Genomic DNA, 64,029 nt, shown 5'->3' with positions numbered 1-64,029 from the left:
TCGAAGAAGGAAATTGCAGAGAATTCTGCCAGAAAGCCCTGCCGGGGGCACTTCAATTTAAGGCCCAGGAATGCACTCAATTGCGAGGGGAGAGCACCAAATTTTCACCCCCCCCCACCCTGGCTCGCGCCTTCGGGGCTTCGCGGTGACCGGCTTAGCCGGCCACATCCTCGGCCCCTCCCAAAAAATCCATATCCCCACCAAATTTTATGAGCTGGCTAAGGACCCGAGGGGAGATACTCATAACTGTAAAATTTATTGCCTTTTCCACAATAAATTGTTGCCCATTTGCATCCATTTACAGTAATGTAAATTGAAATACTAAAATAGACTATCGAGACTAGACTCACGCATATTACTGCATAGAAACCTTCCATGTGAAACATTTGACTGGTTTTGAAGAATTTGTGGGACTATTCCGCGAAATGCGGGGCGGGTGGTCACCCAATTGTGGCGAGTGCCCGTCTTCATCTTCATTAGTCAAGTCGGACCAGAACAGCAGGATGTTAAACCCCATTTCATTTTCATATATCCGTGAATATGGCAGTGCTGAGATAGAGGAGTGAAAGAATGACGCTATAATGGAATCGAGCGCTGTATACTGAGCTTTTTATTTGGGCAATGTCATGGCAAATGGGAGCAAATTCTCGTGAACGAGAGGATAAGAAACGGGATAAAATATCGAGGCCTGCCTGTCAATTCCACCTGTTTTTTGAGAGTTGTCCGTCACCCATAGGCGTACGGGCTCGATGACAGTTAGGGGGGGGGGGCAGAACCCGAAATGCCCGAAAAAATTTCGTTTGTACAGACAGCGGCGCCGATCTTCCTCGGGAGGAGAAGAAGCAGAACTCCCCTTGTATTGTACCCCCCGCCCCCCCCGTCACCCCACCAAGAAAAGTTTTGAATATTTGACGGCTGCAAACATAATTTCCTGCTATTTCAGCCCGTGAACAAAGCAACTTCAAAGTGGTCTAATATAGCCTAATTAAGATGGCTGACTCGAATTCCAATCAAAAGATCAATCGTTTACAGTCCACGGAGACGGGACCGTTTGGAGAAAATTTTGAAAATTTAACAGCCGCATACGCGTTTTCCTGCTATTCCAGTGAATACAGCAACTTCAATTTGGTCCAATAAAGCCTACCTGGTTGACCCGAATTCCAAACAAATAAATCAATCGTCGCGGGGTATTGAAAATCTAACCACCGCAAATGCGTTTTCTGCTATTCTAGCCCGTGTAAGCAACCCAAAATTATCCAATGGTTTTGTAACCGATATCCCATTCTGAATTCCAACCATCGAATCAGATCGTTGCAGCTGCATTCACAAAAAATAATCGATGCTCGAAAAATGTCGCACAAAGTAGAGTGGCTCCAGACAAAATGTTTGAGTCAACTCGGTACAAATTTGTGGTATTCAATTAAAAGAAAAGTAAAATTAGTGTTTTATTAGGGCTCAATGACAGCCCGTAAAATTAGTGTTTTATTAGATTTCGGGCACTTTATTTTGCCAAGTAGATGGAAAAATTTGTTTTTTTCACTTTACCCTTCTGCCCGAAAAGTCAGCAGTGAATATTCGCTAGGCCGCCACTATCACTGATGATAAGGATGCGACTTAATGAACCCTCATTTTTGAAAAAAAAACCCCCCACGGAAATTGAAACTATAAAAAAAGCCAACAATGAGGCTGATGTACCCCCCCCACCCTCGAATGAAAAAGCAATTAGATTACACACATTTTTTAGTTGCATATTTATCTTTTTATAAGCATCAACCATTCTGCTTATCAATTCTTAATATGAGCGGAAAATGCTCATTAATGACCTTAGTCATGGCACTGATGTAATGATGTACGCCAAGTTTCACCATTCTCACTCAACTGTATGGAAGCCTATAACTACCATTCCTAATTTCTACTTTTCGCCTCTTCAAAACACGAAAGTCGAAAAGTCAAAAAGTAGAAGTTACGACAAAATCAACTCGAAAATAGGAAATTAAGAAATAACACACAAGCGATAATAGCGCCCCTCGTTTTTTCCTAATTTCTTATTTTCGACTTGCATTTTGGCTTGTATACGGTCTTGGCGACTTTCCACTTAGTCATATTTTTGTATAAATTGATGTCAGTAAGAAAAGTAGAAATTAGGAAATTAACACACCACGCTATTAGCGACTTTTTGACTAGGAAGTTGTTGTAGTCTCAGTTTTCCAGGTCGCATTTGAATATGTGCAATCAGGACTCACACTGTATTTCATTCTTTTCCGGCAGTATGGATAATAATTTTTATATAAAAAAAATGTTCATATTTTTTTTTTCCGCCATCTGGGATATTTTATTTGCCAAAAATGTCTGATAAAAAAAACACACCTTAGTGCGAGTTATAAACAGACATTTCCGACGTGGTTTCCCCTTGTCAGTGGTGCAGAACGGAGGGCCTGACAAGGACAGCTGTCTAGTCTTTCGGATGAGACGAAAAACCGAGGTCCCGTGTATACATTAGAATGCACGTTAAAGATCCCTTGGCAGTTGGAATTCGATATAAGAGTAGGCGATAGTGCCGCTGTCCGGGCAAAATTTCCCTCATAGCACACTGTATGGCGTATGCCCGTCTTCAATTAGCCCAGGTTAGGTGCAGAAGAGTAGGACGTTAAACCCCATTTCATTTCATTTCATTTATAAATAGACAATTTTTCCCTTAATTTTTTTCTCCCTCTTCCTGCATTTTTGGGTTGACTTTTTGGTCTAGAATTGGAGAAAAGGGATCAAATTTGCAATTTCATAGCAGTTTTGGGTAATACTGATGATATTACAGCGGAGGGATAGGGGGTGTAAAGTGTCTTTCTGCAGAGCAATCATTGTGTCGGAAGTGAGATTTTCACCCCTGTCAACTTCAAATCCGTGTAGCAAAAAATCTAAACGGCCAACCCTCTACAAAATTATGATGAGGAGATTGCCAAATGTTGTCCCCATTGTGCCTATAAAGATTGGAACCAACGGAATGTTGAGCAAAAAGCTACAGCCTGTGATGTTACAGTCATTTAACATTGAAGTCAATGGGCAAATAATTGCTAGTCTGACTCCATAGGACTAAGACTAGTAATTATTTCCCCTTATTTCATGATGGGTAGTGCGAGTTATAAATAGACAATTTTTCCCTTAATTTTTTCTCCCCTCTTCCTGCATTTTTGGGTTGACTTTTTGGTCTAGAATTGGAGAAAAGGGATCAAATTTGCAATTTCATAGCAGTTTTGGGTAATACTGATGATATTACAGCGGAGGGATAGGGGGTGTAAAATGTCTTTCTGCAGAGCAATCATTGTGTCGGAAGTGAGATTTTCACCCCTTTCAACTTCAAATCCGTGTAGCAAAAAATCTAAACGGTCAACCCCCTACAAAATTATGATGAGGAGATTGCCAAATGTTGTTCCCATTGTGCCTATAAAGATTGGAACCAACGGAATGTTGAGCAAAAAGCTACAGCCTGTGATGTTACAGTCATTTAACATTGAAGTCAATGGGCAAATAATTGCTAGTCTGAGTCCATATTATGTAGTACAACGCGGACCAAGATGGCTGCTAAATATACCTGTTCCATTTGTTAGACAGGGATATAATAACACTACAGCTCTGATATATTATACAATATAACGTGGACAAAGATGGCTTCGAAAAATACCTGTTCTCTTTGTTTAAATAACTTTACTAAACCCAAGTTACTGCCATGTCACCACACTTTCTGTCAACAATGTATAGATGATCTTATTAAGGCTTATGCTCATTTTAACAAGTTTAACTGTCCAACCTGTCGGCAACAAACAGATATACCATCAGGTGGTGCCAGTCAGTTTGTCACCAACTTTTATCTAGAAGACGACGATGATGATAAACAGTATTGTACAAAACACAAGAAGAAAGAAATACAAGTTTACTGTCGAGATTGTCGCAAACCATGTTGTGCTGTTTGTATTATGGTGGACCATAAAGACCACACAGTAATGGATTTAGATGAAGTAGCCCAGGAAATGAGAGAAATTGTCATGAAACTGAAAACAGAATCTGAAAAGAAGATAAACCAGTTACAGAAACATTCTGACTTTCTGAAGACCAAAATATCTGACATGAACAACTTGCGTAAGACAGCTTGTGATAAAGTTAATGAACAAATAGACAATATTTGTAAAAAAGCCAGGCAGATTGGAAGAACAATTAAAGATGACATCAATAAAATTGGTAAAGATGAAAACAGTAAACTCACTAAACTAATAGAAGATGGCTACAAGCTGGCATCCAACATGAAAGAATGGTGTGAATATTGTGAACATATATTACACGATAGATGTATAATTACCGCCGTAGATAAATATCCAGACAAAGACAGATCACAACATATCAACAAATTTACAGAAACCTGTAGTCAGACATCCATATTATTATATGGTGGAGGCTGATGTAGACGACTACTGGGTGAAGTAGAAACACCATCAACATTTACTAGTAGTTTTAGTTTGGATCAGGTGAAGCCAGATGGGTGGTACGATAGAGATGTTGTAATAATACAAGGATTACCGTGGTGTATACGTGTTTCACGCGATCCATCAAGTGTAATATTTATTGGCCTGGTATTGAAGAAAGAAGATGAAAGTATTAAAACTTTGACAGGTAGTTATATTGTAAAACTGTTAAATAACAATGATGAGAGTAAATCACTAGTTGAACAACGTGCAGAAACATATAGACCTGGTTATGTATACAATCGTGTATATATAGACTGGGATGTACTACAGGATGTGACAAACGTCTTTATTGATGACAAGACATTTATTATACAGACTTCTATAAATATAACTGATATAAAACGATAGGGGCCATGTAACGGATCCATTCACGTGATCTGATATACGTTTGTTGTTTGAAATGTCTATATATATATATTGTGTCATGTCCGTAGGTCTATCTTGTGTATTTGTCTATGTGTGGTTACCTTGCAAATGTTCCCTCAAAATTTTAGTAATGTGCGTATAAATTATGTTTTGTGCATTTATTATTTCTATAGCAACCATATGTTGGCAAGCTATTTGTACAGTTGTAAACTTGAAATTGTTTCAAGTTAATTTTGGTAAAGCCGATATCTCATGCCTAATAAAATTGTGTTTACAAAAAGGCTGAATTTTTATACGCCCACATTTTCATGTGAACGTATATTGTCGTCGCCCCTTTCCGGCCGTCCGTCCGTCCGTCCACAATTGTTTGTGGACACTCTACAGGTCACAATTCTTATCCGATTTTGACGAAACTTAAAATACAGGTTTATCTCCAAAATATCCCATCTGCTTTCGATATTGGCATGTATCGGATCGAAACTTCATGGATTATGGCCCCTGTTTGTACGAAAAATCACGTTTTTAGCTTGTGGACACTATAGAGGTCACAATTTTTATCCGATTTTGTTGAAACTTGAAATGTAAGTTGATAACCCAAAGATCTCGGTTCCTTTCGGTATTCGCGCATATCGGACCATAACTTCCTGAATTATGGCCCCTGATTGTACAAAAAATCACGTTTTTAGCTTGTGGATCCTATAGACGTCATAATTTTTATCCGATTTAAAAAAACGTTTTATTATATCACCGTTACACCCTAAGGATGGCCCAAAATTGACAGACAAAATGGCCGCCGTTCGTTCTCAAATAGCGTTAAAATATGGTATATCAAGGTTGTGGAACCTATAGAGGTCACAATTTTTATCCGATTTTGTTGAAACTTGCAATGTAAGTTTATAACCCAAAGGTCTCGGTGCCTGTCGATATTCGCGCATATCGGACCATAACTTCCTAAATTATGGCCCCTGATGTGTACGAAAAATCGCGTTTTTAGCTTGTTGACCCTATAGAGGTCATAATTTTTATCCGATTTAAAAAACCGTATTATTATATTACCGTTACACCCTAAGGACGACTGAGTTCGAATTTCGTGAAAATCGGCCCAAAATTGACAGACAAAATGGCCGCCGTTCGTTCTCAAATAGCGTAAAAATATGGTATATCAAGTTTGTGGACCCTATAGAGGTCGCAATTTTTATCCGATTTTGTCGAAACGTAAAATGTAAGTTTATAACACAAAGATCTCAGTACCTTTCGATATTCGCGCATATCGAAATGTAATTTGCTGAATTATGGCCCTTGATTGTAGAAAAATTACTTTCTTGTTAGCTTGTTCTCTATCCATCCCTCGAAAATGTGGGCGTATCCTGCCTGGCAGCCGCTGGTTTATGTGATTCGGTGAGGTCCGGAATATTTTTTTTGTTTGGTTTAAATGTTTTGTGCTTGGACCAAAAGATGTGTCAATGGCTAGAAGGGAACGGTGCATCTAACTATACTTAGTCTTTCTAGAATATTTAATACCACTTCTCATGAAGGTAACTTAGTAAAATATAAAAGAGCTAATTCTGCCCGTTACAGGTCTTTTGTTGGCATGGGCGTCACACATGGGGGGGGGGGGTGTAACGGTGATATAATAATACGTTTTTGTTAAATCGGATAAAAATTATGACCCCTATAGGGTCCACAAGCTAAAAACGCAATTTTTCATACAATCAGGGGCCATAATGCGGGAAGTTACGGTCCGATATGCGCGAATATCGAAAGGAACTGAGATCTCTGGGTTATAAACTTACATTTCAAGTTTCAATAAAATCGGATAAAAATTGTGACCTCTGTAGGGTCCACAACCTTGATATACTATATTTTTACGCTATTTGAGAACGAACGGCGGCCATTTTGTCTGTCAATTTTGGGCCGATTTTCATGAAATTCGAACTCATTCATCCTTAGGGTGTAACGGTAATATAATAATACGGTTTTTCAAATCGGATAAAAATTATTACCTCTATAGGGTCCACAAGCTAAAAACACGATTTTTCGTACAATCAGGGGCCATAATTCAGGAAGTTACGGTCTAATATGCGCGAATATCGAAAGGAACTGAGATCTTTGGGTTATAAACTTACATTGCAAGTTTCAACAAAATCGGATAAAAATTGTGACCTCTATAGGGTCCACAACCTTGATATACCATATTTTAACGCTATTTGAGAACGAACGGCGGCCATTTTGTCTGTCAATTTTGGGCCGATTTTGACGAAATTCGAACTCGGCCATTCTTAGGGTGTAACGGTGATATAATAAAACGTTTTTTTTAAATCGGATAAAAATTATGACGTCTATAGGGTCCACAAGCTAAAAACGTGATTTTTTGTACAATCAGGGGCCATAATTCAGGAAGTTATGGTCCGATATGCGCGAATACCGAAAGGAACCGAGATCTTTGGGTTATCAACTTACATTTCAAGTTTCAACAAAATCGGATAAAAATTGTGACCTCTATAGTGTCCACAAGCTAAAAACGTGATTTTTCGTACAAACAGGGGCCATAATCCATGAAGTTTCGACCCGATACATGCCAATATCGAAAGCAGCCGGGATATTTTGGAGATAAACCTGTATTTCAAGTTTCGTCAAAATCGAATAAGAATTGTGACCTGTAGAGTGTCCACAAACAATTGTGGACGGACGGACGGACGGACGGAAAGGGGCGACGACAATATACGTTCACATGAAAATGTGGGCGTATAAAAATTCAGCCTTTTTGTAAACACAATTTTATTAGGCATGAGATATCGGCTTTACCAAAATTAACTTGAAACAATTTCAAGTTTACAACTGTACAAATAGCTTGCCAACATATGGTTGCTATAGAAATAATAAATGCACAAAACATAATTTATACGCACATTACTAAAATTTTGAGGGAACATTTGCAAGGTAACCACACATAGACAAATACACAAGATAGACCTACGGACATGACACAATATATATATATATAGACATTTCAAACAACAAACGTATATCAGATCACGTGAATGGATCCGTTACATGGCCCCTATCGTTTTATATCAGTTATATTTATAGAAGTCTGTATAATAAATGTCTTGTCATCAATAAAGCCGTTTGTCACATCCTGTAGTACATCCCAGTCTATATATACACGATTGTATACATAACCAGGTCTATATGTTTCTGCACGTTGTTCAACTAGTGATTTACTCTCATCATTGTTATTTAACAGTTTTACAATATAACTACCTGTCAAAGTTTTAATACTTTCATCTTCTTTCTTCAATACCAGGCCAATAAATATTACACTTGATGGATCGCGTGACACATGTATACACCACGGTAATCCTTGTATTATTACAACATCACTATCGTACCACCCATCTGGCTTCACCTGATCCAAACTAAAACTACTAGTAAATGTTGATGGTGTTTCTACTTCACCCAGTAGTCGTCTACATCAGCCTCCACCATATAATAATATGGATGTCTGACTACAGGTTTCTGTAAATTTGTTGATATGTTGTGATCTGTCTTTGTCTGGATGTCTGTTAATCCATATTTATCTACGGCGGTAATTATAGATCTATCGTGTAATATATGTTCACAATATTCACACCATTCTTTCATGTTGGATGCCAGCTTGTAGCCATCTTCTATTAGTTTAGTGAGTTTACTGTTTTCATCTTTACCAATTTTATTGATGTCATCTTTAATTGTTCTTCCAATCTGCCTGGCTTTTTTACAAATATTGTCTATTTGTTCATTAACTTTATCACAAGCTGTCTTACGCAAGTTGTTCATGTCAGATATTTTGGTCTTCAGAAAGTCAGAATGTTTCTGTAACTGGTTTATCTTCTTTTCAGATTCTGTTTTCAGTTTCATGACAATTTCTCTCATTTCCTGGGCTACTTCATCTAAATCCATTACTGTGTGGTCTTTATGATCCACCATAATACAAACAGCACAACATGGTTTGCGACAATCTCGACAGTAAACTTGTATTTCTTTCTTCTTGTGTTTTGTACAATACTGTTTATCATCATCGTCGTCTTCTAGATAAAAGTTGGTGACAAACTGACTGGCACCACCTGATGGTATATCTGTTTGTTGCCGACAGGTTGGACAGTTAAACTTGTTAAAATGAGCATAAGCCTTACTGTCTGATTCATCGTAAATTTTAAACGGATTTCTTCGATTATGAACAAACTACTTAACTTTGGTTATTATAAACTTACCTGTGTGTTTGTATTGAACTCCCGTTCGATAAAATCCATTGCACAACTAATTATCACAACGATGAGAACAATTTCTCTCTTGAAAAATTTGAAAATTTACTTGTAATTTCGACCGAGTCGATGTCAACAATGTCTTCGTGACGTATTGGTCGAATCCAATAGACCTGTTGCGGGGGTTGGTTAACATTGAAAGATAGTTTGACAGCGCGATCATTTTGATCGTATATGGGTTTGGGCGACGAAAAATATCAATTGAAGGCAATTACATAGGAGATTTATATGGAAACCATTGATCGCCAGTCTATCAAATTTTCTTCACAATTAAAATATCACTGATTGCACGGATACTCGTAAAAATAAAGTCATGTATAAACTATAAATATCCTATCTTCTTTATGTTATAAATAATTTAACAAGGATCATGAAGCTTACCTCCGAATTCTCTGAGTGTATTTTTAATTTTATACGCATTCTTTCGATCGAATAATAACCGCTTCAGTAACATCTTTAAGCGTGTTGCGGCAGCCCTCAGCGTGTCTATTGGGTGGGTATATAATGCTACTAAGCCCGTATGACCCCGTAAGAAGCGGAACATTAATTCTCGATTCGACAGTTTTGACCGAAGTGTGATAAAGCCCGTAAAACGAATGTATAGTTGTGTTTGTGCGGCATGCGTGTTCAAAAGTAAATAATCCCATCCGAGTCGCTAATCAAATAATTAGAACAAAATATTTCAAAAAGTAAAGCTATAAAATTTGCAGAGATTTTACTAGAATGTAAAAGACGGTAACTAAATACAGGAATGCGGGTAGTTATGTGTGCGAACGCTCAAACTCAATGCCAATTGTCGCAGGTATCCAGACCACTCGGACCAAAGACTACTCGGACTAAGACCAGTCGGACCAAAACAAGACCAGTCGGACCAATTAAATTATATTATAAGGCTAGACAATATGCTATTTATTTATTATTAAATCACAATACAAAGAAGCAAATAATTCTTATACGGAATTCTTATATTTAGAGTTGTTTGGTTCAATTTTGTGTACGTAAATAAATCAACGATTAGTTTTAAAATTAATTAATAATGGTGCCAAAAAGAAATATCAATCTAATTTTTCTTTACTCTTGCAATGAGACTCGGTATGTCCAGAGTTGTTTGGTTCAATTTTGTGTACGTATATAAATCAACGATTAGTTTTAAAATTAATTAATAATGGTGCCAAAAAAAAATATCAATCTAATTTTTCTTTACTCTTGCAATGAGACTCGGTATGTCCAGACTTTCTACATATACGGGTATACTGTTCTTGTCTGATAGCCTAATTTTACTTTTTCCACATTCGCGGTATCCCCAGTGGTTTCATTCCGTTCTACCCCACTAACCCCTGGGTTACTATATATGGGGGGGGGAGACACGTTTTCAAGTTATCCGCCCTTGATGCGTTAATATAAACAGCACATAATAATACGAAGACCGGACGTTTATATGCCCCTTTTTAAACGTGACTACAAGTGTGGTTCTCGATATTTTGCGATTTGGAATACAATTATCAATTTATTCAAACAACACGTTATTATTAGTTCGAGTAGTCATATTAAAACACACACAATTATCAATTTATTCAAATAACACTTTATTATTGGTTCGAGTAGTCATATTAAAATAAACACAATTATCAATTTATTAAAATAACACTTTATTATTGGTTCGAGTAATTATATTAAAACAAACGCAATTATCAATTTATTAAAACAACATTTTATTATTGGTCCGAGTCGTCTTTCTGTTGGGTCCGAATAGTCTTTTTGTATAGTCCGAGTAGTCTATTCGTTTGGGCTGAGTGGTCTATCACTTGGTCCGACTGGTCTTGAACCGAGTGATCTTTGGTCCGAGTGGTCATGGATTCTTGTCGTAATTGTACTTGAATTTCCTATGCTGTCACCCCTAATACGAAATGATATCTTCCGCAGAGTGACGTAACCATCTTCCATATTGGTATTTTTCTCTGGGAAAAGTTTGTGATATTTCAATTTTTCAAGAGGGAACTTGTTTTCATCGTTGTGATAATTAGTTGTGCAATGGATTTTATCGAACGGGAGTTCATTACAAACACACAGGTAAGTTTATAATAACCAACGTTAAGTAGTTTGTTCATAATCGAAGAAATCCGTTTAAAATTTACGATGAATCAGACAGTAATAAGATCATCTATACATTGTTGACAGAAAGTGTGGTGACATGGCAGTAACTTGGGTTTAGTAAAGTTATTTAAACAAAGAGAACAGGTATTTTTCGAAGCCATCTTTGTCCACGTTATATTGTATAATGTATCAGAGCTGTAGTGTTATAATATCCCTGTCTAACAAATGGAACAGGTATATTTAGCAGCCATCTTGGTCCGCGTTGTACTACATAATATGGACTCAGACTAGCAATTATTTGCCCATTGACTTCAAAGTTAAATGACTGTAACATCACAGGCTGTAGCTTTTTGCTCAACATTCCGTTGGTTCCAATCTTTATAGGCACAATGGGGACAACATTTGGCAATCTCCTCATCATAATTTTGTAGGGGGTTGACCGTTTAGATTTTTTGCTACACGGATTTGAAGTTGAAAGGGGTGAAAATCTCACTTCCGACACAATGATTGCTCTGCAGAAAGACATTTTACACCCCCTATCCCTCCGCTGTAATATCATCAGTATTACCCAAAACTGCTATGAAATTGCAAATTTGATCCCTTTTCTCCAATTCTAGACCAAAAAGTCAACCCAAAAATGCAGGAAGAGGGGAGAAAAAATTAAGGGAAAAATTGTCTATTTATAACTCGCACTACCCATCATGAAATAAGGGGAAATAATTACTAGTCTTAGTCCTATATGGAGTCAGACTAGCAATTATTTGCCCATTGACTTCAATGTTAAATGACTGTAACATCACAGGCTGTAGCTTTTTGCTCAACATTCCGTTGGTTCCAATCTTTATAGGCACAATGGGGACAACATTTGGCAATCTCCTCATCATAATTTTGTAGGGGGTTGACCGTTTAGATTTTTTGCTACACGGATTTGAAGTTGACAGGGGTGAAAATCTCACTTCCGACACAATGATTGCTCTGCAGAAAGACACTTTACACCCCCTATCCCTCCGCTGTAATATCATCAGTATTACCCAAAACTGCTATGAAATTGCAAATTTGATCCCTTTTCTCCAATTCTAGACCAAAAAGTCAACCCAAAAATGCAGGAAGAGGGGAGAAAAAAATTAAGGGAACATTTTTTTTATATAAAAATTATTATCCATACTGCCGGAAAAGAATGAAATACAGTGTGAGTCCTGATTGCACATATTCAAATGCGACCTGGAAAACTGAGACTACAACAACTTCCTAGTCAAAAAGTCGCTAATAGCGTGGTGTGTTAATTTCCTAATTTCTACTTTTCTTACTGACATCAATTTATTCAAAAATATGACTAAGTGGAAAGTCGACAAGACCGTATACAAGCCAAAATGCAAGTCGAAAATAAGAAATTAGGAAAAAACGAGGGGCGCTATTATCGCTTGTGTGTTATTTCTTAATTTCCTATTTTCGAGTTGATTTTGTCGTAACTTCTACTTTTTGACTTTTCGACTTTCGTGTTTTGAAGAGGCGAAAAGTAGAAATTAGGAATGGTAGTTATAGGCTTCCATACAGTGAGAATGGTGAAACTTGGCGTACATCATTACATCAGTGCCATGACTAAGGTCATTAATGAGCATTTTCCGCTCATATTAAGAATTGATAAGCAGAATGGTTGATGCTTATAAAAAGATAAATATGCAACTAAAAAATGTGTGTAATCTAATTGCTTTTTCATTCGAGGGTGGGGGGGGGGGGGTACATCAGCCTCATTGTTGGCTTTTTTTATAGTTTCAATTTCCGTGGGTTTTTTTTTTTCAAAAATGAGGGTTCATTAAGTCGCATCCTTATCATCAGTGATAGTGGCGGCCTAGCGAATATTCACTGCTGATCAGTGCGTCACATTCACGGTTACAGTGACTCGCCCAGTTAGTATTGTGCGGTGACGGCATAGGCGTACGAGCCGGGGGGGGGGGGGCAGCTGCCCCCCTAACTTTCGAGCAAGCTGACTTTTCGGGCAGAAGGGTAAAGTGAAAAAAACAAATTTTTCCATCTACTTGGCAAAATAAAGTGCCCGAAATCTAATAAAACACTAATTTTACGGGCTAATAAAACACTAATTTTACTTTTCTTTTAATTGAATACCACAAATTTGTACCGAGTTGACTAAAACATTTTGTCTGGAGCCACTCTACTTTGTGCGACATTTTTCGAGCATCGATTATTTTTTGTGAATGCAGCTGCAACGATCTGATTCGATAGTTGGAATTCAGAATGGGATATCGGTTACAAAACCATTGGATAATTTTGGGGTTGCTTACACGGGCTAGAATAGGAGAAAACGCATTTGCGGTGGTTAGATTTTCAATACCCCGCGACGATTGATTGGTTGTTTGGAATTCGGGTCAGCCAGGTAGGCTTTATTGGACCAAATTGAAGTTGCTGTATTCACTGGAATAGCAGGAAAACGCGTATGCGGCTGTTAAATTTTCAAAATTTTCTCCAAACGGTCCCGTCTCCGTGGACTGTAAACGATTGATCTTTTGATTGGAATTCGAGTCAGCCATCTTAATTAGGCTATATTAGACCACTTTGAAGTTGCTTTGTTCACGGGCTGAAATAGCAGGAAATTATGTTTGCAGCCGTCAAATATTCAAAACTTTTCTTGGTGGGGGCGGGGGGGTACAATACAAGGGGAGTTCTGCTTCTTCGCCTCTCGAGGAAGATCGGCGCCGCTGTCTGTACAAACGAAATTTTTTCGGGCATTTCGGATTCTGCCCCCCTAACTGTCATCGAGCCCGTACGCCTATGGGTGACGGACAACTCTCAAAAAACAGGTGGAATTGACAGGCAGGCCTCGATATTTTATCCCGTTTCTTATCCTCTCGTTCACGAGAATTTGCTCCCATTTGCCATGACATTGCCCAAATTAAAAGCTCAGTATACGGCGCTCGATTCCATTATAGCGTCATTCTTTCACTCCTCTATCTCAGCACTGCCATATTCACGGATATATGAAAATGAAATGGGGTTTAACATCCTGCTGTTCTGGTCCGACTTGACTAATGAAGATGAAGACGGGCACTCGCCACAATTGGGTGACCACCCGCCCCGCATTTCGCGGAATAGTCCCACAAATTCTTCAAAACCAGTCAAATGTTTCACATGGAAGGTTTCTATGCAATAATATGCGTGAGTCTAGTCTCGATAGTCTATTTTAGTATTTCAATTTACATTACTGTAAATGGATGCAAATGGGCAACAATTTATTGTGGAAAAGGCAATAAATTTTACAGTTATAAAATTTGGTGGGGATATGGATTTTTTGGGAGGGGCCGAGGATGTGGCCGGCTAAGCCGGTCACCGCGAAGCCCCGAAGGCGCGAGCCAGGGTGGGGGGGGGGGTGGTGTTGAAAATTTGGTGCTCTCCCCTCGCAATTGAGTGCATTCCTGGGCGTCAAATTGAAGTGCCCCCGGCAGGGCTTTATGGCAGAATTCTCTGCAATTTCCTTCTTCGACTCCTCCCGCCGATATCGTCTTGAGGGTAGTAGAGAGTGTCTTTTTTATTTACGCGGAGAAATCTAGACCGGGCAATACAGCTGTAGAATCAAATTTCAAGTGAACTATAAGTAGCCACGAGTACGTGAGTGTGATGATCGCGTACACGTGTTCAGTGACAGTACTGAGTAGACCAACACGCCTCACAGTAGTTATGTACAACGCACGTATGGTATCAAGACAAGAGGATCGGGAGGTGATGATGACAGGTAGGCCATACAGTGTGCAAAATTTCCCTCATAGCCCACTGTATGTCATATGCCCGTCTTCATTAGCCCCGTTCCAAGCAGAACAGTAGGACGTTAAACCCCATTTTATTTCATTCCATTTTAAATCGGTGGTACTTTTTACCGCCGACCACCGCCGACTACCGCCGACTTAAGGCTTTTTACCGCCGACCGTCGTGTAATTATTTGGTCGTGTAATTATTTGGTCGGCGGTAATTATATTACGACCGAAAGTCATTACAGTGCGGTCACCAGTAAAAAGTATTGGTTGGCGGTAATTTCACGACGGTCGGCGGTAATTTCACGACGGTCGGCGGTAAAAGTATTGGTCGGCGGTAGTCGGCGGTAAAAAGTACCACCCATTTTAAATAGGATAAAAATTGTGTCCTGTAGAGGGACCCCAATCTAAAGCGCGATTTTTCATACAATCAGGGGACATTATCCAGGAAGTTGCGAACCGATATGCATAAAACACTAATTTTACTTTTCTTTTAATTGAATAAGACGAATTTGTACTAAATTGACTATGGATTAAAGCATTTTGTCTGGAGCCACTCTACTACGCGTTACATTTTTCGGGCATCGATTATTATTTGTGAATGCAGCCGCATAGACCGGGAGCCCAGGGGGTCAACCTAGCTGAAAAGTGTACCAATTTTCTCCTTATATGGTATCAATGTATGTATATCTGGTATCATCAGAATGTAAGTCTGCCAGGTTTTTGGCCCCTCCCAAAAAATCCACTAGAAATGTCTGTCAGAGTGTTTTTGTAATACCTGAAGATGTACGGTACATTGCTGTGCGATTTTCATGTGGTACACTTTTGAGCTAATCTAGCCTAGTTGGGGATCATGGCATTTAGGGCGTAGAATACCACACCCACCACCAGAAACCCGGCAGACTTACATTCTGATGATACCAGATATACATACATTGATACCATACAGGAGAAAATTGGTACACTTTTCAGCTAGGTTAACCCCCTGGGCTCCTGCTCTAGCAACAGTCTGATTCGATGGATGGAATTCACGACGGCATAGAGTGGGATTTTGGTTACAAAACCATTTGACAACTTTGGAGTTGCTTAACTCACGGGCTAGAATAGCAGTAAAACGTATTTGCGGTGGTTAAATTTTCAAAATTGTCTCCGGGAGGGCGATGCTCCCATACCCTGGGATGATTGATTGGACCACATTGAAGTTGCTGTATTCACGGGCTGGAAGAGCAGGGAAAACACGTTTGCGGCAGTTAAATTTTCTCCAGATGGTCCCTCCTCCGTGGACTGTAAACGATTGATTGGTTGATTCGAGGCAGCCATCTTAATTAGGCTATGTTAGACCACTTTGAAGTTGTTGTATTCACGTGCTTGAATAGCAGGAAAACGCGTCAATCTGATTAAAACACAGATCTATATTTCGTTTCGTTTTTTTATACTTTCGATGGCCTACACTACATGAAGATCTGACAATTTATAGCGTTAGGTAACTTCAGGGGTCAAAAGACCGACTTATGACCCTATGACGTCAGACATTTGATTAACCAATCAGCATTGGTGTTACTAGTGGATTGATTACCCATAGTTCCGTGAAAAAGACGCCTAAATCTCGTCGTAACAGACCGTTTCATTGGCTTATCCCTGACACCATTCAGAACACGAGTTAAATAACAACTCTTCCATATCCAAGTGTAGTAAAGACAAGTAAAACGAAATTTTGAACTATAAAAACGAAACGAAATAGGATCTGTGTTTTAACCAGATTGGAAAACGCGTTTGCAGCCGTCAAATTTTCCAAAATTTTCATTGGGGGGGGGGAGCGGTCTCTAGACGGTAAGCTATGCTCTCACGGAAGACCAGCGACGCCGTCTGTAATACGAACATTTTTGTCAGCATCTCAGGTTCTACCCCCCCCCCCTTCTGTCATCGAGTCCGTACGCCTATGATTACTAGAAGTCTGGCCAACAGATTTTCAGGGTGTGATTACTAGAAGTCTGGCCAACAGATTTTCAGGGTGTGATTACTAGAAGTCTGGCAACAGATTGTCGGGGGGTGATTACTAATAATCTGGCCAACAGACTGCCAGTGTGTGATTACATGTTTGTCAGAAACATTAAACGAAATGGCAGTGGTCATTCAGGATTCCCGTCGTAGTACTGACTACTGAACAACTCCAAAGCTGTTTTAGGTGGTACAGATTTCAGCAAATCTAGCATAGCTGTGGTCTGGAAATTAGATAACTCTTGTCAGGGATACTCCACCACTACAAATGTCTGGCAATTACATAGCTCTGTCGGGGGTACCCCACCACTAGAAATGTCTGTCATGAGTGTTTTTGTAATACCTGAAGATGTACGGTACACTGCTGTACGAATTTCATGTGGTACACTTTTGGGCTAATCTAGCCTAGTTGGGGGGCATTGCATTTTGGGCATGGAATACCACACCCACCACCGGAAACCTGGCAGACTTACATTCTGATGATACCAGATATACATGCATTGATACCATATAGGAGAAAATTGGTAAACTTTTCGGCTAGGTTAACCCCCTGGGCTCCCGCTTTAATATGGTTCCACCGTCTACTACACCAGTACCTACATGTATATGGTTCCTACCGATCTACTTACAACAGAACCTGTATGTATATAGTTCCTACCAGTCTACTACATGTACAAGATTAATTGTTATTATTTAATTACCAGTAGGTCTCTTACTTTGTAACAAAATAAACTCAAGTTGTCAAACTGTTACTTTCAACCGATTCTCGAATCTCAACTGACGTGCACCCATGTTCGAAATGTCGAGACCTATTTTATTGTGGATGATGTGTCAGGAGTCTGAAATATCGTGAAACCAAAATGTCATGTAATCAGTACATGTAGGTCAGAGTCAAGATACCAAGCAGTGTTCACAGCTAATAAACTACGATTACCATCAAATGTGATTTTTTCAATTTTCTTTATATAATATAATACATGTATTTACATACATATTAAGTTCAGATATTATGAAACAACTTAGGCCATACAAACACACTATTCTGGTTTTCAGACTATCTGATGCATAAGGGAGGTTTTTGTTTTGTGTTTTCATTTTATCAAAGAATCACTACTGGACTAAATGACCTATTAAACATCACATTTCAAGGCACTACATTTATTTTATGTTGTTGAATATCCAATTATCCAGTATCACTTATGATTGACAAAAACATTTAACAGTGTTGTGTACTTAATAATTGAGCCTATGGTACATTATTTCCGATTCATTCCATTTTTTTATAAAGTTATTTTCTGTAACCAGGAGAAAACATTTACGTGTGGTAATTAAAGAGGCAGTTTTTAGTTTTTATTATTTAAAATAAAAACGTGGGAGTATCTGAGACCCAGAATCATTTTTTTTATCAACCAACACATGTACAAGGCTTCTGGTTTATATTATTCTCAAGCAAAACTTTATTTTTTCTTTTTCTTAACAATTTCAGTTTTACTATCTGTGTTTTCTCTCGTAGTTCGTTTTTCCGCATTTCTTGTCGTCTTTCTTAAATCTCTTTTGTTATGATCATCACTACCATCTGATATTTGTTTTTTTGTTTTATTTTTGGATGTTGACATCACTTCAAGTTGATCCCACACATCTTCTTCAACTTCTTCATTGTCCTCTGATTTTTCTTCATGATCCGTAAATTTATTTTCCTCGTCATCTTCATGCATGTCGATTCCTTCGTCTAAACTTTCAAGTTTCCAATTTTTACTCAGTAGTAAGCAATTTAATCGTGATTTCAGGTAAAACTTGTGTAAAAGTTCTCTTGATTCTATGTGATGAATACGAAGAAATCTGTCCAACCCACAAGTAGCCATGATTGGAAGTGAAGGATGACACTGAATAGATCTCACTGACCCAGCAAATCCTTTAAAACAATGAACAGTTTTCCCTGTTCTAAAGTCAATTAACGCCGTTTTACCCTGAGTGTTTCCAACCACTACCTGATTAGCTTGTGTGTAACACATTCCAATTGACATGAGTGGATACCCATCGAATGATATGTCTACTACTGGCCGTCGTTGTGAAGTTCGAGGGTCATACAATCGCACTTTATGATAGCCTGTGCATGTGACAATTTCTTCGCTGTTCGGTACAAACACAGCTCCGAGAACCTTGATTGGAACACGAAGGTTGAGCCAATCATTGCGGACATTTTTAGCCATGAATATTGGTTGATCCGATTTCTCAATGTCCCAAATTTTCAAATCATTTTCATCACCCCCAGTAGCAACAATGTTTTTAATATCAGGATTTTGTGTCATGAAACATAACTTTTCTCCTGCTTCAAATTCACTGATGACGGATTCTTCATTCCAAACTTTAACAAGGCTATTATATAGTATAGTATAATGTGGACTATGATGGCTGTTAAAACTACATGTTCCAAGTTTAACTGTCCAACTTGTCGACAGGAAACTGATGTACCATCAGGTGGTGCCAGTCAGTATGTCACCAACTTTTATCTAGAAGACGATGATGATGATAAACAGTATTGTACAAAACACAAGAAGGAAGAAGTTGAAGTTTATTGTCGACTTTGTCGTAAACCATGCTGTTCTGTGTGTGTTATGGTGTATCATACAGGCCACACATTGGCGGATTTAGATGAAGCAGACCAGGAATTGAGAGAATATTTGATGGAACTGAAAACAAATTTAGAAGATAAGATAAAACAGTTACAAAATCATTCTGACTATCTGAAGACCAAAATATCTGACATGAACATCTCTTGTAAGACAGCTTGTGATAAAGTTGATGAACAAATAGACAATATTTGTGAAAAATCCAGGCAGATTGGAGGAACAATTAAAGATGACATCAATAAAATTGGTAAAGATGAAAACAGTAAACTCAACAAACTAGTAAAAGATGATGGCAAGATAACATCTAAAACAAAAGAAAGGTGTGAATATGCTGATCGTATATTACAACATAAATCTATAATTACAGCTGTAGATCCATATGAAATATCAAAATTTAATATTATAACATTCGAAGATTCCAACATCTCAACAAATTTATGCGAACCTGTTGTCACACATCCATATTATTCTATGGTGGAGTTTGATGTAGACTGTTTAAAGCGACTATTGGGTGATGTACAAACAGCAAGGGTAGAAAACCCATTGTATGTAGAAACACCAACAACATTTACTAGTAGTTTTAGTTTGAACCAGGTGGGGACAAATGAGCTGTACTATAGTGATGTTGTAATAATACAAGGATTATCATGGTGTGTAAGTTTTATACGCCTTGCATCAAGATTATCTATTGGCCTGTACGTGAAGAAAGTAGAAGATAAAACTATTGAGACTGCTACAGTTAGTTATACAGTAAAGCTGTTAAATCTCAATGATGAGAGTAAATCAGTAGTTGAACAAGGTACAGATATATTTATGTCTGATCGTTTTATATATGGATTATTATATATAGACTGGGATGTAATTCGGAATGTTAAGAATGGTTTTATTGACAGCAACAAGACATTTATTGTACAGACTACTGTAAATATAACTAATATAAAACGATAGGGGCTATGTAACGGATCCATTCTCTTGATGTGATATATACGTTTGTTATTTGGTGTGTCTGTATATATTGTGTCATGTCTGTAGGTTTATCTTGTGTAATTGTTTATGTGTGGTTACCTTGCAACTTTTCCTTCAAAATTTTAGTAATGTGCGTATAAATTATGTTCCGTGCAATTTTATTTCTATAGCAACCATATGTTGGCAAGCTATTTGTACAATTGTAAACTTGAAATTGTTTCAAGACAATTATAGTAAAGCCGATATCTCATGCCTTATAAAATTGTGTTTACAAAAAGGCTGAATTTTTTATGTGATTCGGTGATATCTAAGATCTGCAATATATTTTCTGTTTAGTTTCAATGTTTTGCGCTTGGTCCAAAACGTGTTTCCACAGCTAGGAGAGAGAGAGAGAGAGAAAAACAAACTAGGTCATTTCGGGACTAACAAATGGCTTAATTTTATTTCAATAATTCGCTTGCGCGTAGGGGTCTTTAGCAGTGGGAGGAACCGGAGGACCCGGAGAAAACCAACGAGGTTAGACAGGCGACCTCACAACTTGTCACGTACAGCCGGAGATTCGAAACCACGCCAGATGACTCAATGACAGACTTAATGACACAGCGCGCACACGCTAACCATTCAGCCATCCAACCCCCAGCTAGGAGGGAACAGTGCATTATTTTAACTATAAGTGTTGTATACATAGCGAGATATATTCAGTCTTTCTAGAACATTTAATACCACTTCTCATGAAGTTAACTTAGTAAAATCTGCAGTATAAAAGAGCTAACTCTGCTCGTTACAGGTCTTTTGTTGGCTTCAAGCGTTTTATAAGGTAATTAGGCATTTATGAATCTGATAAACTCATAATCAACTCTCTAGATTATCTGTTTCTGGATTTTATTATCGTTTCTCTTTATACCTCTAAGAAATTATATATATTCCTTAAAATGGTTGTCCATATTTCTAGAGTTTCGGTGTAGATATACATTAATATGTTTGTCCATATTTCTAGAGTTTAAGTGTGAACATACCTTAACATGTTTGTCCATATGTTTCGTTTAATATATTTGCTAGGTGTAGACATACCATTACCATTAATATTTGTTCATATTTCTAGATATACCTTAACATGCTTGTCCATATGTTTCGCTTGATATATTTACTAACTTCAGTTTTGCCATATTTTAAGAAGTGTAATAAAATATGTGTTGAAACACAAAGATAAATAAAGAAATGTCTTCTTCATATTTAACTTTTTGATGGTTAGTCAAGCGTTTAACAAGCGTCCTATGTACCTCTAAGAAACTATATATACTATTCAAAAAAAGTAGGGGATATTTTATTTTTAAGTGTTATTAAAGTCACCTAATGAAACTGACGAAGAAACAAATGACAAAATGAAATGAAGTTCACATTCATCGATTTATTCCAAATGATCGTTAGACTAAGTAAGGCACAGACTGACCATTATAAGGGTAAAATGATACCCGGGGTCAAACAGCAAAGTTACCACAGCATCACAACCAAGTCAGTAACGGGTAAATCCTCCTCTGTTTGCCAAACAAGCATTGATCCGACGTGGCATACTCCTAATGAGACGTCTGAGGTCATTTTGGTCCAGATTGTCCCATTCCTGTTGCAACGCAGCAGCAAGTTCTTGGACATTGGCAGGACGTTGTTGACGTTGACGTAACCTCTGTCCAAGCATGTCCCAGACATGCTCGATGGGGGAGAGGTCGGGACTCAGTGCTGGCCAAGGTAATGTGGTGATGTTCTGTTGTTGGAGGTAACCTGTAACGATCCTGGCCCTGTGACATCAGGACGTTGTTGACGTTGACGTAACCTCTGTCCAAGCATGTCCCAGACATGCTCGATGGGGGAGAGGTCGGGACTCAGTGCTGGCCAAGGTAATGTGGTGATGTTCTGTTGTTGGAGGTAACCTGTAACGATCCTGGCCCTGTGACATCTTGCGTTGTCATCCTGGAAGATGAAACGGCGGCCATGACGTCGTGCGAACGGCACAACATGGACTGCCAAGATGTTGTCCCGGTAGTACTGGCCTGTAACACGCCCTGCAACAACATGTAAAGCCGTTCTTCCAGCAACAGTGATGCCTTCCCACACCATAACAGAACCACCCCCAAATCGATCATGTCTGATGACGTTAACGTCTTGGAAGCGCTCGTTTCGACGACGCCACACCCTCCTACGTCTGTCCAAAAAATCAACAGTGAACCTTGACTCATCTGAAAACATCACATTGCTCCAGCGTCGATTATCCCAGTGTTGACGATACCTACACCAACGACGTCTTGCCTGAATGTGATGATCTCTCAAACAAGGGATCACGCTAGGACGTCGGGCGCGAAGGTGACCCCTATGCAGTCGATTCCGAATCGTCTGGCCACTCACTCTCACACCAGTGTCTGTTTGAAGACGAGCGCTGATCTGATTTGCTGTGATGACACGATTTCTTAAGGCCAAGGTACTGATAAATCGATCCTGGGCTTGAGTTGTCGCCCTTGGTCGACCTGAGCGTTTTCTGTCCGGTACAGATTGTGTATCACGGTATCTGGACCATAGCCTGCTTATGACAGACTGAGAAACATTCATCGTCCGCGCCACAACCGCCTGTGTTGTGCCGATCTGTAGCATGCCAAGGGCACGTAACCTTTCATTTTTGGTAAGCCGACGCATATCAAAATTTGTTTTCTGGTCACTAAAACAATTAAACTGATGTTTCCACCCTGGAATTCAATGCCACAATGACTGTAACATTCAAAGTCAGAGTCGTGCAAATCTTGGGTTGGACCCCCATGATGATCCCAAGCATCACCTGCATTCCATGCGGTAGCTATTGGTGCGTTTGGGCGTCACATGTAACTGGAAATGTTTCTTCTGTTAGGTTCTATAGTGACTTTTTTCGTAGTCATTTGCATATTTTAGTATTATGCCCCCAAAATCAAATATCCCCTACTTTTTTTGAATAGTATATATTCCTTAAAATGATTGTCCATATTTCTAGAGTTTCGGTGTAGATATACATTAATATGTTTGTCCATATTTCTAGAGTTTAAGTGTGAACATACCTTAACATGTTTGTCCATATTTTTCGTTTAATATATTTGCTAGGTGTAGACATACCATTAATATTTGTTCATATTTCTAGATATACCTTAACGTGCTTGTCCATATGTTTCGCTTGATATATTTACTAACTTCAGTTTTGCCATTTTTTAAGAAGTGTAATAAAATAAAATGGTTAGTCAAGCGTTTAACAAAATATTTTTCACATTGGTTAGTCTACCCGAGGGATCACGGTGGCTAAAGGGGTAAGACGCTGGCTCGCTAGCCTGGAGGTCGGGTGTTCGATCCCTGCATTGGCCGAGAAAGTTCATCCAGATTTTCCGGCGTGGTTTCCCCTTGTAGGTGGTACAGGACGGAGGGCCTGACAAGAACAGCTGTCTTGTCGTTCGGATGGGACGAAAAACCGAGGTCCTATGTACAGATTGGCGTGCATGTAAAAGTTCCCTCGGCAGTTGCGCCGCTGCCCGGGCAAAATTTCTCTCAAAACATACTGTATGACGTATGCCCGTCTTCATTAGCCCAGTTTAGGAGTAGGACATTAAAACCCCATTTCATTTTAATGTGTTAAACATACTTATTTCTGGTGGTGATATTTTTAATGTGTTCATAGGACTATAATACAAACACGGGTCTGCAGTTGGTTTTTGAAATCGAAGGATCAGAGCTTTTTAAAATATATCATCTTATATACATTGATCATAAGCGCGAATAATGGCGTATCCTAGATAATTTAAAGGAATTGTAAATCCACAACAATTACATATTGCATGTCGGTGAAAAAGTGGCGGGCTCTTGTTAGAGCAGTGGCGCCGGAAGAGGCGAGCAAGGGAGGGGGCTGGGTTCCTTCCCCGAGAAATCTAACGTCTTTCGGTCAGTTACCATTAAAACACTACCAGAGCAGAACTATGCAACTTCGATACAAGAATACTTTCTTATTTTATTTAATGGGGTGTTCGGTGATCGAATGGTTAACGTGTGCGCGTTTGCGCATAAATTCTGTCACTGACTCAAGTGGTGTGGTTTCGATTCCCCGCTTGTACGTGACAAGGAGTAGGGTCGCCTGTTCAACCTTGTGGGTTTTCTCCGGGTCCTCCGGTTTCCTCCCACTGCTAAAAACTCCTACTTTCAAGCAAATTTCTAAAATAAAAAGCTCACCCCCCCCCTCACTCTCTGTATTTTATTAAAATCTAGTCTTTAGTTAGAGATACATTGCTACGAAAGTATTTATAGAATACATGTAATTTGTTTAAATAAAAGTATTTATAGGGTAGTTTGTTTCAAGTCACGAGAAAAACAAAACTTCTTAAAATTGATTCTTGCGGCATTGTTAAATTTGCTAGAAATCTATTATTAAGACGAATATGTCAAACGTATTTCACGGGGAATGATCACTTCCATGAATTACGTGATTGTTTCCGAGAAATCTACTGATATGTCATATTATACATGTATAGAAGATTATTTTACTTGCTATTCATATGATCTTTTATAATACATGCTTTAAATGTTAAACGGGTCGGTAGTTGTATCTAGGGGTCACGTTAGTTTTAATATATACGGTTAGATTCATGGCGTCGGTTGAATAATCCTCACGTAGATAATATTTAAAGATGGTGGCAATATAATACTTATTTCATATATTTTATACATTATGCGTAGATAACATTTAAAGATGGTGACTAACTTCAGTGTTTGTTGAGGTAAATGGTTAATGGTTATATTTTCAAATTAATATTGTCAATCGTTCATGTGTTCCTTCCCCTTTAATTTATGTGGAATATCCGATATGTGGAGACAAAGTATGAATATGACATTAATGCATGCTAAATCCTTATTTTTGAGGTGTGTAGAAATATTGAAAACATATATTAGAGAATTATACGTACTATTGGGAGAGGGAGCTGGGGGGGGGGGTGTAGACATTTATGGGTGGGGTGGGAGGGGTAGATAATTATGTACTATGGTGGGAGAGGGGGGATGTAGAGAATTATTTACTATGGGGAGTAGATAATTATGTAATATAGAGAATTATGTACTAATGGGGAGGGGTATTAGAGAATTATGTACTATGGAGGGGATGGGGTGTAGAGAATTATGTACTATGGGGGTGGGGGTAGAGAATTATGTACTATGGGGGGAGGGGTTAGATAGTTATGTACTATGGGGGGAGGGAGATAGAGAATTATGTACTATTGGCTATTGGGGTTGGGGAAGAGAATTATGTACTATGGGGGGAGGGAGATGGAAATTATGTACTGGAAATTGTCCTAAAAGCCTCTGATCGTCATTTTCATTTTTCGGAAAATATTAAATTTTCCCTGACTTGATCCACACTTAAATATTCTCATATTGATTATTTGATTAAAAATATGTCCATCAAACCATTTGGGTTCTCTCTGATTAAATCACACTGAAAAAAAACTTGTGTTGAAACAACACAAACTTGTGTTATTTTCAACACAAGTTAGGTGTCTCTATTTAACAACACAATCTTGTGTTAAATGTTGAAACAACACAAAACTTGTGTTAAATGTTGAAACAACACAGAACTTGTGTTAAATGTTGAAACAACACAAAACTTGTGTGAAAATCTACACATTATTTGTGTTGAAATTTCTGAAACTTGTTTGTGTTGAAATTTCTGAAACTTGTGTTGTTTCGTACAAACTTGTGTATAACAAAAACTTGTGTTGAATTTTACCAATTTATATCCAGTATAGCAACCTTTCGAATGCAACCCCTTCCATTCGTTCTGTTTAAACTGTAATTATTGATAAATGACATAATAATTTTGTTTGTTAAATTATTATTTATTCAATAAATGATATGAAAAAATAAATTAATGCCTAATTAATACCAATACAGACATCTCGAAGGTTAATAAACAAAGTTAATTCCAATACTAATAAAATTGTGTTATACAATGAAAAACTACCCCCACCCCCCACCCCATTCCCAATTATTAAATAAAAAGTAGCTATTTAAATTGAAAAATAAAGCACCGAGACATTTGGAATATTAATCAACAAAGTTAATTTCAATACTAATAAAATTGTGTTCAATAATAACAATATCCCCCCACCCCTCAAAAAAAGCTATTTAATTTTTTTTTACAATTAACCTTAAAAAGAACTTAGAATATAATATATATGTTCACAATATCCCTACCCCATGGTCCCAAAACATACATTTTAAATATATCTAAATTTAATATCAACCAAACCAAGCACTAAAGACATTAATAATGCACTAAATTGAAATACTTTTAAGAAAAAATAGTCCCTTTAACAGATTAGGAATTCAAAATTTTCTACAGTATATAAATGGGAACTAATAGATAAAGCACTGGCAAATAATTATAGATAGATAAAATAAATATAGCATAAAAATCAAACAAAATGGAGAAAATTAAAAATTTGTAAAACAAAAATTGATTAATTAATAAAACCATTTTATATAAAAGAGGCATTAACATTCGAAATGTTCACTAAATGTTTAAAAATAAAGGTTGATTTCATCCTACAATAATACATTTTTATAATTATCGAATGTTACTATTAATTATTGATGATCCCTCTATATTATTTCAAGTTTTTAGGCCAAATCTTTAGTGTTTCGGATTACACTGCATTCTATATAATGAAACAATATTAGAGATGGTTTGGTATTTGACATTAAAAACAAAAATGTGATTAAAAAGGCAATGGTGACATATAACTTTTGGGTTTCCACAATAAGATCTGTAAAAGAATTTGATGACTTTATATTCAGAATTTAGAGTTGTTTTCTTTCTTTGGTATTAATATTCAGTAAATAGATATAATTCTCCAAGGATGTTCAAGTGATTATTATAGATACACTTATCGACAAATGGGGTTTTGATGTGGATTTAACTTGGTACACCAGTCATGGGTATAGAGTTATTTAGATGGCAGAATAAAAGTAAAATAACTCATTGAGCAGGGGGCGGCGGCGGGGGCGGGGGAGTTGAAAAGAGCATAATTTAACAATATATTATATTATTTTGAGACTCATATGTATGACTACATGCGAATGCAAGAGGGGGGGGGGTATTTTAGTCAGGTAGCATTATTGCTTACTCATGTACACCAAAAACACGTCATCTCGCCTAAACAGATGTTTTACGCCAAAACGCTTCAACTTGATTGATTACCATGTTTTTGGTGTATATTTATATCTTTTCTTGGGCGCCGAATCGAACTACGGCTTTTAAAATGTTCAAAAATCGACGTAAATTGATTTTTTTCAACGATAGTTGGTATACAACGATGAGCACATGAGTGAGTAGACTGTGGGAAAGTTACCACAACTCATTTCCAGGCGCCATTTTGGGTCCCAATTATGACGCCATAAAAGCTATGACGTCATGGCTTCATACAGGTTTACATACCAAAATTTGTTTTTTTCTTGCAGTATTAGACGTTGAGGGATAATATAACGTTTTACCCTAAAAAAAAAATGCAAAAGAAACCAATGCAGAATGGTTCAGTGATAAATATATCAAACAAAATCATACCCAAAATCGGGGAATTTTCTGAGATCGATATCTCGTAATCAGTGTGTTTTACTATTTACTCGTTGGATAATAAATGATTTCTTTTTAAATTCCTCAAACACAGAGTGGTTATGAAAGCGAAATGTGCCGAAAAATCGAATTTGACAAACGTCAAATTAAAAAAAAGAAGTATTTGTTATATGGTGCCGGGCGTTTCTTTCATAATGGCCGCTAAATTTGGTAATATTATTATTATTATTATTATTACAGCATATTTATAGCGCGCCCTTTCATAAAACATGTTCAGGGGCACTTTACAAAGTGACAATGTAATCATAAATAAACAACAAGATTATGGACATGTTAACAATTGTATACAGAGTCAGTTAAAAGCCTCATTAAATAAATGTGATTTAAGTTGTTTTTTAAAAGAATATAGAGATGTACAACATCTTAAACTATATGGTAGATTATCCCATAAAACAGATGCTTGATAACTAAAAGAGACTAGTTGAACAGTTTTGGGCTTTAAAAATAGTTTATCTGATGTACGTAATGTTCGACCATTATATCGTGGTTATGTATGCGAAATGTGCGGAAATCGAATTTGACAAACATCAATTAAAGAAATGTATTTTCCATGTGGTGTCGGGCATTTCTTTTAAAAGGGCTACCGAATTTGGTAAGACATGTATAAGGCAATTTAACAAAAAAAACCATAAATTTGGTAGACTAAAAGGGCATCTCTTAAGATACGTAAGATATGACTTTTGCAATGTCTTTTATATGGTTTTCGATGTCTCTGAATTTGAAGATAAATTTTGAAAATACAAAATAGCAGCAACACCAATTGGCGGATATTAAATTAATCGTCATTGTTCCTGTTGGATATTAGATAGTGTCTCTTAAGCATGATGTACACTGTAGTTCGATGTACCCTGTAGTTCAGATACAGTGTTTACACTGTAGTTTGGGTGTAGTTCGTCAAATGAAGATGAATTTTACGATACAAAAAAATGAATATATTGTAAACGCGCTTTAAATATCTGGATGCGATAGACTTCGTGATAACAAATTCAAGGTACATTATATCATTGGCAATAATAAGATCCAATTTTAATTTTTAGTTACACACTGTTAACCACCAATAGATGTTTTAATGACAATAAATCATAAAATGTATTCAGCTCGACGTTAGACATAAATAGATACAGTTGGTTTAACTTGAATAGAAGTTTTAATTATCTATGCTGTATATATGCATATATTTGTCAACATCAAGGTTAGTGCGACCCATTTGTGACAATTTCTAGTTCCCAAATATTAGCGATTTAGCTCCTTTAAAAGCGAATGCAAGTTAAATATGTTTAATCAGAGGCGGATTCAATGGGGGGCGCGAGGGGCGCCCCCCCCCCCTCCTAATTTTCAACAGTGCCCTTTTTTACGGCTGAAAGTGCCTTTTCTCAGACTCAAATATGTCCGTTCCCAACCCGTTGTAGGGATCCCAAATGACTCGAACCATCGACTCAAACACACCAGTCTGGGAAATAGCTCTTGGAATGGCTACAGATGCATGGAAATGACGGATAATTTTCTTGGGGACCCCCCCCCCCCTCAGCGGCAAGCCCCGTCTCCGCGGTCAATGCCTTCATTTTGCAGCGCCCCCCCTTTTCAAAATTCCTAGATCCGCCCCTGGTTTAATAGTACTTTTATCTAGTGTATCTTTTATTTTGATTTTTCTTATAGAATAAGGCTATATAACAATAATGTGCGCTTCTTGTTGTATAATACTAATAATAGTATGTTCAGCTATACTTTTCGTTTAAAAAATGTACGTTTTATGTCCTATATACACTTATTCGCTGAAATCTATGACATCCAACAATATAATAGGTCATATAAATAGATAATAAGTTTGCATGACGTCATATGAAATTCCTGGCTTCACAGTTGTCGCAACTTTATCTATACACGGCGTTGCGTCGACCAACCATGCAATGTGAAGTAGATGTCAATATGGTTATGTGCATAGGCGTACGAGCTGGGGGGGGGGGGGGCTGGGAACCAAATGCTGGGAAAATTTGGGCACACAATTGTACTTTGTAAAAGTTGTATAAAAAAATATTGTGTTCTTGAATGTTTCCAATTTAATAGCGAATTTATTATTATTATGTAACATATTAAGAACCTAACTACATTTTTGGGGCACCAACCACCACCGCCCCCCCAGTCAAAAATTTCCCCGTACGCCTATGGTTATGTGTAAGAATATTCAGTTCAATATATTCACGGTGTATGATTTTATTCATACTTCAATTTTAGTGACTGCAACGTTTTTAGAAAAAATTGCTATTAATTTGGCCAGTACTGTAATAGCAAGTGTATAAATATTTTCTGTTCAGTCTGTACACAGTAACATATCTGAGAACCATATTATCATTTCTGCCCAAGGCTCCCTGTGATTTATAGTTAGCAGTGATACAAGGCAATCACCAATTTTCCATGCTCTTGGCCTGAAGAAATAAAATAATAAAAGTCAAGTTTTTATTATTATGCAAGTGGAAAAATACAATTCTTCATGGTATGATTTGAATAAATACAACTGATTTGAAGTTGGAATTATTATTTGTCTAAGATGACTGGGCATTTACAAATTGAAATAGCTACTCTTCATCAAGAAAATACATGAATATTTTTCCCAATTCACCTGGATTTTATTGTAGGTCTTTGTACGTGAAATAGCTTTATTTAACGTCCGCTTCCACCGAAATGATATTGCAGAAAATTAACAAATTCGGATTCCCTTTTAAAGGAATTAGACTATCGCTGGATTGTATTATATTCAAAATGGCGCCCAGAACACAAAACAAACATTGCAATTCAGGGCGGACTGGTGTCGAGGTTGTATCCTAAGAATGATTTTTTGAATATTTAATCAAACAGAAACACAGTTATGCACATGCAGTTATGATATAATATTAAATTAGCTTACCTCAAATACCTCGAAATATACTGTTTGGTCAGTTTGTCCGCCCGCCATATTTCTATTAGTCACACATCCTTCGGCCAATTAAAATGGACGTATATTTTGTTTTAACCGAAACGAAAAATTTGCGTTATAAATACATTGTATTAAAAAATACCAAAATCACAAACCTGATATTCTTATTTTCTGAACAAACTTTTTTCACAACAATATCACTTTTTTCGATACTAATGCTTAATAATACAGTTAACATTTGCAGTACCACAGGGTTTAATACCGCAAAATTACTTCAATAAATATTTCTTTCTTTGTTTTAAGAGTAATTCATTTTAATTGGTCATTTACAGGTAAGAATAAATTTCCAATTTCGATTAATGAACCAATTAAATTAAATAAAAAGATTAACTCGACTATTTCCACGCCCATTCAAACATTTTTTTCAAACGTAGATATAACACAATTGTTATTGTCTTTGATGTGTCAAGTTTATTGGGGCGATATCAATCAGACACTTCCAAATGCAGACATTGTAATAACCTGTCTCTGTATATTGTCTGAGACAAGATGTGAAAATAAACAAAGAGTAGAATCAGAATAATCTTTTATTATATCTAATTAAATAAATAGTTTATATTTAGATAATAATTGACTAAAAGTTTGATCTCTTATATCAGTATACTGTTATAAAATACGTTGTTTTAAAAGAGATATTAAATGCATCGCACGATACATACATTGCGATTTCTACTTAATGTTTGTAATAATTAATATATCCTTTTAGATAATTAGAAATATTAAAAAATAAATCAAGTGAATTACTCGACATTCAAATTCAGGAAGAGTGGTTTTACATATAGGCTAGGCCAGATCCCTAATCCAGTTCCCCAATCCCATTCAGATTTTCTCAATAAATAAAAAACATAATGTGATAAAGGAACATAATAAATGTTATCTTTAATGTCGACGTAATTAATTATATGGAAAAAAAACACATAAGATTTTATAAATGTACACAAGTTTGTGTTAAGACATTGAAAAGAACACAAACTTGTGTCATTGCAATGCAATACAACACAAACATGTGTTAAATATTTTTAACACAAGTTCTTGTGTTGAGATCCAACACAAGGGTTTTTTCAGTGCACATAAAAAAACCAACGGGGAGCAGTAAAAATTACAAAAATACACTACAACAAACGACCTTATTGTGTTGAATATATCCTATAGGATGACGAATGTCGACAATTCTTCCGATCTGTTATTGAATCAATATTATACGTGATAAAGACCACGTACGCCTGTTTTACCCCGTGGGAGGAGAGGATATAGTTGAATATAGAAATATATTTAAAGTTGAAAACATTTTAATAAAGATTATTCTTATTGCTAATAAACACAGTATCAAGACAAATACCTTTACGTTCTTATACACCCCAAACTAAAGTCTGCAATACAAAGTAGATTCATTTTTCTTGTTGTTTTCTACGTTTTAATAATTTCTGTTGATCTATGGGAGCAAAGCGTAATTATGGCTGGGACTATTTGCCGCGTGTGGTAAGACAATTCGGAGACTATTTGCCACGTGCCTACAGACCGCAATTATCAACCGTTATCCATGAAAATTACAGAATATGATAACATTAATAATATCTCAGCGCAGCCAAAATTTCGGTTACTTTCGGTTCGTTTAGCAGTTTCCGAGATATCAGGTTACCACACATTTCATGTGGCACGGCACTCCGCAATAATCAACCGATTTCAATGAAACACACAGATTATAATATTAATAATATCTCAAGAGAAGCCAAAATTTTGACCACTTCCGGTTAGCTGTTTGTTTCCCAGATATTAAATTACCACACCTTTCATGTGGCACGACTGCAGACCGGAAATATCAACCAATATCCACCAAACCAATAATATCGCAGAGTAGCGAAAATTTCGACCACTTCCGTTTAGCGGTTTCCGGGATATCAGGTTACCACACATTTCATGTGGCACGGCTAAGGGTGGTTTGAAATTCTTGCTTACCACATGTGGGAAATAGCCACAGCCTTTAATTATTTGTTTTCGAATCTTCTCCGTCAAGATAAACAAATATAATCTCGTATAACACGGACTATACCAGATTATTTTAGTTCATCGTGTTAAAGTCGTACACCGTCGAGGAATGATGCTCAGACCGTCTAACTATGTACGTCTGATACGTCTTCTTTAAATGTTGCTAAGGTGATACTTATTCTCCTAAACCACGTTTGGTAGGTATGTTGCTAAGGTGATATTTATTCTCATAAACCACTGCTGGTAGATATGTTTGTTTACATAAAGTTGTTCTGCCACATAAGAGACAAATCAAATGTAGCCAATGTCATACGCCATAACGTGTTCCCTGGGGAGAAATGTTGCCCCGTTAGCGGCGCTGGGGCGCATGCGTATTTCGAATTCTAACTGTCAATGGTTCTTCTACGTACCCGCTAACGGATATACGTGACGCCGATGTTTCGTATCCAGGGGCGTAGCCGTGAAATATATATTGGGGGGGGGGGGCGCAACCCTAACCCCTAACCCTAACCCCTAAAAAATATAAACAAACACCATGTGGCCATGCTGTCTACCAAGACATCGCGTGTAAAAGCATGATGGTTACGTTGCTGGCTGAGCGGGCGATAAATATTTGGTTTAGGCGGTTATGTTTTTGGGTACCTACATGCGATTCACTGTGATAAGCTGCAGAAAAAAATTAACAAAATATTACTGACAGGCTAACTAGACACAATTTAATGGAACACAGTTACTTTTCACTTCACACATGTTTCCAGGATGATTATCTCTGTGTTTTATTTTAGCAATGTAAACCATATTGGGATATGTACAGGTTTTATACAGACAGAACCATAACTAATCCTAATAATTGTTGTATGTAAATTTTTTTTTTTTGGGGGGGGGGGGGGGGTCCAAGTATATTCAGACCCCCCCCCCCCCAGAAAAACAATGTGTGACGCCCATATTCGTGTCATCCATAAGACTAGACATTGATCCTCGGCATATGCCTCAATCATGCACAACTGACAATGGGAAACCATGCAGGAAACTCCCGTGGCGATTTCTTGACCAACACCGGGACCGCACCTTCTGGTGTCCGTATTTCAACTCTACTGTTTTGTATTATTCAGTTATTGGTTGTAATTGTATTCTATATGGGTGCCAGTCAAGTCGTCCACAAGGAAAGTCGTCCACAATGAAGTCGTCCACAATGAAGTCGTCCACACCCATTGATGGAGTCGTCCACAACTATTGGTGATGTCGTCCATAGATATCAATAGATAGTAATATGAATTCATTCTATTGAAAGTTAATATAAATAGTTGTATTTTTTCTATAAAAAGTCTTTTATTCCATTATCCTACAGAAAACATAAAAACCTTTATAAAAGTCGATTCATCGCCTTATGCATAAGCGCACGTGCTCGATGAAGCTTGAGTCGGCGGTGGCAGAACCTAAAATGGCCGAAAAAATTTGAGGTCACTGACGACGGTGCTTGTCGTCTGCGAGAGGCGAAGGAGCGGGACTTACCGTGTACCCCCCCCCCCCCTTGTTGTCCTTGTTGAATAAGTATGTCAATAATATAGAGAAGACGGTGTGTGAAGTTGTATAAGCATGTATAACATCAACAATAAATATATGGTAGGTGTGAGTCATTATTTTATACATTTGGATCATGACTCAATGACAGACTTTATGATACAGCGTGCACACGCTAACCATTCAGCCCCCCCCCCCCCATTCCAAAGCGAGAGAGAGAATTAGGGTTTAACGTCCACTCGACACAAACTAGGTCATTTCGGGACTAACATATGGTTTAATTTTATTTCAATAATTCGCTTGCGCGTAGGGGTCTTTAGCAGTGGGAGGAAACCGGAGGACCCGGAGAAAACCCACGAGGTTGGACAGGCGACCCTACTCCTTGTCACGTACAACCGGGGATTCGAAACCACGCCAGTCGACTCAATGACAGACTTTATGATACAGCGCGCGCACGCTAACCATTCAGCCATCCAACCCCTCTCCATTCCAAAGCATAATACATGTTCTTAGTATAACGGTTATATATAATGATATCTGTAATAACTGATTTGTAACGTATATGAAGCTCCTTTACAAATATTGGGTTTGTTCACATAAACTACAATATATATTTAAATATTGGATTTGTTCACATAAACTACAATATATATTTAAATATTGGGTTTGTTCACATAAACTACAATATATATTTAAATATTGGGTTTGTTCACATAAACTACAATATATATTTAAATATTGGGTTTGTTCACATAAACTACAATATATATATTTAAATATATTGGCGCTCGGAATTTGGTTGCAAATCCGAAACCTGGTGCTGGAACACGGTGAGAGATTTCACACGATGACTGCAACGTAAATAGCAAGGACTAAAGGAGATAAATATTACCCTAACCGAGGGTATTAGGGTAATATTTGTCTTACACACCGACATCAATATTAAATCTATCCTCATTGATTTCACCTATAAGACAATGGTTTAGCCCATGTCAGCCCTGCGACTGATATGACAAAATTAAGAAAACCAGTCGTAAGTTGCACGTGCATTACATTTTAGTAGAAATATGTTATAAAATATCTACCCTTAAATTCTTACTGTACTTCAATATAGAAAGATGTTTTATTAATTGATGTCATATTATACTTTAATCTATATCAACATAGATTTTATATCAATATATAAATATGTTTTATCAATTGATGTCATATCATACCTACCTTTAGTCTATATCAACAATTGATGTCATAACATACCGAAACTTCACCTATATCAACATAGACTCTTACTTCAATATATGAATATGATGTTATATTATTTGTCATAAATTTACATATACCTTGTCTTTTTACATCAACATAGGTAATACTAGTGACTTTGTAATCTAATTATTATACCGTTTTACACATAATCCAAATCGTTTACTCACTCCTGAAAAGGCGTACTGGACCTAAAATCGAAGGTTAAATGTACACGTGAAATATTTTGTAAATATGTTTTGTTTTATTATATTTGTTATTGCCATACTATATATTATACACAATTAATTGCACTTGCATTCATGGGTAAGTTACAATATTGTCATTATCGATGCTTGCTATTCCGCCAGTCATACATTTCATCATTGTATCGTCCGTCAATCTGTCGTCCTTCAATCTGTCGTCCGTCAATCTGTTGTCCATTTGTCTCATGTTTACCGACTGCCTCTTTGAAACTTGCGATCCCCCAAACTGTAATTTCGTTGCTTCTTGCTCTTTCAGGTGACATTGAGTCAAATCCTGGTCCTACAAAAGTTAATTTGTTATCTTTCGTTCATCTGAATGTAAGGAGTTTGCGACACAAGGTAGATCTCATCTCATCTAGAATTAGATGATTATGACATTCTCTCAATATCTGAAACCTGTCTCAATAGTAACATCTTAGATAGTTCAATTTCCATTCCATCGTATCATACACCTGTTAGGAAAGATCGCACAACTAATAGTGGTGGTGGGGTTGCTGTGTATGTCCGGAAATCTCTGTCGTTTAAAAGACGTTGTGACTTAGAAGTTGATGGTACAGAGTGTATATGAGTGTATACGAACGATTTTTATTTGGTACTTTCTATAGACCTCCCAACTCTAAAATATCTGTAAATAAATTACTTTTAAAATCTTTTAACTTTGCCCTATTTGATGATGTTGGGAAATACTTTATCTTGGGAGATTTTAATGTTGATATATTGACCCAAACCAATTCCTTTATTCATGAAGCCATAAATTTTTATAACTTGAAGCAATTAATTACCTTTCCTACTAGATATAAGGAGTCTGGCTGTAATTCACTTTTAGACCTGATTCTAACAAATTCACCAACATATGTCAAAAATTCCGGTATTTTGTCTAAAAAACGTTAAAGGCAAAATAGTGTATTCAAGCAAAATAGTGTAATCAGCAAATGGACCGCTCCTCGTGTACAAATTACACGACAAACAGTGGTAACAGGTGTCCGGAAGAGTAAGCTTACCCTGCCTGGCGCCACACCCGCCATAGATGCATCCAAACTATTAGGCGAAATGTCGGTAAAATAGCGTGATTGGCCAATGAACTATCGGTATGCAAAATGCACGCGATGAACTGTGTTAACGATGTAGTAGATATTATCAGGGAGAAAGTAATAGTATACGTGTCAATTAAATATATCTAGAATAATAGCCGAGAGAGACACGTTATATTTACCAATCAAATCAATATGACGACCATAAAACTTTTTAAAGGTTTTAATAAGTTTAGTGCGCAAGTATCCTTGTAGTTGAAGCTTAGATGACAAATGCCTCGATCTACTTAAAAAATCAGAATAAAAGGAACAAGCTCTCGAGTAACGAATTAGCTGAGACACAAACACTCCATAAGCTGGTGATATTGGAATGTTACTACTAATAAATGGAAAGTTAACAATCGGAAAGTCAAAGTCATCACCTTTATCGTACAATTTAACACTCAGTTTATGGAAATTGTCAAAATCGAGACGCAGATCCAAGTAGAAAGCGTAATTGTCACTGTCAGTGGTGTTTTTAATTTCGAGCTCATCAGGATATATGAATTCTACATAATCACTAAATTTAGGATTATTAAGTGATAAAACGTCATCGATATATCGATAAGTGAAATTAAAAAGTCTGACTGATCGTTTATTAGTTTTTACGAGCGTCTGTATGTAATCGGCTTCGTACGAATAGAGAAACAGATCAGCAAGCAAAGGTGCACAGTTGGTGCCCATGGGAATGCCAACCCCTTGCTGATATATTTCCCCTCCAAATTCAACAAAGATGTTGTCAATTAAAAAATCCAACATCTGAATTATCTTGATGGCCGTGAATTTGTTTTTGGAATCACTGTGATTCTTAACGAAATATGTGGAATTGTAATTTACAACTAAATATTGATATCTCGCAGTACCTGATTTAGACGAAAAGACACTGTGAATAATGTCTTTCAACCGGGCTTTTAATTTACTATGGGGAATTTTAGTGTACAAAGTAGAAAAGTCAAACGTTTGAATAGATGAGACTGAAGCAAGGGATCTAGATTGCAAACCATCAAGTAATTCTTTGGAATTTTTCAATATCCACATTTGATTTATACCACTACGAGAGTATATTTTGTCACAGTATTTTTGAATACCCTCTTTAACAGCCGTTAGTAGATGTCAATACTTTTGAAAGTGGTTTTGTGGAACAACGGGATGAACCTGCTATAAAACGTTGCTTGTAGGGATTTTTATGTAGTTTAGAGGCGTTTTTGTGAGTCGATTAGATTAGGTTTTGATTTGCTAGTACGATTTGGTATGATTTCGATTTGATTAGCTATGGTCCACAAATGTGAAATTTGATAATTACGATTTGGTAAGATGGCTGCCACCACGGACACCGATCAGAAAAAAAATTGTCTCTGCTAAGATGACGAGGGGGGCGTGTGTTTCACGTGTAGTCCAAGTTACCTACAGATTACAGTGACACTGCTGGCACCCAGAGGGCCTAAAATTGCTTAGAGCCAGAGGTGATCTAACATTCTTGTGGACTATAAAGTTAACATTAAAGGAGCTAAATCGCTAACATTTGGGACCTAGAAATTGACAAAAGTGGGTCGCAATGCATATAATACTGTAATATGAATGTATATAAACTGATTTACATTCAATGGTTTCCGTTTTTACTCCAATTTCAAATCCGTTATGTTATGCAAATTTCTAGCGTCTGGTTATTCCAGTTTACATACGCCGTTTGATTTGGTGCAATGTGTCTAGCCTCGTCCCTCGAGTCTCTTGATACAACTAGGGCTGAAGCGCATTATGGTACACGATTCGTGTACCAATGGTAAAATGTTTATTTTGTCTTAAATATTGGATATCAAAAGCCCATCTTTTCCCGTTAAGATCACAACATGAATGTTGATAAAATTTGACAAATAAATCGTGTTTTCAATGTTGAAGATTTTGGATGATATTGAGTTAGAGACTTAGCTACTTTAAACACATCAAATGCGTTTTAAAAAAACATTTTTTATGGAGAAAAACAACAATAAGCATTAAAAATTACTTACGATGTCGAACATTCCGCCATTTTGAAAACGTCAAATCTAATCGCCTAAACACCTCCTGGGACGATTAGGTCGATTTGCCTAATCAGTCGAGTTAAATCGTCTCACAAATGTAACGATTAGCATAATCAACTTGGTTCACAAATGCGTATAATACCTAATCGGTCTAATCTAATCGGTTCACAAAAACGCCTTGGGTATCCAATATAACAAGGGCAAATCTGTATAGGTATCTCCACACGGAGTACCAAATGAAGTGAGTACAGATTTGTGATTGGATATAATTTCATCCTTACTAAGAGTTGATCGTTTATATGTAGCACTGTCGATTGGTTTCCCGAAATTAAGTTCTTTGAACAGACAGTCAAAATAATGTCGTTTACATATAAACACTATGTTATTGGACGCCTTGTCGGCCGGAACAATGACATACTTGTCATGCAAGGCATTGAGATTTTCAACAATGTTAACATCATTGAAAATAGACTTAGGCCTAGTGTCAACTGACAAACGTTGCATGTATATTCTTCGTTTAAGTAAACGACTGATAGACTTAGTCCAATCAGAGAGAGTATCCGAGATAACATCTTCCCTCTTGGCCCATGATCTAGCGTAGTCCTCTACGGCATCCATAATAAGTTTGAAATTTTGATCCCATGAAAATGGTTGCGGTTCCCGGTATTTGGGTCCTTTGGACAAAATTTCACGTAGCTTATTATTCTGGACTATGTTCAAATCACCAGTGACCACATGTCCAGCTGGTGGGTAAATGAAGGACGACGTAGAGCAAGAACAGGGTAGAGGGTCATCATATAATTCTTTTGCATTGATGTTAGATAATGCATTTCTGTAATTAAATATTTTGGATGCAATGGGTTTAGTATAAGTATAAGAAATCCTAGGAACAGTAACAGTTTTGAAGTAAGGAGGGATGTGTGCTGTGACTTGCTTATGGTGTAATATTTGGCTTAACCCGATAGCATCAATGCCTTTATTAGCAAATTTCAGTTTTAGAAATGAACTGTTGGTGGTGTGTGACGCATCAGGCTCTGTCGTAATGTCCAAACGACGGTGGGCAATGTCAAGAACAATGGATACAACCCTGTATTCAGTGGATGCAGGATCAGTACAATTTGAATCCAAACATTCAGATTTAAGTAATTTCAAAATAGTAAGTGGAATAGAATATAATTTAGTACGGATATTGTGTGGCCCTAATGGTTCTTGAATAATTTCCAAAAGGGCGTCCAGTGATATAGTGTTGAGCGTAGGTGGTGTGTAGCGACGATGTCCATGACTGCGTTTTCGACGACGAAACTTTGAGAATAACGTCATGACATTAACATCGCTACACGCAGGGCTTGATAAATTCCCAATACTAGCTACATTGTCATTGCATCCATAAGGGGTGGCAGTACCTAATGTTCGTATCCAATATTCCTCTCGGTCTCTGCGAAAGGGAGTACTCAAAGTAGGGCTGTTAGTATGGTGGTAAATTTTCTCTAATATGGACACTCTCATTGATAGTATAGAGTGGTCCGGTTGGTTAAAATGTCTATAGAGAATCTGGTTACTACCCTTATTAATGTTGTGACGATGACCATTAATGCGCAAGTGTAAAGGTCCTTTAGTTTCGCCAACATAAATCAGTCCGCAGAGTGTACATTCTATACCGTAAATAATATTGGAGGTTTTACAGTTTAGTTTCTCAAACCCACGTGTAAAATATGTTTTATTAGTTAAAGAACTAGTAAAATGGGTATTGCTATTCAAAATAGGACAGGTTTTACAATTATTAGACATACATTTAGAAATATAACAGTTAGATTGATGTGGTGAAAAATGCAAAATATCAGATAGTTTGACAGAACACTGTTGGGTTGAGATTAATGAAGCATCCGAGGACTTTACAACATTACAGGCACCTGAACGAAAAATATCTCCCATACCATTACTAGTATCTTGGGATATATCACCAATATTCCCCGTGCCCTTAGGGGTATCGTGGCAGTTTTTTTACCCTGAAACTGCCTCCCAGCCGTATATTTTGGTTATTTGTACTTAACATGGAACTATAAAGCTACTGGGTTTCAGGTTACCTCGGGGACATAAAATATCCACCGGCAGAGCAACCCACCCAGTGGTAGAAATAAAATAAAACCAAGTACGAACAATCCAAACCATAAGACAGAATTCGAAGTCCTAAAAAACGTTATAGGCAAAATAGTGTATTCAAGCAAAATAGTGTAATCAGCAAATGGACTGCTCCTCGTGTACAAATTACACGACAAACAGTGGTAACAGGTGTCCGGAAGAGTAAGCTTACCCTGCCTGGCGCCACACCCGTCATAGCTGCATCCAAACTATTAGGCGAAATGTCGGTAAAATAGCGTGATTGGCCAATGAACTATCGGTACAATCTATAATATACCTACATGATATATTAATACAATCTATAATATACAATCAAAATAAAGAACATGCTAAATGAAATGCAATGGGGTTTAACGTCCCACATTTCTCCGACTAGCTTATAAAGACATACACTACGGCCTAATATTGTACCGAATTCGAACTGTCAAGGGATCTTTTACGTGTACACGGGACCTCGATTTTTCACCCATCCGAACGACTAGACACTTTTCTTGCCAGATCCTCCACCCTGCACGAAAGACAAGGGGAAACCGCCGCAAAATCTGGAGGAACAATCCCGAAACCTCATGGTAAGCGTCAGCGACTTACTCACTGAGCTACCGCGGCTACCTGTCCAAGGTGTTTAAGGTGATTATTATTGTATTTTACTATCCACACCTAGCAACCAGTTATCTACTCTTTGTTGTTCACATAGACATACTGGCCAGGTGGATGTTAGGGGGATTTCCTGCTATTCCAGCCTATGGTTCAAAATGTAGCCTATGTATTAATAAAGAAGACAAGCTTGTGTATTAAAATTTTATTTTCACACAAGTCAGTTTTTTTTATCAGTATGAATGACTGTATAGAATGGTAGTTTAATACAGGATTACCTTGAATTTAGATTAGATGCGTAATAAGTTTCGTAGGGTGGGAGGGGTAGAGGTCTTTTACATGGTTGTAACCTGTATTTAATCAGGTAATAGTAAACTGTTTTACAAAGAAATCAGAAAACCAATTCTAAGAAACAGCTGTGTGTGGGGGGGATGGTCGAATGAGTAATTTCTAAGAAATTCGCGAAATCGTGGATTTGGCAAGGGATTCAGAAATATAGGACGGTAAATGAAGATGGAAGGTAAATTGTGATCTTGGAGTAAAACGGTTTACCTTCAGTCTGTTTCCTCAAGATGAAATTTATTTGAATAATTTCGTTTGTGCGTAGGGGTATTTGGCATTAGGAGGAACCGGGGAAAACCCAAATGATTGGGCAGATGAACATACTCCTTGTCAAGCAGTGTATCGAAACCACGCCACTTGACTCAATGACAGACATTACGTTCTAATGCACATGCGTTAAACCATTTACAAATTCATAAATATTTATACAATACTTTGTCTGCTCCTTTATTTTTATACTCAGTCTCATATTATTATATTCTCTATTCCCTTACTATATAACTTTATTTATATTTTATATATACTAAACAAAAAAAAAAACGTCAGTACGAGATCAAAATCAGAGAGGTACTTTAATCAAATCATTCCAGAAAAGGACTTACTAAATGGATCAAAGCAATTTTTTGTGAACAGTATCACAATTCCAAGGTTTAGAGTCTGTACACAGTCTATACATCAGTATCTGGTGTGTCCATAGCGAATTCCATAAAATAGCAGCGCAGCGCCTGTACATGGAATGGACCAGACGATTGATGAACGCCATTGGCACCAGGAACCACGCACTCAGAAAAGTCTGGCACAATCCACCGGCTGTACGTGACAAGGATTAGGGTCGTCTGTCCAACCTCGTGGGTTTTCTCCGGGTCCTCCGGTTTCCTCCCACTGCTAAAGACCCCTACGCGCAAGCGAATTATTGAAATAAAATTAAACCATATGTTAGTCCCGAAATGACCTAGTTTGTGTCGAGTGGACGTTAAACCCTATTTCTCTCTCTCTCTCTCGATTCCCCTGTTGTACGTGACAAGGAGTAGGGTCGCCTGTCCAACCTCCTGGGTTTCCTTTCACTGCTAAAGACCCCTACACGCCAACGAATTATTGAAATAAAATTGAACCATGTGTTAGTCCCGAAATGACCTAGTTTGTGTTGAATGGACGTTAAACCCCATTTTATGTGACAATTAAATAAGTTTAATTATAAAAGCAAGGCGCATTGATGACGAAAATGCTATTTTTTCAATATGTATCGGGAACACTCTATTTCTATATGTACAGTCAAATATTTGATAAATAAATACGTGTTATATGATATTATACGCATCGTTTCACAACTTCAATATACTATACATTCACACCGATTTCACAGTGAGGATGGGCGAACATACAGATAGTTGCGTATCTACTCCACAATGAATATCAACAAAATAAGTAATATAATGCATAAGAAAAATACACTGAGCGCCTCGCTAGACCATAGATCGTGTTGTTTATATAGTTGTCCACTGGTGTTATCTCGCCCCCTTTAAATCTGCGCCTGGCGACAGAGGAAAATACAAACTTAATATAACCGCATGATGAATAGTTGTAACATACCCTACATGTAACCTAGGTTGGTAATGATCTTACAATGGTAATGATAGTTGTAACGTACCCTACATGTAACCTAGGTTGGTAATGATCTTATAATGGTAATGATAGTTGTAACATGCCCTACATGTAACCTAGGTTGGTAATGATCTTATAATGGTAATGATAGTTGTAACGTACCCTACATGTAACCTAGGTTGGTAATGATCTTCTACTGGTAATGATAGTTGTAACATGCCCTACATGTAACCTAGTAGGCTGGTTGGAGAAGGTGACAAATCCAGCTTTGTGGGAAGAAATTCCTACCCAAATGATTTCTTCACTTTCTGAAACAACTATGTCCCTAGTGTTCCAGAAAAATTTTCCCCGCGGATCGGAGTTGAGCAAAATTTTTTACAGCACTTTGAACTTTTCACCCCCTGGGTCAACATAATGAAAATGAAAACCATTTATAACTTCAAAAATACCAATTTTACAGCCTAGAAATATATTATCAACATATAGGAAAGTGATACCAAGGAATCCAGAAATGACGTCAAAAGTAACGTACGACCAAAGCCGTATATAGATAAAGTTGCGACAACAGTGAAGCCAGAAATTTCATATGACGTCAAGAAAATATGACCTCAAGTGTAGTAAGACGCCATCTTGGGTCCCAAGTATTTGTACCTACTCACTATCTATTTTATGTCCTATCATATTGTTGTGTCGAAGTTGGCTGCCCCCGACAAGGATGTATATATATATATGTCATAGAATACATTTTTTAAACGAAAAGTATAGCTGAACAAACTATTATTATTATTATTATATTGCAGAAAGCGCACATTATTGTTATAAGAATAGTCTAATTCGTAAGAAAGTGAAATAAAAGATACACCAAATAAAAGCGCTATTAAATTGCATACGCTTTTAAAAATCAGATTTTTTGTGCAGACGGGTAAAGTGAAAAATGAAAATGTAAATAGTAATTTGGGAGATACAACCTTTTTGCCTTCTAGCCGGCAAAATAAATGCCTGAAATTCCATGATTTTGGTCTAGAGTCATTCCGGATTGTGTGTCAGTTTTCTGTCATCGATCATTAATTGTATCATCAATTTTTCGAAAATAGAAATTTCTTTAATTTGACTAATGGATAAATAATTTAAAATCGGTGTAAAATCGGTAAAATTTAAATAAAGCGTGACATGTGTCTCGGGCATATATTTCATCAGTGACATTACTGATATACGAGATATCGCTCTCCGAAACTTTCTGGTTTCTTTTGCAATTTGTTTGGGGTAAGACGTTATCACTCCCCGCCCATGGGTAAATAATAATATTAATCTAATATATAAACCGCACAAATTTAACAGATACAAATAATGTACATGTTATTCCACAGGTAGACAGACATTGAAGGGGCCCAGTGAAGGAGACGCAGTTGGTTTAGAGTTTATCCGACTCTTTTGGCTATTTGCGCCCCATTTCCAATGAAATAATCATGTTGTTCTGATGCTCAACTAGTATCAAATATATATCGTGTCTGAGATTTGTTACAAATCGCCCCGAACATGTTCCACACATCTCAATATTTATCAGCTTTTTGTTCAATCTATAAAAGCCTCTATACATTCCTACAAAAATTTTGTTTAGTTGTTTAGTCAAGTGAAACAAGAAAATGCATAGGCTAAATGGAGCAATAGAACAAGTACACCTTTATAATGTCGACAAATACGTAAAACTATGAAATAAGATACTTCTATGATATGATTCAACGGAAAGGTCCTATATATGCAACATAGATATAATATCTACATTCAAGTTAAACGAACTGCATGTAATCATTTTATATATTGCGTCGAGCTGAATAAAGTATATGATTTATTATCATTAAAGGATCTATGGGCGGTTGGTTAACAATGTGTAACTAAAAACTATGATATTATCTTTACTGCCAACATTTCAATACCTAAAATTTTCTACACCAAGTCTATTGCATCTTGATGTTTAAAGCGCGTTAACAATATATTCATTTAAGAGCAACTATGTCATTTCGGGATTAATATACCACATAAAGTCATACCCAGCGGAAAGAAATGACGATTAATTAAAATTCCACCAATTTGGATTTCATTTTGCCAGCCATTGTGAATTTCTACCATCAAGATTTCTCGAAATTAAATTTTTGAGATTATATCTGCCCTTTTATTACCAAATTAATGTTGTTTTTTTTTTCATTTTTATTTTTATTTTTTAAAGTGATATTCTTTTACCAAATTTGGCAGTCATATTGAAAGAAATGCCCGCCACCAAATGTCAAATACATTTTTTTTATTGATGTTTGTCAAATTCGATTTTTCCACACATTTCGCTTGCATAACCACTCTGTGTTTCAAGAATTTAAAAAGAAATTATTTACACACACCCCCACCACTAAAATACACTGATTACGAGATATCGCTCTCCGAAAATTCCTGAAGAACACCCAATTGAATTCTGTTAATCATGTCATTTTGGCCGATTTTGAGTATGATTTCGTCTGACATATTTATCATTGAACCAAACTGCATTGGTTTCTTTTGCAAATTGTTTAGGATGAATTGTAGCCCGTAAAACGTTATACCAAGAAAAAAATAAAACGTTTTGTTAAGTAAAGCTATATGACGCCATGACGTCATAGTTTTTATGGCGTTATAGTTGGGACACCAAAATGGCGCCTGTAAATGAGTTGTAACTTTCCCTATACACGGCTTTGCGTACGACGTCACCGTGACGTCAGAACAAAAAATGGCGGAACTATGACGTCACTGTGATGTCAAAATTCAAGATCGTTGACTACCTGATTGATTAGACGGATTTTGTTTTCAATGTTGGCCAGAAACTGGGCTTGACTATAGATAACTGTGGTGTCCAATTTCAGAGAAATGTCACTGCTCCTATATTTAGACGTAGCAGCTCGGCGCTCGTGCTGATGACCCTTAATATTTGGTTCATAGACGTCGAACACGACGATTGGCGAGGTACCAGGTGTTAAAGTTCAAGGCAAGACAGTGCGAGTGCAACCAGACGTTCTTTTTCAAAGATGTATTACGGTGGCACAGCGCACAGGTACAGATATTCAACAGTTCTTCAAATATGAGTTGAGTGCCTTCCCGTCCTTACTGTTTGCAGGAGCTTTCATGCGACATGTAACCAAGTCCGATCTCGCTGAGCATTTGCTCAAGAACGTTTCACCCGTTTCGAACACTTCCCTCGCCAGTGAAATAACTGTCATTGATGGAGGTCTGCTAATTTTTGTAAGGTGGAATAAGGGTACGAATATCTCCAACATCTTAGAAAACTATCGGTCATTTGTAAAAAAGATTTCCCTCGCCAATCGTCGTGTTCGACGGCTATGAACCAAATACGACAATTTGGCGAGGGAAATCTGGTTGTTTCGGATTCAGTAAATTGGGACTTCTTAAACATAAGAACAGTGACATCTTTCAGGAAACTAGCAAGACAATAGCTTCACCTGGAAGTTCCCAGTCCGAAGTATCTGAAGCTGGGGAAAGGTTATTCTGTGCAATGTCAATGTATGGTCACAAAAATGAGATTTCTCTGACTTAAGTCCGGTACCTAAGGTACAAAGCTATGATTGCTGAAAAAATTTCCATTCAAATCAATAGACTTCCTCCAACAGCTGCCGCGGCCGAGCAGCATGCTCGCCACGTTCATGTTCAGGTTAGAATTTGGGATGAACTAGACGATGGCGTCGATCCTGTGAATTGGGGTTGGCAAGTGATAGATAATAGATACGTTCCCATCGCGACTGTTCTTCCATCAGCACCAGACAACGTTCTGAATTTCATCTGGTGTAAATGTAAATCGTTGAAACACCAATGCTCGTCATGTTCTTGTACACAGAATAGTTTGAAATGTGTTGAAGCGTGTGGAGGATGCCACGGGGAGGGTTGTCTCAATAGCGAACAAATCAGCATTGATTTAGAAGATGAATTTGGTACGGGGTAGAACAAATGATCCGAATGAATATTTTATGGTGTCCAGAATATTCCTCTTGTCTATTTGCTTGCTGTTATTGCTTTATTCACAACACGTCTCCGCCATTTTGAATTTTGACGTCACAGTGACGTCATAGTTCCGCCATTTTGTATTCTGACGTCACGGTGACATCGTACGTTACTTTTGACGTCATTTCTGGATTCCTTGGTATCACTTTCCTATGTTGATAATATATTTCTAGGCTGTAAAATTGATATTTTTGAAGTTATAAATGGTTTTCAGTTTCATTATGTTGACCAAGGGGGTCAAAATTTCAAAATGCTGTACAAAAATTTGCTCAACTCCGATTGGCGGGGAAAATTTTTCTGGAACACTAGGGACATAGTTGTTTCAGAAAATGAAGAAATCATTTGGGTAGGAATTTCTTCCCACAAATTTTCTACCCCGACCAGACTATAGGTTGGTAATGATCTTATAATGGTAATGATAGTTGTAACACGCCCTACATGTAATTTACGCTGGTAATGGTAACGGTAGTTGTAACATATCCCACATGGGGACGTTTAACCCCATTTCTCCCCTACATGTTTATAATGATTATTATATTATGTTCATACAAGCCAGAGTAATATGACTGTAGAAATTATTTGGAATATGTAGGATAATATGATTGCTGCACCCAGATTACACATGTCGTTTCATAACGTGATTGTCGTAACTTGATAATATTTACCTTGACCTAGTTATCATATTTTACATTTAAAGATGAATAAACATGATAGTAACACAGTTTTAGTCGACAAGATAACTAAATGTGACGACACGATGTTTTAAATGGGGGTAGGAGTAGATAATTGTGTCCTATAGTCTATGGCTCGTTTCAAGGAATAACATTTTTTTTTTTTAAATTCATATCAAATTCTATGTTTTGTTCCCGTTTTTTTTACCTGACCTGATAATATTCCATGTTAATTTATCATATTCATATTAGTTAATTTCCCTGAGAAAGTCCATTTATACTGTTGCACTACTTTATAATTTGGATTTTATGGCCTTTGAATTTAAATCTCATTATTTCATGACACAACGCTGTGTCAAACTGTTGGAGACAATCCGGCATAGCGGAACCAGATAAGTATTTACATCGGAACAGAATATCAAACAGTTACATAGATACAACATGAACTAAACTACATCGGGAACTAGACTACGACAGGAACACATATAACACTATTAAATCCACCATTCCACCAAGGCAGCGGCTGAACTCGGTGAGTCCATGCACTCGTCCAAGCCTCGCTTGTCCTTCCAGGTCTGTCTGTCTGTCAGTAAACTCCTGATTATATAGCACCGGAGAATATATAAGACTCATGATCATACAGGAAATTGTCTCTTTATCACGTCATGGTATGCTTACTGACCACTGCATATTCCGTTGATGTCATATGGAGCTTGTACACAGATCATATGTATTTTGCAAATGACATATAGGATTAATTACATGATTAATTAGATGATAGCCAGTTCGTGCTTTAAAGTGCACATAAGATGGGTCTGGAAACTTTGAGATACGTGTAGCCAATGGTTACTATATCCACTTTACGGCAAGTTCACACCAATCTGATTGAAATTAATTCAGCTATCTTCACTCAAAGTCGCAAAAATTCGAAAACACTCTTAATTTAATCCCCTCAGACGCCAGTGACGTCACAGTGACCGAATGCATTTTCGGAATGTTTGTTGTTGTTTGTTAGTTGTATTTTATGTCCGCTTCCACCGAGGTGATATCGCAGACAATAACATGTTATGTATACAAGGTGCAATAATTTTCAGTGTGATTAGTGAAAAAGAGGATAATTAGGTTTTTATATATATGTACAGAAGACAATAGATAACAGCAAGAGACATGAGATAACAGGTGCAAAGAATAAAAAGGTGCCAGTAGACGTTTACAAACAGACGAATTTGTAACAAAACAGACATGAATGTGGACGAACATTTGGACAGATACAAACATTTAGACATAGTATGTGCATATATATATACACATGTATGGTGACTTAATATGATCTACAATCAATACTTATTTAGTCAAGAAATAAAAAAAAATGGTATGTAAAAAAGTTTCAGGGTGTGTAGCGTTTCCCTCTTATGGGGACATTTTTACGCTAACACCCTGATTTATTAGTTAAGAGTTTTATTTGTGGTGTAGGATGGGTGGCGATTCCCTCTAGGGGACGTTTTTTCGCTCCATCCGACAGGGTAGAATTTGATTTATTAATTTTATCGGGGTTTTATTAGTAGTGTAGGGCGGTTTACGTTTCCCTCTAGGGGACAATTTTACGTTCCACCATACTGTTTTAATTGATTAATTTTATTATTTTATGTATGTTTATTCCTTAATTACCTATATACAGCTGGCGTGTGTATTCATTAACGCTTGACTGCCTCCTTAATCCACTAATTAAATAAAACAATTGACTGCGGAATAATTTGTTTTGTAATTTATTTTAATTAAGATCCTATTTAGAATTTGTTTTATAATGTCCCGCCCTCTCTTCTCACGACAGCCATTTTAAAACTGTGTTTTATAATGTCCCGCCCTCTCTTCTCACGACAGCCATTTTAAAACTGTGTTTTAAAGTGACTTTTTGAGTCCAAACGATTCGAAATATATTTCCGTCAGAAGAGTATTGTGGTTCTAATTTGTTTTATAATGTTCCGCCCTCTCTTCTCACGACAGCGATTTTAAAACTGTGTTTTAAAGTGACTTTTTGAGTCCAAACGATTCGAAATATATTTCCGTCAGAAGAGTATTGTGGTTCTAATTTCCCCGAGTAAAAGAGTGCAGAAGTAAAAGATGTGGTCATGCAAAATGAATCATTAAAGTCAAACATGATTGAAACGTGATTTTTTAATGACGATCCGTAGCTCGATTTCCTGTAGTCATCGCACGGCGTCTTTCTTTCTGCACGTGGATTTGACTTCATTAACCTGAAATGACCGTAAAAATGAAATACGAAAAAATATCTCAATATTATACGTTAGAATTAAGAGATTGAGAATGGTCATCTAACTATCTTTGTGTATTGATAAAGTGTACTGTCGTTAATATCTATCATTAATCAATCCGACTAAAGTTGCAGACATGGGGCCATAAATTAATTTACATATCGATGTAGATAATGATTAGCGTTGCACACACATGGGGTTATAAATTAATTTACAAGTATAGATGTTGGATTAAGAATGCTGATTAGGTTATTATTAGCCCGCCAGATCAAAGACATCATTCTTGGTAGAACGTGTTAAAACTCCACGAACGAACGACACAAGTTACGGGGGAACTTTGCTGCAAACATTTCTCCACACCACAACTAATCGCTGAATCGTACATTACTCATCAGTTGTTTATAATTACTTTTGTACCCAATAATCAATTAGATTTGTTCACCGATGTTTTTGTAATAAAGTAGCCTCGTATTATTTGTTGATTGGCGTTTAGACAATATTTAATGGACATGAGGTTATTGTCTAACATCGTTTAACTTCTTTATAAAAAAAAAGTATTTAACAAGTACATTCACACTTTAATAGCTCACCAAACGGCATCAGGAACTTCAGTCACGATGCTCACGTGTATTTGATATTCATGTCCATGAATCCCATGCAATTGTCGCTCCAAAATTTAACGTCAGTTACTACGGCCGTATTATGCAAGGCACCGTACACGGCAATAAGATTCCCAGCGTTGATTGGCTGAGAAATGAGGGCGATCTATTGTTATGCATAGTCATTGAACAATTAAATATTCGCCGTGAATTTCAAATGGAGTTACGATATAAGTTGTTTGTGTATAGACATGGTTATTATAATTATATATAGCCAATAATGAATATAACGACAAATTACTGGCACTATTTGTATTTCTGTGCTTATATAGAGATAGTTTGGGAAATCAAATATTATCCAAATTACGGTAAATGGGCTAATTGCTTGGGTCGTCTTCATCTGTCACGTGACCTTTTTAAACAAAGGACGCTTAAATTGGTCTACGGCATGATAAAGCATTTTAAATTCACTCGAAAATACTTTAATCACAAAATGTCTAATCTATAACAGTACAAGACGATAATTCGGTGATTATGATTAGGCCAGTCACGTGTTAATTGGACCGTGATGTGTATATCAGAGATATACTGTACAGGTAGTGATATATTGTGTATAGATAATGTATATACTATGTGTAGTGCCTGTGACGTCACCAGTCAATCAACCGGATTAAGGTCGTAATTGAAAAATTGAAAAGCGTTTTTGCGAGTCGAATACTCAAACGTTAATAGCCGAATTAATTTTAATCAGATTGGCGTGAGCTTGCCGTAAATTGGATATAGTAACTATTGGCTACACGTAGCGAAAAAAAAATTGGCCATCTTATGTGGTCTTTAACAGAAGTTTATACAGAGTTGAAAGGTCACTATCAAATATTATCAAAAACCAGCTGAGGTCTTAAAGTTCTAAGCACCTAAATGATCGTTTAATTTGATGAAAGTTATATAGTACCTTGCTACAATAGCTACAAACGTAAACGTTGAATAATGGCCACGTGAAGAATCGTTTTATCATTTGTTGGACCACGCATCATACGAACAATATAAATAATACATTTAATCACCTGTCCGAAGTTTTCGGGGAAGACTTCGGGTCCAAGAGAGGGGCTTTCATGTTGCGTATTGTGTTTCAACAAACTTGATAGAAATACATCTTCCAACGATGGTACGTGAGAGAGCTTTGATTTTACGCTAAAATTAAACGCAATACGTCAAAGCCTCAAGTTTTCGCTCTTAGTTCAGAAATGGCTCAATAGGCATACTTCTTGGGCCATTGCTTCAGGAATACGGATACATCGTTGATGCTAATCCTTGAAGAGATTTTATTAATTATGTTAACATTAAAGTCACCTAAAATTATAGTTTTAATATTTTGTTCTTTGGCAAGCTCTAGTGCCAGTATTTCAAATTTGCCGTTGGGTGGGTGTCGCAAAGTAAGGTCTGTCATTGAGTCTAGAAACGTGGTTTAGATTCCCCGCTTGTATGTGACAAGAAGTAAAGTCGTCTGTTCAACCTCATGGGTTTTCTCCGGTGTCCTCCCATATAAAAACTTCTGTCTCTTTTATCGCCGTCACTGCTAGAGACTCCTACATGCAAGCGAATTATTGAAATTAAACTGGACCATATTATCTTAGTCCCGAAATGACATAGTTTTTGTCGTGCCTCTATATTTATGTCATATTATTCAAGATCGTTATCCGTTCATTGGGGTAACTACTAACTAAATGGTTGGTTAATCGAGTAGCTACTTAAATTTACGCAGAACTATTTAAAATATTTGTATATTTAACGCTTGTGAACTATACACTGTAAAAAAAGTTTAACTGTACACTGAAGTTTGAGGTGTGGTGAATGTCGACCAGGTATAATTGGGCGATGTAATGATAACAGCCAATGATAAATGAAAGTCAACCCGTTTGACTAGTTCTATGCATATTGTTAGCAGGTCTAACAAACTCATCTTACATAAAGACGTCTGGTCCACAGAGTTGTAACAACTAATAAGGCTTCAATTCTATTTTGTTATGAAATCTATTTGAATCAGAGATATTTTATGTTTATCTACTATTTATAAGGTATGTTATATATATAATTACTTCCCTTGTTTGTCTATAATTATATACTGTTCTCTCTTCTTCTGTTTTATTACAGAATTATATTTATATATAATATAATCCTGTGTTGATATTTCGCTTAGAGTAATTATAATAAAAAAGCAGTAATATGTCCCGCTTATACTTTAAATTATGAAAAAAAAACACCTTGGCCCAAAACCGAATGGCGGAATCTGATTATCAGATACTAAGAAGGAATTATTCATATTTATTAGAGAATTTACAAGCTAAAAATATAACAGCACATCTCTTCCAATATGGCGTCATAGATCACGACGAGCTGGAGGAAATTAATCTTAAAGTGTTCCTCCAGCTCGTCGTGATCTATGACGCCATATTGGAAGAGATGTGCTGTTATATTTTTAGCTTGTAAATTCTCTAATAAATATGAATAATTCCTTCTTAGTATCTGATAATCAGATTCCGCCATTCGGTTTTGGGCCATTGTGGATTATCTTGTTTTATCGTAGTCTTTAACAGTAAATCTGAAATGAAAGAATTTTAACCCCGGCTTTTCTACCTTTATTTTCTTCTTTAATAGTGTGACCCTAATTGGGTGAGAGTGGTGAAGTTCAGAATATAGATTCGTTATGTCAAAACCAAGAGCAAGAGTCAAAAACAGGAAGGAGTTCTGTGCGCATCAGAAATCACTGCAAGAAGTCAACTGTTGATTGTTCTCGACCACGCCAGTTGGTAACAGGTGTAAAAACAATAATAGCACAACGATGAATTTTCACATTTCTAGAAAAAAGTTATTTTTGTATATGGGAATCAATTTTCTGGCTATAATGTGTGTTTATAAAGTTTATTTGTCAGGTAAGTTCAGTTTTTGATGTCTCTTTCTACACAGTTATTTTAATAAGTTGTTTTTTATTTATGAATTTTCTTCATCAGGTGCGTTTAAGTTGAATATGGGTATTATAAAAATTATGTTTAATTTTACATAATTTAAATATAGACATTATTATTTGATGTTTCTTTTTATATAATTCGTTATATCTATTAATAAACTGATACAACATTAATCCCTGGCGGTTGCAATTCGATATAAGAGTAGGCCATAGTGCCACTGCCCAGGCAAAATTTCCCTCCTAACACACTGTATGGCGTATGCACCTTTTTCATTAGCCCAGTCGGAGCAGAACAGTAGGACGTTATAATAAACCTAATTTCATTTTGTTACATGGTACTTTTCTTCTGGGTCAATTTAAATAACGGTAGTGAAAATTGTAGTCTTTTGATTAGCTTCGAATTTAAATATTCGGATAGACGGATACTCTATTGCAGTGGTTCTCAACCCTTTTTTTTGCCCACAGCACACGTTGGAACACATGAAAAAATAGCGGCACACCTGACTAAATATATATGAAAAATATATGAATTTTGCAAAATAAAATCATGTTAAGTCAGACGGAATACAACCGTAGACAGAGACTAGTCATAGACACATAAATTGAATCAAACTAACTAAAAAAACCCACAGCTATGAACTTATCAGTAGATACCAGTGAATGCTCAATTGGGTTCACGTGGTTTTTCATATTTTCTTAGTGTGCCGTTCAAAGTTTCGCGGCACACTGGTAGGGAATCACTGCCCTATAGTATGACAGGGGGTTTAACGTCTACTTGACACAAGCTATGTCATTTCGGTACTAACATATAGTTCGATTTTATTTCAAGTAGACGCCAGTGAATACTCAATTGGGATCACGTAGTTTTTCACATTTTCTAAATTCCGCGGCACACTTAGGAATATCTCGCGGCACACAGGTGGAGAATCACTGCTCTATTGCTTTCTCTTTGTTCTCGGCCAGTTTTAATAACTTTAATGAATAATATTCCTTTTTCTGAATTTATAATTCCAGCAGAAAACAACGGTATTCTTCAAACGATTCATTTACTTCGGGTAAGGAAAATCAGTCTTATATTTTTGTTACGTTACTTTTTCATACAACCAAATAATATAATGTTTATAAATTAGAACGAGGGTCACGGTTGCTAAGTGGGTAAGACGCTGGCTCGCTAGCCTAGAGGTCGGGTGTTCGGTCCCTGCATTGGGCGAGAAAGGTCATCCAGATTTTCCAGCCCGATTCACCCTTGTCAGTAATGCAGGACGGAGGGCCTGGCAAGGACAGCTGTCTAGTCGTTCGGATGGGACGAAAAAACCGAGGTCTCGTGTAGACATTGGCGTGCACGTAAAAGATCCCTTGACGGTTGGAATTCGATACACTGAAAAAAAACTTGTGTTGAAAGAACACAAACTTGTGTTAAATTCAACACAAGTTAGGTGTCTCTATTTAACAACACAAACTTGTGTTAAAACAACACAAAACTTGTGTTAAATGTTGAAACAACACAAAACTTGTGTTAAAATGTATCAAACAACACAAAACTTGTGTTAAAATGTATCAAACAACACAAAACTTGTGTTGAAACTTGTGTGAAATCTACACAATACTTGTGTTGAAACTTGTGTTGAAATTTCTGAAACTTGTGTTGAAATTTCTGAAACTTGTGTTAAAATTTCTGAAACTTGTGTTGAAATTTCTGAAACTTGTGTGGTTTCATACAAACTTGTGTATAACCATCATCAAAAACTTGTGTTGTATTTTTCCCCAATTTATATCCAGCATAGCAACCTTTCTATGCAGGACCCCTCTCTTTGCTCTGTTAGACCTGTAAAGTTTGATAAAAGAAGGAAACAAAAAAAAATTTTGTAAGATTATTCTTTATTCATAAAATCATAGGAAAAAGTAAATTAATATTTCAAAACTAAATAGATATTTGAAATGTTAACAGAAAAACAGAGACTTCAATTCTAATACAAATTATATTGTGTTATATATAATGACCCCTCCCCCCCCCCCCCACTTTACCCATCACAAAATATAAAATAGCTATTTAAATTGTTTTTTGCCCCACACACTTTACCCATCACAAAATATAAAATAGCTATTTAAATTGTTCTTTACCCCAAAACAAGAACTGAGAATATAAAGATATGTACACAGTATCCCTACCCCATACCCCAAAATATATAATTCAAATATATCTAAATTTAATAACATCCAAAATAAGCACTAATAAGATTAATTATGCACTAAATTGAAACAATTTCAAAAACTGAAAAATGCTACAAAATCACACTACAAGTGATTTGTGAGGCATCTAGAAATAACTAGCATACACAGAAAACTAACAAAAGAAAATTGCTCTATTTTGCAGGAGTAATAAAATGATGTAGAGCCTTTTCCTCATTAAAAAAAACCCCAAACAAAATGAATATTTTATAAATAAAAGAAGCAAAGCATCAAGATTACAGGATTGAAATAAAAAAATATCATATGTACAAAAGATTTATATACAATCACAAGTCATAAGCCACAGTGGTTCAGTGAGCATAAGGCGTTGGCCGCGAAATTTCAACTGGATTTTCCGGCATAGTTCCCACTTTTCATTGTTGGATATGGCAAGGGATAATTGGGTACAAGCCCAGAATCAAAAGAGAGAGAGACATAGAGAAATGGGGTTTAACATCTACTCGACACAAACTAGATCATTTTGGGATTAACATATGGTTTAATTTTATTTCAATAATTCGCTAGCGCGTAGGGGTCTTTAGCAGTGGGAGGAAACCGGAGGTCCCGGAGAAAACCCACAAGATTGGACAGGCGACCCTACTCCTTGTCTACAACCGGGGATTCGAAACCATGCCAGTTGACTCAATGACAGGAGGCCGTATGATACAGCATGCACGTGCTAACCATTCGGCCATCCACCCCCACCCCCCAGAATTGAAACCAACCCAACTGCGTACACTTTGAAGAACCCTTGAAAATTGAATTATTTGAATCAATGACAGACCTTCTGATCAAATGTGTGCGTGTTAACCATTCGGCCCCCCCTGGGTACCCTTTAAAGAACCCTTGACAGTTGAAATATTTGATATAAGGGTAGGGTAGAATCACTCTAAGAACACAGAAAAGCAGGATATTAAAACGTATTTCATTTCATAAGCAAGGGAAAGTCACCTTAATGTAGGTCAAGGTTTTTTGTAATTCTGGGTGTATTTGATCTACATTTGGTTTCTAGTAATGCCTATTAAATACTTTATGATTTCCGACCAAATTCTAAGTGATTTATATGTCAGTTTACTTGCTATATTATACATACATATTTGAAGAGAATTAAAATCTAATTGTGTTTTGGAAGAAAATTTAACATTAATAACAAAAAATAAATATTTAAAAATTGGGTCAAATGCATTCTTTCCCAGAAGTATAAAATAAATTGATGCTTGGGTTCTCTTGTTGTTATCATACACCAAATACTCTTTCAAGGGTGTTCCAGCCTAAAAAATAAAAAGTAGGCAATAAGAATACAATGTTTAAATAAACAATTTATTTTGCCACATCGAGACTGAGTCTCTATTTGGTTTCAACTTTGCGTAACGCTTATTGTGTCTTGTCCACTTAAAGACCCAGGCAGATTATTATGCTCAAATCAAATGGGTTAAAAGTCAGAAAAATGAAATGAAATGGGGTTTAACGTCCTACTGTTCTGCTCCTATACTGGGCTAATAATGACGGGCATATGCCACACAGTGTGCTATGAGGGAATTTTTGCCCGGGCAGCGGCACTATCATCTATTCTTATATCGAATTCCAACTGCCAGGGGATCTTTTACGTGCATTCCAATATTCGTCTCATCGGAAGGACTAGACAGCTGTCATTGTCAGGCCAAGTCAGAAAAAAGTCTTGAGATTTGGGACTGAAGTCTCATAATAGGTCAACTATTCACCCGGTTCATACATGTATTGTCTGCAAATCCAGATTCCCTACTACATCATTGGCAGCACCTATTTACTTGGCAATGTCTAATTATTTTTGGACCCATTCTTATTTTATTTCCATTGACAACAAATTGGATATTACCCTTTAAAATCTATTGAAATCTATTTGAAAAGTAAAATATTGTCCATCATTATTTTACTGCTATTTACTGTAATGGATGTGATTGGCAAAAATCAAGCATGCCAAGTACTTGAAATAGCTGAGTCCTAGGCATTGCCCCAAGAAGAATAACTAGATTACCAAGCAAGTGTATAGAACTAGTTGATGATTAAAAATACAAATATGTATGTTACTTACATTTTACCTGATTATCAAGCTCTGTGAGAAAAAGTTTCCATAATATGAATAGCCATTTTCAACTGTCTTGATCTTTCTGATGTAGTTAACGGAGAAAAAAAACATACTATGTATTAGTTGACTTAAATCGACTCGACGGTTAAAAGATGAAAGTTTTAATTTAATTACATTGTATTGTAATGTGTTGGTTTGCTTTGTCACAGATGAGACAAAATGAAAAAAATGAAATGGAATGGGGTTCGGCGTCCTACTGTTCAGCTCCGACTGGGCTAATGAGGTTGGGCATATGCCATACAGTGTGCTATGAGAGAAATTTTGCCGGGTACCGTGACCCTAAGGCCTACTCTTGTATCAAATTCTAACTGCCAGGGGCTATTTTACATGCACGCCAATGTGTACACGGGACCACGTTTTTTTGTTCAATCTGAACGACTAGACAGCTGTCCTTGTAAGGCCCTCCGTTCTGCATTGTCTTACTGCAAACCCGCGACCTTAAAATATGCGAACCAGTGTCTAACCCACTTGGTCACCGTAGGTCCCCACAGATGAGATAGTCATATCTACATGTATCTGGACATAAGTAAGATTCTGTCTGTGCACATACATGTACTTCACAGTTTTACTATACTAAACTGAATTTTAAATTCCAAATAATAAAATGAAATTAAGGTTTATGTCACATCAGCTCCAACCGGGCTATATTGTGCCAAACACATTATGGTGAGATTCTAAAATACCACAACAACAATCTTTTCTATTAGAATTGAACACTCACCCTCAAAAAACAACTATGAGAAATCATAGGTGCTCAAATCACCATTTCTTCAGCTCTTTTTTTCCCCATATTTGGGTTTTTTGACTTATTTTATTATATGATCTTTGATTTGCTATGGCATCTAATATGGAAACTGAAAAATATAAATATGTGACATGTAATTAACTGTTTAAGATACCTTACCATATAAAAACTGTGTGATATCTAAAACCATTTGAATCCCGAAGATCTTACCGAAGCCGTGAAAATCTGTTTTAATAACCCTTGTTTGTCATGTGACTGGACTGTCACAGTAATTAGAAGAGAGCCATGTGGCTTAGTGTGTAAGGCACTGGCTTGCTACCCGGGAGTTTGTAGGTTTGCTCCCAGTGTTGACCGAGAAAGCTCATTTGGATTTTTCAGCATGGATTCCCTGTCTAGTCGTCATGGTGGCTAAGTGGGTAAGACGCTGGCTCGCTAGCCTGGAGGTAGGGTGTTCGATCCCTGCATTGGCCGAGAAAGTTCACCCAGATTTTCCGGCGCGTGGTTCCCCCTTGTCAGTGATGCAGGATGGAGGGCCTGACAAGGACAGTTGTCTAGTCATTCGGATGATACGAAAAAACGAGGTCCCGTGTACACGTTGGCGTCCACGTAAAAGATCCCTTGACAGTTGGAATTCGATACACCGCAGTGCCGCTGTCCGGGCAAAATTTCACTCATAGCACACTGTGTGGTGTATGCCTGTCTTCATTAGCCCAGTTCGGAGCAAAATAGTAGGACGTTAAACCCCATTTCATTTCTAGTAGTTTCAATGGAACACAAAACCTGAGGTCCAATTGGCGTGCATTTAAGCCGAAGTATGGTAGTTGGAATTTGTTGGCTGTAGCACCCGTGTCACAGTTCGACTGCTAGTTTGTGATACCCACTCGATATAAATGAGTGGTGATTGGCTAATGAATTCTAAAATCAGACGAATGCTTCGGCGAAGCGGACAGCAGGACACACCACTCAAATACAATTCGACCAAATATATTAAACATGTTTGATTCGGGCGTATGTCAGTGGATACACTAGGTGAAGTTTAGCGCCAATTGATTCAGCCGAATCCTTTGGCTAGTTTATCCAGTACTGACGATTTAAGTTTGTACTTTCTTTATATGCAAATATCACATTTGAAAGAGGCTGTAGGCCTACTTTCTTTATATGCAAATATCTTATTTGAAATAGGCCATTATTATGTGATTCCCCACTTGAATGTGACTAGGAATAAGGTCGCCTGTCCAGCCTTGTGGGTTTTCTCCGGGTCCTCCGGTTTCCTCCCTTTGCTAAATACCCCTAGGGTGTATTCGAAACAGTGTTCCGGTGCAGAGAACGGACGGAGAATGGGTTCTTGTCGGACTTGAGCAGTCTGGAATGCGTTCACGAACACGTTCCCGTTCTCAAATCCCACACTACCTCATAGCTGGTGTGAGGGAGAACAAACATGGTCGACGCATCGATAACTGCTGAGAAAACAGCATCATGGGTGCATTTATTAATTTAAAAGTTTAATACCGTTCGAAAATTGGATGTAGTATGTGGCCAGTATAACATCAAATAAGTTAGGTTGCCAGGCAACGAAACATATGCCCACAGCAGTTTAATCGTTTGCTCAGTCAACAGGGATTGTCACATATTCATTCTTTTGTAGGTAATGTGGGCATTTACAAGAAAAGATTATAATTTTTGTCGTTTGTGGGTTTACAAAGGTTCTACAAACTGAAACAAGGGCCTTAATTGTTGAAATTTGACAGATTTTTTTGTTTTGTGTTTTACTAATTTAAATAATGCATACAAATCGGATGATAATTTTGTTGTTCGCGCGTTCACAAGGTTCGAAAAAGTGAAACAAGGGCCACAACTCTAGACATAATTCACGGAAATCGCAAAAATTTAATAGACGTCTTCGTTTTACTAATTTAAAAGATGCAAATGAATTTCACAAAGTGAAACAAGGGCCATAACTCCAGAAGAAACTAACGGAAATTATTGAAATTAAATAGGATTCATCTCATTAAAATAAACAACATATCAATTTCAAAATAATCAGGTCTGTAGACGACGGACAAACCTACGAACGAGGGCGATGACAATATGCGACCACATTTCCATGTGGGCGTATCAAAAGGTGATGTAATCGTCATCCAAAGAATTGAAAAGGAGTAAAATGGAGTCATAATTTATCATAAGTATGCCTAATAGCGAAGTCAATACCAAACAAGTTATCGTAACAGATTGTATAAATTTAATTCATCTTGTTACCATGGATACCGTTCTCTCATGTTCGAGACTCATGAAAGTGTTTTCATGTTCTTCAGCCGTTCTCGAACCTGCGCGAACACTGTTTCTAATACACTCCTACGGTACGCGCAAGCAAATCATTCAAATAAAATTGAACAATATTAGCCTCAAAATTACCTAGCGCCAGTAAGTATAAAGGATCTATCCGACAAACACTAACAACAACTCTAGGTTTATGCAGAATTAATATAACACAACATACACAGATGGCAATAGAATGAGACAGTGTTCAGGAAAAGGGCGGAAACGGAAGAAGACTACCCGTCCTACTTGATTCTAGGACATAAAGCATGGGCCTACTTGATTCGACCTTGTCTGCGATATCACCTCGGTGGAAGCGGACGTAAAATACAACTAACCCATCATTGATTCGACCAATTTAATACAAGGAAATGAATGGCATAGTTTGTGTCAAGTGAATTTAGTGAATTTTAAACCCCATTTACTCGCCCTCTCTCTACAGAGATAAATACTTTTCCTGTTACATACAATAACAATTATTGGCCATTATTTAAAAAATATATTAAAAGGAAATGAAATTCTGTTACCTGTTTTTCTTTGTGTAGTACATATGCTAACATCAATGACTGGAAAAAAAATAACGAAACTGTAGAGAAACTTCTGAATCATTGAAAGTCTAATTATTAGGCCTACACATTGATGACATTGATATAAAAAAAAGGCTGATTTGTTTGTTGTTGTTTTTTTCTTTTACAGAAATATTAAGATTACATTTCAAATAAACAACTAACACAAAAGTTAGTATCTAGCTATAGTCCATGTCTGGATATACATTTCTCCTTTTTTTTGGCCCGAACGTCTATAAAAATCAAAGATGGCGGCCAATAATTGCAACCGGGCATTACTATAAAATCAAGACAGATTCTTACCTGCTGGTCCTAGTCGGGGGTTTCTTGCAATTATAAGTATTTGAACAACGGTGTAGCGCCGATTAGCTAATAATAATTAAGCACGATTTCAGAAAAATTAAGACAGATTCATTAGATTGCTGAATTAGCGGAACACTTTTAGAACACATCAAAAAAAATTTCTTTGTGGCGCCATTATATAAATAGAATTCCGGTGCAGTCAGTGGCAGTGGTTCTAAATCTGACTGTTTTAAACGAAACGAATTATTATATACATAGAAGCAATATATACATGCTAAATTAAATACACGGTTTTATTTTTTGTAAAAATTTACAAACCTGCGGTCTGGTATTCTATGTGACCATTATAATTTTTTTTTTAAAAATATCACGGCTAAAGCACTCTGTTGATGCTAACGTCACTACATCTAACTGAATGTCGCTGATATAATATCAAAGAAAGAATTTGTCGCAATGACTAAAGTATAGATACTTCTTCTTAGTTAGTTGTATTTTACGCCCGCTTCCACCGAAGTGATATCGCAGACAAAAAGTATAGATAACTTGGAGAACCATTATATCAATAAGTCGATTATGAGATACACGTGGATGATCAATTAAATTTGATTGGTTACTTTTCAGTTAACCAATACTGTCCAATTTCGATTACATCAACCAATTACATTATTAAGAGTTTTACTCATTTTTTTTGTTCATTGCACATTGAATCAATTTTCGAAAACACCAGGGTGCTGAAAATCACATGTACACTATATATTCATTTGGTCTATCAGTTTATTGGGTCAATAAAAAAAGACAGACATTTTAACTATATAGACCACTTAACACCAATTAACATTCAAGTCTGTCTGGCAATTGTCTGATTAATTGGTACTCACTCCCTTCCAGTGATTTTCGAGATGTGAATTAAGCCCTTTATTACTTTTCTTAAAACTTGACGACTCCCGAATTCAGACTTTGTATGGAGTTTTTTTCTTAAAAAGAAAACAAATCGTGGAAGGTACACATTACTTGTGTTAATGATATGAAAAAACACACAAGATTTTATAAATCGACACAAGTTTGTGTTAATGCAATGCAAAACAACACATAACTTGTGTAGTTTAGTTTTATCACAAGTACTTGTTTTGAGATCCAACACAA

The 64,029-nt window shown here is 36.9% G+C and overlaps 3 protein-coding genes and 1 long non-coding RNA gene across 5 annotated transcripts in view; 2 read left to right on the top strand and 2 right to left on the bottom strand.

Annotated features, from left to right (window-relative positions):
• The first annotated feature begins 3,659 nt into the window (after positions 1-3,659).
• Positions 3,660-7,671, top strand: LOC130014263 (tripartite motif-containing protein 59-like). The gene is made up of 2 exons (XM_056103235.1): positions 3,660-3,959; positions 7,666-7,671. The coding sequence occupies exons 1-2, from the start codon at positions 3,660-3,662 to the stop codon at positions 7,669-7,671; spliced, it is 306 nt and encodes a 101-aa protein (XP_055959210.1).
• Positions 7,672-17,980: 10,309 nt separating this feature from the next.
• Positions 17,981-19,715, bottom strand: LOC130014305 (WD repeat-containing protein 74-like). The gene has a single exon (XM_056103344.1). It carries the CDS (start codon positions 19,344-19,346, stop codon positions 18,495-18,497), a length of 852 nt encoding a protein of 283 aa, XP_055959319.1. The 5' UTR covers positions 19,347-19,715; the 3' UTR covers positions 17,981-18,494.
• Positions 19,716-53,521: 33,806 nt separating this feature from the next.
• LOC126832217 (carbohydrate sulfotransferase 13) overlaps positions 53,522-64,029 on the top strand; it is a 13,512-nt gene continuing 3,004 nt past the window's right edge. The window contains exons 1-3 of one of the 2 annotated variants that reach the window (XM_050562939.2): positions 53,522-53,712; positions 54,293-54,567; positions 55,620-55,657. In XM_050562939.2, the coding sequence (XP_050418896.1) occupies positions 54,477-54,567; positions 55,620-55,657 (129 nt within the window). In that variant the 5' untranslated portion in view covers positions 53,522-53,712; positions 54,293-54,476. Of the gene's footprint in view, positions 53,713-54,292; positions 54,568-55,616; positions 55,658-64,029 lie in introns of both variants that reach the window. The other variant, XM_050562936.2, reaches the window with a different exon arrangement.
• Positions 56,623-63,695, bottom strand: LOC126832227 (uncharacterized). Its single transcript, XR_007684612.2, has 4 exons — positions 62,545-63,695; positions 59,678-59,810; positions 58,903-58,978; positions 56,623-58,102 (listed from the first exon to the last, which is right to left on the bottom strand). It is a non-coding gene; the product is annotated as an uncharacterized LOC126832227 (long non-coding RNA).

Source organism: Patella vulgata, chromosome 9, assembly GCF_932274485.2.
Source record: "Patella vulgata chromosome 9, xgPatVulg1.2, whole genome shotgun sequence".
NCBI classification, from domain to species: domain Eukaryota; kingdom Metazoa; phylum Mollusca; class Gastropoda; family Patellidae; genus Patella; species Patella vulgata.
The sequence above is the reverse complement of the archived record's forward strand: the minus strand, read 5'-3'. Positions and strand labels throughout refer to the sequence as shown.

Excerpts from the sequence above, each read along its gene's own strand:
- LOC130014263 (XM_056103235.1), top strand. The coding sequence starts at position 3,660 with ATGGCTTCGAAAAATACCTGTTCTCTTTGTTTAAATAACTTTACTAAA.
- LOC130014305 (XM_056103344.1), bottom strand. The coding sequence starts at position 19,346 with ATGACACAAAATCCTGATATTAAAAACATTGTTGCTACTGGGGGTGAT.